General features: G+C 39.9%; 1 protein-coding gene across 1 annotated transcript; it reads left to right on the forward strand.

Moving 5' to 3' along the window:
• The first annotated feature begins 28897 nt into the window (after positions 1-28897).
• On the forward strand, positions 28898-30424 carry LOC124979432 (sperm motility kinase 2B-like). Its single transcript, XM_047543853.1, has one exon. It carries the CDS (start codon positions 28898-28900, stop codon positions 30422-30424), a length of 1527 nt encoding a protein of 508 aa, XP_047399809.1.
• Positions 30425-72089: the final 41665 nt, after the last annotated feature.

Raw genomic sequence — 72089 nt, forward strand, 5'->3', positions numbered from 1 at the left:
AAAGGTATAGGCTTGCTTTCTGTCACATGGCTGTGTGTTCTTTATCTGTTGATTTGATCATTGCACCCAGTTAATTTAGCCAAAAACTCTCTGAATAGAGACTAATTGTCACACGGATTGTGACAGAATGGCTCCCTACTCCCAAGCCTCACAAATTCTTAACTATAAAGCCCTGGACTTCCCACGAAGACTAACCATAACACTAATAAACTCACATTATCATATAGGACGCAAGATTTCAAGGTTGCTTTTGTACTTCATCTCTTCTAATTCTTCCATACGTAATTTCCAGAATCGAATAGAGGTGCGGGGTTTCTTTCTCCTATTTCTCTTCATCTGTTTCTCCTTTACCCTTCTCTTCCTTCTACTTATTTTCCTACTCCTTTTTGAACCCAGTGAGGCAGCCAATCAGTTGGCCCTTGAAACAGAAAGGGATTATCCGATCTTTCATGAACAGGAGTGGATGGTTCAATCGAGACCTGGAAGATTTCCCCATAGTTTATCTTCGTATCTACAAATATTTTTTAAAAATAATGCAAAGTTCCAGAATGGCAGAGAAGGATTTCCAAAAATCCACTCCTCCATAAAAGTCATAAGAATGCTGGAAAAAACAACTTTTTCAGAACTCTAGAAATAAACCAAAGGCTTACAACAATTTTTGTAATTTTAATTCCAAAAAAGTGACTGTAGTATCAGCATTTATTTAAAAAAAAAAAAACCAGCATAATAGTAGCACATACAAAAGACAGGCAGGTTTGAAAATCCTCCAAAACTCATCTTATCAATTCCACTCATCATTTTACTCAAGGATATTTCAAGGGCAATTAGGCAAGAAAAGAAAAGAAAAGTCATTCAGATTACAAAGAAAGAAGTAAAACTGCTCCTATTGATGGGGATATTATCATTTATGTAGAAAACCTAGAGGTAACTACAAAAAACACTAGTATAAATAACAAACAAGTTCACCAATATGGTGAGCTGCAAAATCAATATAAAATATTCCATTATATTTTTATACACATAGCAATGAATAATCTGAAAATGAAATGAATAATCACACTCTAATCTCAATAAGAATAAAATACTTAAGAATGAAGTTAGCAGAATTCCAAGACTTGTACCTTAGAACTATAAATCTGTGTTAAAAGAAATAGAGAAAATCTAAATAAATGAAAGTGAATCCCATGTTCACGGATTAGAAGGTTTAATATTGTTAAAATACAATACTCTCCAGGCTAATGTACAGATTCAACATAATCCCTACCAAACTCCCAACTCATTTTTAACAGAAATTGACAAGCTGATTCTAAAATTTAAATGAAAATGCAAGAGACCCAGAAGAGCAGAAAGAATCTCGAACTAGAATATAGTTGTATGACTCGTGTTTCCTGATTTCAAAGATTTACTAGAAATCTACACTAAGATAGTCAGAAATAGATCCTCAGACTTATGGTCAATTGATTTTTGCCAAAAGTATGAAAACCATTCAATGGAAAAGAAAAGTGTTTTCAAAAAATGGAGCTGGGACAACCAGATATGCCCATACTATATACAAAAATGAATTAAAAAATGAATCACAGATCTTAAGAGCTAAAATTATAAAACTCTTTAGGAAAAAAAAAAGTACAAGTAAATATCGCTTACCTTGGACTAGGTATTGGTTTCTTAGCTACAGCACTGATAGCGAAACCAAAAAGAAAGCATAAATAAACTGGACTTCATTAAACTGACAAATATCGATATTGAAATGACAACATGAATAAAGGCAAAAGTTAATCCACAGAATAGGAGAAAATATTTACAAATCATATATATGATGAGAAACCTGCATGTGGACTGTATAAAGAATTTAACAATAAAAAGACAAGTAACCAATTAAAAATGGGGGAAAGATTTAAGTAGATATATTCCCAAGGAGGATATACAAACAGCTGATAATCACCTAAAAAATGTTCAATAGATTATTCACCATGGAAATGCAAATTAAAACCACAATGAGTTACTACTTCACACCCACTAGAATGGAAAAAATCAAAGACAGACAAATACTGCTAAGGAAGCAGAAAAATTTGAACCTTCATGCTGGTGGAAAAGTAAACTGATGAAGCCACTTTTGGAAACAAATTGTCATTTTCTCAAGCAATTAAACAGAAAGTTATTATATGACCCAGCAATTCCACTTCTAGCTGTATGTTCAAGAGAAATAAAAATACAAATCTGCACAAACATGTGCACACAAATATTCATAGCAGCATTATTCATGATAGCCAAAAAGTAGAAACAACCCAAATGCCCATGAATTGAAAATGTTTGTGTTTTTTTTTGTTTTGATTTTGGTACGGGGATTGAACTCAAGGGTACTCGAACACTGAGTCACATCTCCAGCCGTATTTTGTATTTTATTTAGAGACAGGGTCTCACTGAGTTGCTTAGTGCCTCCATTTTGTTGAGGCTGGATTTGAACTCGCAATCCTTCTGCCTCAGCCTCTCAAGCCACTGTGATTACAGGCATGTGCTACCATGCCTGATCTGAAAATGGATTTTTTAAAGATTCATATATCAATACAATGGAATATTATTAACAATAAGAAGGAAAATATTAAAAACTGCAATGACATAGATGAACTGTGAAAACGATATATGGTACATGCAAGAAGCCGTGCTCACAGAAGCACATACTGCATGGTTCCATATTGTGCCGCATGTTCATTGAGTGGTCTCCTTGGACCAGGTGTAATTATTGGCACAGGGACTGATCACTAAACACAACAGACTTCATGGCCATCCTTCTGAGCCTTTCATTCTACTCCAAGACAGACTTGAGAAGCACCAGTGTGCACATGATTCATTCGATGTCATTAAATACAATTCTATAGGGGCTCAGAGAAGTGCAGAGGTTGTCTCAGCCCGGGAAGTCAGGGAAGCCTTCACTTTCTCTTTTCACCTCATGTCATATGGTAAACATTTTCTCCCACTGAGGTCTTCATGCATGCAACTTTCATTTCTGCAGATGTGTTACTGTGGTTGTATCTCATCATTGTCTAGATAACATGCAGGTGATTTGCCTCTGGAGGCAAATCTAACTCGAGGGATGGTGAGTTTGGAGAAGGGTGAAGAAGACAGTATCAACTCACTTTTTCCATTTTCCTGCTTGAGTCTTCTCTTTGTGATTGATCATGACAAAACATAGAAGGTGTTCTACTCACTTTTCTTTGTTACTATCTGTCTCTCTTCACTTTTCTCTCTGCTTTATTCCCAGCGTATAGAATATGGTTGGGTTTTTTGACTCTCTCTGAATATTTGTTGAAATAATAAATGCATAAATAAGTCAGCTAGGGAGTCAGGGCATGCATGCATGTTTGAAGAAAAGAAGAAGGGACTGGAAGCATAGGAGGATATCTGCTCTTTGGGGTGCGTGGCTTCTTACCCTCTCACCCCCAGATTCCCATGGCTCCAAGATCAGGGATTTGCCTTGAGCCTCAAGATGTCAGTTATATCCTGAGTCCCACCAATGTGCACCTCATGGATACAGGCTCCCATCTCGACTGACTCATTCATGAGCAGCAGCTTCCTGGATCACTTATGACTGAGCCACCTGAGCCCTCACAGAGCAACTAAAGTGATGATTGGGGTCCTCCCCTAATGTTCCAAGTCCTTTGATTATTTTGGCTCCAAAAAAAGAAAGAAGAAGTTAATATATGTTGGATTTCAGAGGCAGACTTAGCGAAAATTCTGTGGCATTTTCTAGTTATAAGATTTTCTTTTTTTTTTAATTTTATTTATTTATTTATTTATTTTTATTATTATTGTATACAAATGGGATACATGTTGTTTCTCTATTTGTACATGGAGTCAAGGCATACCATCTGTGTAATCATACGTTTACATAGGGCAATGATGTTTGATTCATTATTTTTTTTCTCTTCCCCCCCACCCCTCCCACCCCTTTTCCCTCTATACAGTCCTTCTTTCCTTCATTCTTACCACACTCCTTATCCCTAACCCTAAACCTAACCCTAAACCTAATGCTAACCCTCCCACCCCCCATTATATGTCCTCATCTGCTTATCAGCGAGATCATTCATCCTTTAGTTTTTTGAGACTGGCTTATCTCACTTAGCATGATATTCTCCAATTTCGACCATTTGCCTGCAAATGCCATAATTTTATCATTCTTCATTGCGGAGTAATATTCCATTGTATAAATATGCCACAGTTTCTTTATCCATTCATCAACTGAAGGGATTCTAGGTTGGTTCCACAATCTGGCTATGGTGAATTGAGCAGCAATGAACATTGATGTGGCTGTATCTCTGTAGTATGCTGATTTTAAGTCCTTTGGGTATAGGCCAAGGAGTGGAATAGCTGGGTCAAATGGTGTTTCCATTCCAAGCTTTCTGAGGAATCTCCATACTGCTTTCCAGAGTGGCTGCACTAATTTGCAACCCCACCAGCAATGTATGAGTGTTCCTTTTTCACCACATCCTCGCCAACACCTATTGTTGCTTGTGTTCTTGATAATCGCCATTCTAATTGGGGTGAGATGAAATCTTAGGGTAGTTTTGATTTGCATTTCCCTTATTACTAGGAATGTTGAACATTTTTTCATATATCTGTTGATTACTTGTAGATCTTCTTCTGTGAAGTGTCTGTTCATTTCCTTAGCCCATTTGTCGATTGGATTATTTGTATTCTTGGTGTAGGGTTTTTTGAGTTCTTTATAGATTCTGGAAATTAGCGCTCTATCTGAAGTATGAGTGGCAAAGATATTCTCCCACTCTGTAGGCTCTCTCTTCACACTGCTCAAAGTTTCCTTTGCTGAGAGAAAGCTTTTTAGTTTGAATCTATCCCAGTTGTTGATTCTTGCTTTTATTTCTTGTGCTATGGGAGTCCTGTTAAGGACATCTGATCCTAAGCCAACAAGTTGAAGATTTGGACCTACTTTTTCTTCTATAAGATGCAGGGTCTCTGGTCCGATTCCGAGGTCCTTGATCCATTGTGAGTTGAGTTTTGTGCAGGGTGAGAGATAGGGGTTTAATTTCATTCTGTTGCATATGGTTTTCCAGTTTTCCCAGCACCATTTGTTGAAGAGGCTATCTTTTCTCCATTGCATTTTTTGGACCCTTTGTCTAGTATGAGAAAATTGTATTTATTAGGATTTGTGTCCATGTCCTCTATTCTGTACCATTGATCTACCTGTCTGTTTTGGTACCAATACCATGCCGTTTTTGTTACTATTGCTTTGTAGTAGAATTGAAGACCAATACCAAAAGTAGTAGAAGACAGGAAATAGTTAAAATCAGAGCCGAAATCAATGAAATTGAAACAAAAGAAACAATTGGAAAAATTAACAAAATAAATAGTTGGTTCTTTGAAAAAATAAACAAAATTGATAAACCCTTAGCCACACTAACAAAGAGAAAGAGGGAGAAAACTCAAATTACTAAAATTTGGAATGAACAAGGAAACATCACAACAGACAACAGTGAAATACAAAACATAATTAGAAGCTATTTTGAAAATCTATACTCCAACAAAACAGAAAGCCTCGAAGATATCAACAAATTTCTAGAGACATATGAATTACCAAAACTGAATGAGGAGGACATACACAACTTAAATAAATCAATTTCAAGCAATGAAATAGAAGAGATCATCAAAAGTCTACCAACAAAGAAAAGTCCGGGACCAGATGGGTTCTCAGCCGAGTTCTACAAAACCTTTAAAGAAGAGCTCATTCCAATACTCCTTAAAGTATTCCATGAAATAGAAGAGGAGGAAACCCTCCCAAACTCGTTCTATGAAGCCAATATCACCCTGATACCTAAACCAGACAGAGACACATCGAGGAAAGAAAATTTCAGACCATATCCTTAATGAACATCGACGCAAAAATTCTCAACAAAATTTTAGCAAATCGCATACAAATATATATTAAAAAGATAGTGCACCACGATCAAGTGGGTTTTATCCCAGGGATGCAAGGTTGGTTCAACATTCGGAAATCAATAAATGTCATTCACCATATCAACAGACTTAAAGTTAAGAATCACATGATTATTTCAATAGACGCAGAAAAAGCATTCAATAAAATACAGCATCCCTTCATGCTCAAAACACTAGAAAAAATAGGGATAGTGGGAACGTTCCTTAACATTGTAAAGGCCATCTACGCTAAGCCCATGGCCAATATCATTCTAAATGGTGAAAAACTGAAAGCGTTCCCCCTAAAAACTGGAACAAGGCAAGGATGCCCTCTTTCACCACTTCTATTCAACATCGTCCTTGAGACTCTAGCCAGAGCAATTAGACAAACCAAAGAAATTAAATGGTTACGAATTGGAAAAGAAGAACTCAAACTATCCCTGTTTACTGATGACATGATTATATATTTAGAGGAACCTGGAAATTCCACCAGAAAACTTTTAGAACTCATAAGTGAATTCAGTTAAGTAGCAGGTTACAAGATCAATGCTCATAAATCCAATGCATTTTTATACATAAGTGATGAATCTACAGAAAGAGAAATTAGGAAAACTACCCCATTCACAATAGCATCGAAAAAAATAAAATACTTGGGAATCAATCTCACAAAAGAGGTGAAAGACCTCTACAATGAGAACTACAGAGCACTAAAGAAAGAAATTAAAGAAAACCTTAGAAGATGGAAAGATCTCCCATGTTTCTGGATAGGCAGAATTAATATTGTCAAAATGGCCATACTACCTAAAGTGCTATACAGATTCAATGCAATTCCAATTAAAATCCCAATGATGTACCTTACAGAAATAGAGCAAGCAATTATGAAGTTCATCTGGAAGAATAAAAAACCTAGAATAGCTAAACCAATCCTCAGTACCAAGAGCGAAGCAGGGGGTATCACAATACCAAGATTTTCTATAATAACCTAACATCTTTTTCCCTCCATGTCTTTACCTTTGTGATAAGGTCACTCTATATAAAGTATTGTTTATAAAGTGCATAGCATGGGTCCTGATTCCCTGTGGATGATCAATCTTAATTGTGGATGCTGGTTATGACGATGATGGTGATATTGTGGCTATAATTTGTTTCAGGTAGGTTTCTGATGCCCTAGGGTCCTTCTCTGTGTGCAGATACAGTTCAGACCAGAGGACGGTCTGGATTCTTCCCTAGGACCTTCTGAAACATTCTGTTTGTTCCTAGGTACAGGAGCACATTAATAGGCACACTTGGGAGGAAAGATGGACACTCGGTATAAAGAGAACAAGCTGGTAGCAACATACCAGACTATTAAGATTTTCAGTGAGTTTTTGCTTCACTGCCAGTCATTTTTCTTAAACCTAGCAGTTTGCACTGATGACAGAAAGCACACTGTCCCCTTCTGCACCATTTACCACAGGCAGGGCATTTTGCTCATTGGGGGTTATTAAATGAAAAACCTTAGACCTATTATATTCAACAATTTGAGCAAGGAATAATTTACACATGGGGAGTCCCCAAAACTGGAAAGGTTCAAAGCTGTTCCGGCGTTTCCATAGGTCAGGTAAATACTTACAGACAGAAAAAGGAAAGTGTTGTACAGAAAACAAACGTGTGGTACAAAAACAACTGGACTGGATAAAGAATGGCTTTTGCCTTATTTGAAACTGCTTTGTACACTTGACTGTCTGTGGGCCACTGACGCTCAGCTGCTGTGATTGGCTGAGACTCAACTAGTTGCTACAAGAGTAAGTTATAGTCTGTTTACAAATCGAATTAGGTTACAGTTCACAGAGTAGTTAGGAACTTTTAGGCCAAACTTAAAATATGTGTAGGGGCAAATTAAGGCCAAACTTAATTCAACATAAGAGGTATCTGACAGCAGACTTTCCTGTGTCCCACCTTCCACAGCCTGGCACAGAAGGAGGTGGGAGACCTACGCTGAATGAGGTGCCAGCTGGGCCTCCTTTAGGTTATGTCTCATGTGGTGTATCTGCTACATTTTCATGTGATCAAATGACCTCAACATCTTTCCTCCCTGTGTGGAATTTAATTTCCTAACCGATATAGTATATAGTGCAAGATAAAGATGCTCTGTCTCTGATCTTAAAAAAAAAAAAAAAAATAGGTTTCTTACCTGGGCGGGAGCAGGGCTCTGATTGATATGTTAATGAAAGAGGATGCAGTCCTGGAAAAATGTCAGGTGCTTCTAAATATATACTGTGTGTGGCCCAGTTCTGTGGGCTTTGATGTTAAATGAAATGGGATAAAGATGGGAGGAGAATGAAATCAGAGCACAGATCTGCTCTCCTACAGAAAAGGACTAAAGTCAGCAAAAAAACTCGCTAACTGCCTTCAAAGAAGGGAAAGGGTATGTCATTTCACAGCTTTAAAAAAGGGAAGCCAATTTTTTTTAAAATTAGAGTATTTATACTCAATGAGGCATTTACTCTGCTCTACCAACCAGAGGTCAAGTTAATCAGAGAGATAAGGGAAAAATCCTCAAGAGTTTTTTTCAATACTCCCAAATTTGGTGATTATGGAATGAATGGACCACCATGGGAAATAAAAATATCAACCCTTAGGAGGGAAAGGAAGTATACCTGGCTTTCCTCTGGCTTTCAGAGAAGAAGGAGAAAATCTAGGATTTACCCTCATTGAGGGCTACCCACTGAATAGCCCAAGAATATCACACCATGAGAATAGGGCAAAAGAGCAAAGTGTTGTAAAACACCATATGTAACCTGTAACTAAGACTTGAGGGAAAGGCAATATCAGAAAAGGCAGAGAAGATATCAAGGAAATTTTGACTGATGATATTAGAGCCACGGAGTTAGGGTGAAGCAGATAGATGGGAATGGCACTGTAATCAGATAAAGGCGTCAGGCAAAATATGAAAAGGGAAGGCCCCCAGCACACAAAGGCCTGAAGAATAAAGATCAAGTAAAAGTACAACCTGGAGACAAAAAGAGTCCCTCACACCAAAAAAAGACTATATCAAAATGTGAATGTATTGCAAGATTAGATAAAAAGTGAAAGATTAAATTTAAAATAAAACTTTTTCAAAAATTGAGTATCAAAGAAACATTACCAACTGAACTAGTAATTTAACAAAAACAGCAAGGAACAAACAGACAGGGAGAAACTGACATAGAGGCAGATAGGCTCTTGAGATAATAGTTGTACATGCATAAGAAAAGACTTGGAGATTAAGACAATCACCCAAAAGACAAGAGAAATGGAGAACAGGCAAGAGAGAGCCAAGATGTGACTAATCAGTGTCCTTGAAGTGGAAAACCCACAAAGAGGGACAGAATTTTTTTTAAGATATAATAGAAGAAAATTTTTGTGACCAAAGGAATATGAACTTAAGCAGATCTAAAAGGTGTACCATAAATATTCTCAAAAATGTTAATAGAGAATCATTGCCATTAAAATATTTTCTAGTTAAGTTAATAAAAAATAGGGTCATTATTAGGATAAGAAGGGTCATTTGTATTCAGGCATATAAAGCAAGGGAGAGAGTTAGACAGGGGAAGGAATAGATCATTCAGACAGGTCTCAGACTCTCTCACAGAAGCATTCAAGCTAGAAGACAATAGCATTGAGAAAAATTTCTAAGAGCAACAAAATTCTACTTGAGAATATTATACCCAGCCAAATTGGCTTCCAGGAATAATAGACCCAGATGAACACATCAAACAACAGGCAGTACTATGAAACATTGCAAAAGAAAAATGTAAGTTCACTAACAGAGAAGAGAAAGACTTGGGGCAGCACATAAAACCAGAGGATAAATGGTTAAAATAGCAAATTTTACATTAGGTATAATTTCCCATGATTAAGAAAAATTTCAGGGGGAAAAACAGAGGGTGGTGAAGTGTGTACTACAAATTTCTTGGGGAAAGGAAAAATTGTTTACACAGTCAGTTTTTCTTTGATTATAAAGGCAACAGACAATCTTGGGCTGGCAGCAATTTAAGAAAAGAACATCTAGGAGAGCTTTTTAGGGGAAAATGGGGAGGGAGAAGTGCTCAGTGATAAAAAGCTGTCAAGCAAGCAAAGAAAGCAAAATAAAAATGCTGCCAGGAGAATGAAAGCTGTTGTAATAAGAATTCATAAGTATCAAACTCATTAAAATATAGAAAAAGGCTAAAAAACCTGCAGGGATGATTGTTACATAATAGAATACAAATGCTATTAACCTTGGCAAAGTAAATATTATAAATATCACCCAACAAAAATCAAGAGAAATGGTAAGACAAAGTATAAGACAGTTGATTTCCTCATCCTTTATAATAGAGTATAATTAAGATTTTTCTGAAAATGAAAAATGGAGTTAAAAACATAAAGGCTCCCACCTCTTAATGTTTTTCATAGTCTTTCTCTCAACCTTACAGCCTCTTTCACAAAATAATATCTTTTGTATTAAGACAATATTTATTTGAAGATCAGTAATTCCCTTATTTAAAATACCACTTGATTTTCTTCTCTTAAGCTGAAATAAAATTTAATAAAACACTTTATATTGAAGATACTAGGTGTCACTAATTCCATTTTTATTGAAGGAAACCTCTTGTTTAGCTCTGTTCACATTCCTGTATAGTTTTTATATCTGCAGAGAGAGTCACTCATGGCTGACATGGTTACTGAGAGCAATCAGACCCAGGTAGTTTCAAAACTTGGGTTTTTTTTTTCATTTTCTGTATTATTTCCATTTATGAAAACTTCCTGTTTACCAAATCAGCGCAATTTAAGAAAATGAATAAGTAAGAAAGAAATAAAATGCTTCAAAATTAAGACAAATACAATTTTCTATAATACTCTCCCCACTCTCCTGCCCCAGATTTTGCCAGAAAGAGGTTTACTATTGTCCTGATGGGAAAGGGTACCTTCCCTTTTTTGATCCACTATCATGATATGATTCTGTTCTCTCAAGTTACAAAGCACATTCTTTCCAGTTGCTTATTGATTCTTCCAAGCCAGTCCTGGGAGGCTTTAGTGACATGACCACTGTTCAATAGCTAAAACGTGCATCACCTAAAACATTCAGGTCTTAGACTCCCAGCAAATATCCTTAAAAGCTGAGGATCACTTGTGTCCATAATCAAACTGCCTAACAACAAGCAAACTCTCCGAAAGTATTTCTCTCTCAAGCATCTGAAGGAGGTGGGAAAGGCCCAGAGTCCAGAGCTGGCTCTGGTCTACTTAACATGGCCTGCCTGGGGTGACAAGGATTCAGCACCACTTCCCCACCCACCGGGGCTCTCCCAGGGATGTACCGCAGAAGCAGCAGTGTGAAGAAGTTAATCACACAAGGGCTTGTCTTGCCTCTGCTTGTATCAGGTCTAAAAACACCCCATTGACCAAAAGAGGCCAAGTAGGTCAAATTCAGTCAACTAGTAGGAGAATAGACTATCTGTTTAATTGGGGGAGCTACAAAAATCACATGTTAAAAACCATGTGTACAGGAGGGGTGGGAGCTATTGGTCTGTTTTGTGCTGCTATGACAGAATACCACAGACTAGGAAATTTATAAGGAATTTATTTAGCTCATGGTTCTGGAGCCTGGGAAATCCATGATCAAGGGGTTACATCCAGTGAGGGCCTCTTTGATGCCTTATTCCATGGCAGAAGGTCAAGAGAAGCAGAGGTGGAGCGGGGGTGGAAGGCATCTAAACCTGTCCCCTTAGGCCCACCCCCAGCACGGTTGCACTGGGGCTTACATTTCCAATACATAAACTTTGGGGACACATTCAAACCATAGCAGCATAAATTCCCCTATAAACTGTTTCTGTTTACAGTAGTCCCCCCACCTTATCCAAGGTTTTGCTTTTCATATTTTCAGTTACCATGGTTAATCATGATCCAAAAATGTTAAATGAAAAATTGCAGGAATAAAAAATTCCTAGGTTTTAAATTGTGACAATTCAAGTAGCTTGACAAAACCTTCTGCTGTCCCACTTCATCCTGCCCTAGATAGGAATCATTCTCTTGTCCCTGTATATGCTACCCACCCACTAGTCATTTGATAACGATTTGGTTTATCAGACTGACTATTGCATATCACAATGCTTGTGTTCAATTAAACCTTATTTTACTTAATATTGTCCCCAAAGCACAAGAATAGTGATGTTGGCAATTCAAGTAAGCAAATACACCAAAGAGAAGCTGTAAAGTGTTGTATAAAGAACATACTCCCTTGAAGAAAAGAGGAAACTACTCTATTTGTGACATTGGACTCACAAAGTCAGTTTCAGTCCCTTCCAGGGAGCCCCCTTAATGAGGATCTCAGTGCCTCTCTAACCCATTTATGCAAGACAGGAAAGTGCAAAGGTTTTTATTTGAGAACATTTAGCAAGAAGTGATCAGCTTCTCAGCCATGAAAAATAGACTAGCAATGCATTTCCAGAAGTGGTGACCCCAGCCTTGGGCAAAGAAGAACAATCAAAAGATTCCAGGAAGATCTTGGCTGCAAATAAAGAAAATCCAGGACAAACCCTAATGCAGACAAGGGCACAAGGTTCCCTCAGTGGCTGGCTGTGAAAGCAGTATGCATCAGAGAGCTCAAAGTGAAGTTGGAAGGGTCTCCAGCTAGGACTGTCATTTCAAAGAGACAACACAGACCTTTTTGTCCCCACTAACTTGAAGGCTGATTTGAAATTCTGTGCCAGAATATTTATGGAAAGTTGGGTGTGGGAGTGAATGTCAATCAACCATGGGACTTTAGATAGTAGAGGTAATGCCTTAGGCCTGCAAGGATCAGGAAGAAGGTCTTGAAGAGTCCTGATATACACTCATAAACCAGGACCAGAAGACGGTGAGAATTTCGAACATGAGGAATGTGTGAGCACCTTCCTCAACACACACACACACACACACACACACACACACACACACACAATTTGGATTGAATTTCATTCCCAACTTTACCTTCCCCAGAATCTTTCTCTGGTCACCTAACTCCTCTGTTTCATCATGTCTAAAATGGGCATCAGACAATACTCACCATAAGTTGTGGTCACCGTACAATTCAAATTAGATGCTGTTTCTATATGTTTGGCATATGGTTAGCCCTCAACTGATGGCAGCTACCTTGATTTTTAAATAGATGGCAGAGGGGAGAGAAAGGTCACAGCAGGGATGGGAAAGAAGAACAATCACCCACATTTGGGATCCACTGTTTACATGAAAGTTATTTGTTTGTTCAGTATCCACATGTGCTGGTTCTCAGGAGAGTTAAGGAGATCTCTCCCTGCCTTCTTCAACTCCTCCACTGTCTTTTGGATGCATTAAAGGATCATTAAGTCATGACAACTCACTGATGAATAACTGTGCTCTCTGCTAATCTTGTCACATTGGGCTCTAGCTGCAGACACAATTACTGCAACATGGTCGAACAACTCACACATTAATAACTTGCCCCACCAACAGTGACAGAGCTGGGACACCTGTAGCATCTTAATTCCACACCCTTCTGGGGCTTTCCCAGTGAGAGTGAGGGGTACAGCATGAAGCAACTTTGTAACATGAGCTCAGCCTTTCTCTGATGGGCTTTCAATTCTTGGGGACCCTCATCGTCCACTTCTAGAGCTAGGCCCACAGCTGCTGGATCAAAGTGAGTTACAAGAGGCTTTCCAAGGTGATGGATTGGAGCTCAAGGTCAATGCACTGAAAAGTGTGACCTCATAATGCGCAGCACTTTGATCTTCTTCATAACCTCAAAAGGAATGTGTCTTCTGCAATAATAATGTGCCTTGTGACTGGTGCTTTGTAGGGGTTGGCTCAGACAAGCTTCACAACAGCCGGGGCAGATACATTTGCACTAAAGGACTTCAGACAACTCACCCATCCAGGAACTCCCACTTTTCCCCAGCCTCTGGGATATCCCTGTCAACTAGGAGGCAGCAACAATTCCCAGACCTCCTTCTATGCACACACACACACACACACATCTCTTTGTACAAACATTTATCACTATGAAGTCATCGTCACATTTTTTAAAAAACAGACCATATGACATAGCTTTCTTTTGTTAATTTGACAGTGTTTTGGAAATCCTTTCATATAACCACCGACATGATGTAGTCCATATAGGTGTACACCATTCTATCCCATGGCTGCATCATTTTCTCTTTATAAAAAACTTTCAGAATGAGTATCATTATTCATACATCCTTCATTTCATTCTGAAATTTATTCATCAAAGGTATGTGCATTTTACACTTCAACAGATTGGCAATTTGCATTCCCAAGAAGCTTCACCAGCCTGCTCTTTCATCCACTGCACACAAGAAGGTCTATTTCCCCACATTTTTGCTAACAGTAGATATTATTAGTCTTTTAATTTTTGCAAACTAGAGAAGCAAAGCAAAATGTAATTTTATGGCAGAAATTTACATTTCCCTTGACACTGAGCATCTTTTCACATGTTGTTTTGAACTGAATTTCTTGTGAATATCCTTTTCCCATTTCCTTATTGATTTTCAGAAATTCTTTACATATGAATAAATATCCCTTACTTCCTAAATATAGTATCCCAGAAGATTTTCTTTTCTCATTTAATTTATTAATTGTTTTTTTCTATTTATGGGTTATTTTTAGTTTGTGGCCAGTTTGTGTGTGTTTTATTAAACTTGTTTATATATATATTTATTCTCCCCCAAAGTATCTTTATATATTACCTTAAATTTTCTTCTATTTGTGTATCTTTAAAAATTCAGCTCTTTAATACAGCTAATTCATTTATTGTATGTCATGAGTTAGACATCTTATTTAGTTTTCTGAGTGTATAGTCAATTATTATAACAGTTTATTAGAATCTCACATTTCTTTACAGATTTGAGATGCTATTATAATCACCAATATAGTATAACTAATTGAAAATCTTTTAATCTATTGTCAAACCTATGATTCTATTCAGCGTATCTGTTAGAACTATGCAAACTCTAGCATGTTCAATAATTTATTAGCAAAATAGCATACCTTATTTTATTTGTTAATCATCTTTATCAAATGTTCTCTTGGTTTTTCTTATGCATTTTTTCCTCTGTTTGAATGTCCATAAAAAATCTAAGACACATTTTATTGAGATGTTCTGAAAGGTAATGAATAGATAGTTCACTTTAAAAAACTGTTACTTAGATCTGCCCGCTTAGCACCTGTTTGTTTAGATCTCCTTAACATGTTTCACTTTTGCCTTATAATTTTGTAGTTTTCTTGTTATATATCTTGCATATTTCTTGTCATGTTTATACCTACTTATTTCATATTTAAGATTGCTAAATGCATGGGAGTTTCTTCCTTTTCATTTTCTAATTGGTTACTGGTGATATATAGGAAAGTATTTCAATTATTCTTCATTTATGTTTGACTGACTAATCGAATTATTTTCATATGTTTTCTTGGATATTTTCAAATAGAAGGGCATGCAAATTTTGTTTCTTATTTCTAAAACTATAATTAATTTAAAAACATTTTGATTGTTCTTTAGCTACATTCAGCATCATGATGAGATTGGGAATTCTTGTCTCATTCCTATCCTTAATAATAATGTTAAAACATTAAAGTTATTGTGATGTCTCTGGTTTTCTCCTCTTTCTTTCTTTGTCCTGACTGAGGAACACACAGTACCTTGACCTCTTTGTGACCTGAACAGCTGTGTGTTTTTCCCTGCAGGCACTAGCCCAAACTTAGCTTCAAACATTCCCAGGCACTGATAAGTTGTTTAGTTTGTTGCCCAAAACACTGAAAGATCAAACATGTTGCTAAACACATAGAATCTAGCCCTAGCCTCCAGCCAAATTCCCCAAACCCTACTATAAACTCCAAACTCAAACCCGTCTTTGTAGAAATACCTAAGTAGAATTTCTTTTTTCTCGCTTTGTTGCTAGGATGCTGGAGTTCTCTGAAAATGACTCTTGCTAATAAGTGCTTTGAACTAATCACCTTCAGATTTAATGCTTCTTTCTTTGGAATCCCAACATTTGAGCCAAACATATAGATGTATCCAAAGAGTTGTTTCTCCATTAATGGGTAGCGTGGTGAATTACTTAAAAATTATCCCTGATATAGAACCATCTATTCATAATTCAGATGCTAATACTTTATTTGAATTTATCACTCTTTACGTGCCAGGGACTATAACAAACACCAAACATGTATGCATCATTTTATTCATTTTCTGGTAATAACATATCTTTCTTGTAAAGCAGTAATAGATGTAATTTGTTAATGTTATTAAAAACTTCTGTTCTGTTTTGAAGTCATTTTTCTCTTTTGGTCCCCATCTGGAGAATTTCCCAGTCTCAGAAGAAACTGAGAATCCCGTCAGTCATTTTCTGTGCTGTGTGCTCTGAAACATTTTATTAATATACAGCTTGTCTTTTTATTGAAGATGTGGTTTTTGGAATCCCCTATAAAACTGTCTAGACATATTGACTTTTTTAAGGGTACATGTTTTACTGCTTTTAAAATTTCATAGATAGGTTTTCTATTGTTTCTAAATTCAATTTTGATCTTTACATATTTCTGGCAAACTATTTTATATGTCATTTTCAAAGTAATATAAAGATTTACACATCTGAAAATTTTTAAATCTCCTCTATATCTGTAATCTATCATCTATTTCATTTATAAGAGGTGTTATTTTTGCTTAGAGTTTTTCTTTTTTCTTAAAACCAGACCAAAGAAGTTTACCTATTTAATTGGTCTTCTTAAAATGCCAGCTGTAGGGTTTTTTTATTAGCATTAGAAATTTTATTTGTCTCCACTGCATTAATTTGTCTTTAATTTATTTCTCCTACTAAACTTTTTTACATTTCCCAATCATTTTCTGGGGTTTTTAAAGTTGAGTGAAGTGTGTATTTTCAGTATTTCTTATATTCTAATAAATATAGTGAAGCCTGTCTTTTTCTCTGCATTCCTTCTCAGTTAAAAACCAGAAATTTCCACATGAAATCTACCTTAAGTTTGGCTTGTAATTTTAGTTTTGATGTTTTCCTTAACTCTTGAGTGAATATATTTTTGGACATTATCTGTAGTTAATTTCTAATTTCATGGAATTGTGGCATTTTGACTTTTGGAAATTGTTGAGATTTTCTTAGTGTCCTGTGTTTTGATGTGTTCTAACCCTCCATAAACTCCCAAACTCAACCCCCTCCTTGCAAACCCAAGTAGAATTTCTGTTTTCTCACTGTCTCTTCCTAGGATGCTGGAGCTCTTCGAATGTGAAGTTTCCCTAATAAATTCTTCTGACTAATCACCTGGCTTTTGGTGTTAAATCCAACATTTTAGCCAAATAGGTGATCAGTTCTTGCCTTTGCTGATTCCATTTTCTTTGTCAAGTTCTTCTTCATGTGATTTAGACATTATTGACCCAACTTCCATTCCCTAATGGTCACATTGAAATTTTAACAATATCAATTTGGTTCTTTGAATGTCTAGAGATAACCAAACCCTTTTAATTCCATGTATGGAATTGTTTTACAATTAATTAATTTTTAAACTTGACTCTTTAGTTTTGTGGGTTCCATTGTTTGTTTACCAGTCTTTCTTGTCATGATACATCCCCTGTTTGACTAAAGACCCAATCTGGAAATTCTTAGCTAACAGGTTACAAGGTGGTAATCTATCTATACAGCTGCATGCCAAAGTGTTTTTGTTTTGTCTTTGCAGCTGAATACCCATTTCGTCAAGGATAGAATTCTCAGCTTGAACTTAGAAGTTTCTTTAAAACTCTGCACGTTTTTTCCATTGTCTTCTTGCATCCAGTATTGTCAATGACAAATTGGATATCTAATTCATTTCTTACTCCTCCTTGGAGGTCAAGTGTTTGATACCATCTAAGGGTGTTGGTGTCTCCATTCAGCAAAGAATTGAACAGGACACAGAGAAAGTAAGCAAGCAGCAGGTTTATTGCAAAAGTGACAGAGACAGACTTCTCCAGAAAGAAGGGGCCCTGAAACAAGGAGACCATGAGGGAATTTTGGCTTGTTCTTCTTATGGTGTCTGGAATTTCCTCCTTCCCTTATCTCCTCCCCATCCACACTCTTCTTGATATTATTTATTAGTGTCTGCCGTGTCCATGTGTCTGTTTTAGTTTTTCTATTGGATCCCCTGGTTAGGAGCACAAGCATGGAAGTGCCTGTCTGATTGGGTCCCCCACTTGTGTCCATGAGCACTATTGCCAACCAGGAAAATGGCCTCACTGGAAGACCCTCTCCATGCTCCTTTGTTAGAGCCCTGCCCCTGACCTCCTCACTCACCACTTTGCCCTGGCTGCCTATACCCTTCTACATCTCCCTCATTCCCCAAGATGTTTGTAGGATTTTCTTTTTATTCTTGAAAGTTCTCATTGATGATTCCAAGTATGGGCATTTCCATCTTGCTTGACATTTTTCACACAAAGCATACATCCTACTACCTTACTCTCCATCATTTCTCTCCTTTCTCTCTCTCTCATTTTGCATTGGTATTAGGAAATCTATCCATTCTCCTTTTTTCTTAAATTTTATTTTCATTGCGATTCATTCTTTTGTCCTTTTGTGCTGCACTCTCTAAAATTCTTAAGCTCAGTCTCCAGGTCACTACGACGATCTTCAGTTCTATCTGTTCTACTCTTCAACGAATCTACTAAATTTTTCCTTTCCAAGGCCATCAGCTTATCATTTAACTTTAATATCTACCTGATCTTCTTCATGGAAGCTCTATTTTCTCTTATCTCTCTAAAGATATCACTTGCACTTCTTCTGAGGTCTTACTTTTTGTGCTCTATTAACTCTTTTTCCTGTTCTTTTTGTTGAGTATCATGGTTGTGTTGAAGCACAGGGATGGAGGCTGAGGTAGGCTGTGCTTTCAAACAAATGTGCTGGTCCCTCCTCTCCTGGGGTGGGGGCTAATCATTCTTCCTGGGTATCATCAGTCTTCCAGTCAGTCCCTGGGTCTTAAGACCAAGCTCCCACCCCACTGCTGGTGCCAGCTAGGAGGGAAATGGTGAATTGTCACCACTTCGCAAAAATTAATGGGAAGAGAGATTATCATCCCCAAGTGCTTCTCTCAACTGCTAACTAACCCTAACCCTCAACTGCTCACCAAAATGGTTACCAAGTTCTGTCTCCTGCTCTTCGAATCTATTGTTTGAAACTAGACAATTCCTACACTTTTCCCCTCTTTCACTCCATTTTGGACTATAGTTTTCTTCATTAACCTGATACCACCTGTTTTCTATGGAGGAATTTTCTCAAATATCTGCATCACAGAAGTCATATCCTTTTGCTATCCAACATTGTTGTTCACTTAATATTTGTAAAATATAATCATTTTTTAACTTCCCAGGACTAGATGTAAAAAGGAAAATTGGAATTATGCCTATTTGCTTTGATCTAAATCCTTTGCCTCAAGAGGAAGAAAATGGGAAAGGAAGAACTCATATATTTTGCTCCAGATCTAACCACCTGACAGTTGGAATGGGACCTGTGTGTCTGTGACATCAGAGCCTGGGTCTTTGTTGTACAGGATATGGCCATGTTCCTGGCGCCAGAGGGCATTCTTGGGTACATAAATATGTGAGTGGAATCTCAGTGTGGTCATTATTCTTGAGTAATCCTATTGGTGATTCATGGTAGTTATAGAACTGACTTTTCAAAAACTTCTTTTAGAATAATGGAACAGCCAAAATGCAACCACAGGAGTTGAACAGACAATCTGGTAGGTTAGGGATGTTCTGGGTAGACAGAGAGAGGAATGCACACACATATTTTCAGTGAGCTTCTGTGGGACAAACCAGTACTAAGTCCTTCCAAGTCTTTTTTCTCAAGTTCAGGATCTCTCAGCCTGTCTGGATGCCCAGAGATGAGCCTGTCTTGCCCAAAGAAATGTTCTTACAGCTGTGTCTTCCTGTTCACATTTCTTCTCCTTCTCTAGCAGTTCTCACTGCACTCCAGCCACACTCCTCCCTCCATATAGAAGTTCACAGCTCAGATATTCCAGCCAACAGCCAAATTCATCAAATCATTTGTGCTTTTTGGTCTGGAGAGTACATGGAAACTGATCAACAGTTGATCAGCTGAAGAGGAGCAAGACAAAGACTGCTGCTTATTGAAGGGACAGTCCTGAGAAGAGAAGGAGCAGATGGTGCTGTTTATGCATGCATTCCAAACTGCCGTCCAGGTCAGTTCATCATAGACATTCTGACCTTCAGAAATCTGCAGCAGTTCCCTTCCCTCACTGTTCCATGTAGACAGCTATGCAGGGAAAGATGTGGTACCATTTCTACACAAGCGTTCAGATCTAACAGAGCTCCATTTCTCACTACAAAGACAACCGTTTGCACCCCTGCTTTGTACATGGCTTTTCATCAGTGTGAGTGATGTGAATAAGTCTCCTTGCAGAGACAGGACGTTTGATGCACGCACCACAAAAATACTAGACCATTTCACTTGACTGCAGATCTTTAAAAAAGGGAAACCACTATGGGGTGATCTTTTCTACTAGCCCCACTAGACCCATTACCATGTACCCTTTAAGGCCAGACCTATTAGTGGAACTACTAGGCAAGGAAAAGCAGCTTTCCTTCTGGTTTTGTGGGAAAGATTCAAATTCTTTGTGAGATATTAAGGTTTCTGCCTAGGCTGACAGCTAACATTATTCATCATGTTGATGTGGCTGCTCTCCTAACTTCAAATCTCTGCCCTTCTTTTCAGAATGCTTTTCTGTCTCCTGGTAATTCATGCATAGTCTCCCCAAGATTTTTCTAGTCAGTTCAATGTCATGCTCTTTCCTGAGACTTCTGGGACAAGCCCAATACACACTCACCTAAATTCCTGCAATATTCACAGAGCAAATAAGGTTTACTACATGTTCACTTGCTTGTCTGCTGCAAGTCTCTGTCATTAAGGAGTAAACTCCTTGAAGGAAAAGACTTTTCTCATCTTCTTTTCTAAACCTTTTTCCAGATGGTACACAGCATGGCTTCTGATAAATAATGGGCCTAAATATCTTTGACCTGAGAATAGACATGGCCTAATGCCAATGACATATACACAGTCAAAATCTGGAAAGTTGTAGGAAATGCGGGGCTAATATCAAGACGACATGTCAAAGTCAAGAGTCCCATGTGGAACTCAAATCCAGGAGGTTCACAAATCTAAATAAAAGTTAGTTTGGCAGGCAAAGATTTAGTAATCTGGGGAAATCCGTAATGCTTCTCATCACACTTTCCCATAGGCCCTCTAACAGGCTTAAAATATTGTTAGTCATCTTTCACACTATATCCCAAATACCTAACAAAAACTCTTGGAGGAGAAAACTGTATTTTAGCTTATAGTTTCAGACGTCTCAGTTCAAGGTCATTCAGTTTCATTGCTCTGGTCCTGAGGGGAGGCAGGACATAATGGTTAAAAGGTATGCCACAGGGAAGCTGCTCAGCTCAGGGTGGCCAGAAAGGAGGCAGAGGGAGAGGGAGAGGGAGAGGGAGAGACAGAGAGAGACATCCAAGGATATGTAGTCCAAGGCCACACCCCCAGTGACAACCTTCCTGTAGCCACTCCTCACCTACAGTTGCCACCAGGTAGGCCATTCAAATTATTAATCCATCAAATAGACTCATTCTCTAATGAGGTGACTACTCTCCTCATTGCCTAAAAGCCCCACCTCTAAACCTCACCACATTGGAAAATATGCTCCCAACACATGAGCTTTCTGGGGGATCAAAGATCCAAACCATAACAAATACTTATAAAAAAAATTACCCTGAATCCCTCCATGCCCTTGCTATTTACCAACTGAAACTCCCATGCTATTTATCTCACCCCTGTGTGTTTACTGATTACATGAACAAATATTGTGAACATTTTCTCTGATCACAGTCCCCAGAGTTATCCTGTACATCTAAAACTGGCTTAATGGGTGCATGTGACTGGCATGTCTCCTTGGTTTCTGCAACTCCATTCCCAAAACCAGTCAGATTCTCAGAGGAAACACCTGTAGCATGTTGGACCTGCTGACACCAAATGCTAATCACATTGCTTATTTCCCACTAGTTGTGAGCAACATGAAGTTGCTGAATGCCTGTGTATTTTCCATATTCCTGTCCCCAGAGCATAGCATGCTAGTGTCAGATCCAATGCCTGAGGCAGTACCAGGCACATTTTGTTAGTACTAAGCAAATGTCTATGGATGGAGGATGAAATGTAGTAAACTGGTCATGCTCAAAAATAAATTTTGAACCTCCTAGCCCACTTTCAGGTCCAGAAATTCATCAATAATCCACATTGTGTACCTATAACCATCCAGCATTAGTTAGGGTTTACCAGCTTGCTCCTCTCAAGCTCTCTTAGCAGCTCTTTTTGCTAACTGCTCTCCAAACATCCCTGTGCATAAACACATGTAGAGTGATGATAAATTGTAGGGAGTCCAAAGGATGGGTCCTCAGCTTTGCCTGGAAGGGCTGGGAAAGGAGAGTCCTATTGATGACTGATGTGTGTAACGACATCAGTGACCTGGACGAACTGTGGTCAGACAGTTCTCTGCCCACTAAGGAACATCTGGTCTACCTCTCTGCAAACTACCATAAATCAGGGACTCCTGGGAGTCTCAGGAAGACCTAGAAGTGTCTGAGTTAAAAGTCACTGAAGGAGACCCAGACCAGTGCACATTATAAGGAAAATGCCTAGCATACCAAATAAGGCTGCAAGAGAAAAGTATCAGATTACATATAAGGGGAAAACAATTTGGATCTCAGCTGATTTCTCAACCCAGACATTCAAAGCTAAGAACTCCTAGAATAGCATATACCAAGCTCTGAAAGAAAATGGATGCCAACCAAGAATTTTATGTCCAGCAAAATTAAGCTTCAGATTTGAAAATGAAATAAAAATCTTCCACAAAAAACAAAAGTTAAAAGCATTCACAACTAGAAAGCCTACATTATAGAACATTCTCAGCAAAATATTCCACAAGGAGGAAATGAAAAAAAAAAAAGTGAAACCAGCAAAGGGAGGAACTACATTAAAGGAAAAGATAATAAGGAGAAACTAAGTCAAATTGAAAACCAGAGATAAACCAAAATGAATGGGAATACAAATCTCAATAGTAACCCTGAACGTTAATAACCTTAACTCATCAATCAAAAGACAAAGACTGGTAAATTGGATTAAATAACAAGACCCAACAATATGATGTATCCAAGAGAATCACCTTACAGACTGAAGGTAAAAAATGGAAAAAAACATATCACTCACATGAACTGAGAAAACAAGCAGGGGTTTCTATCCTCATATCAGATGAGGTGAACTTCAAACTAAAGTTAGTTAAAAGGGACAAAAAGGATGTTTCACACTGCTTAAGGGAATTATACATCAATGAGACATAACAATCATAAATATTTATGTCCCAAACAATGGAGCATCTACTTTCATCAAACTAATCCTTTTCAACTTCAGTAATAACATAGACCACAACACAATAATACTGGTGACTTAACACATCTCTATCACCATTAGACAAAACTTCCAAAGAAAAACTAAACAAAAAAAACAACAGAACTGAATAATATAGACAATAATTTGGATTTAATGGACATATACAGAATACTTCATCCATCAATGAGCGAATACACGTTCTTGTCAATAGCATGACTCCTTCTCTAAAATATCTTATACCACATCTTATACCACAAAACAACTCTTAGAAAATACATAAAATAGAGATAATACCCTGCATTTTATCAAATCATAAAGGAATGATATTAGAAATCAATGATAAAATAAAAATTAGAAGCTACTCCAACAACTAAATATTAAATAACACACTATTGAATGACAAATGGATAGCAGAAGAAATCATGAATGAAATTTAAAAATTACTTAGAGGTAAATGAGAACACGGATAGAACATATCTAACACTCTGGGACACTATGAAGGCAGCGCTAAGAGGAAAGTTCACTGCATCGAGCATTCATTAAAAGACTAGAAAGTCAACAAATAAATGACCTAACTTTACATTTCAAAGCCCCAGAAAAAAGGAACAAATCAACACCAAATGTAGTAGAAGACAGGAAATAATTAAAATCAGAGCTGAAATCAATGAAATTGAAACAAAAGAAACAACTCAAAAAATTGACCAAACAAGAAGTTAGTACTTTGAAAAAATAAAATTGAAAAACCTTCAGCCACACTAACGAAGAGAGAGAAAAAAATGTAAATTACTAAAATTCATGATGAAAAAGAAATATCACAACAGACACTACTGAAATACAGAAAATAATTAGAAAATATTTTGAAAATTTATACTCCAATATAATAGAAAATCTCAGACATTGACAAATTTCTAGAGACATATAACCTACCTAAACTGAATCAAGAAGACATACACGATTTAAACAGAGCAACTTCAAGCAGTGAAACAGAAGACACCATTAGAAACCTTACCAACCAAGAAAAGCCCAGGTCCAGACATATTCTCAGCTGAGTTCTACAAGATTTTCAAAGAAGAATTAATACCAATACTCTTCAAATAATTCCATGAAATAGAAAAGGAGGGAAACATTCCATACACATTCTATGAGGCTAATATCACCCTGACACAAAAAACAGGCAAAGACATATCAAGGAAAGAAAACATCAGACCAATATCCCTGTTGAACATATATGCAGAAGTTCTCAATAAAATTCTGACAAGTTTCATACAAAACATATTTAAAAGATAGAGCAACATGATCAAGTGGAGTTCATCCCACAGATGCAGGGTTGGTTCAACATACAGAAATCAATAAACGTAATTTGTCACATCAACAGACTTAAAGTTAAGAATTATATGATCATCTCAATAGATGCAGAAAAACCATGTGACAAAATATAGTACCTCTTCATGTTCAAAACACCAGAAAAACTAGGAATACTAGGAACATACACAACATTGTAAAAGCTATCAATACTAAATTCAAAGCCAACATCATTCTAAATGGAGAAAAATTGAAAGAATTTCCTCTAAAAACTAGAACAAGATAGGGATGCCCTCTATCACCACTTCTATTCAACATAGTCCTGGGACCTGTAGCCAGAGCAATTAGACAGAAAAAGAAATTAAAGAGATAAAAATAGGAAGCTATCACTATTTGCCTACAACATGAATCTATATTTACAAGATCAAAAAATTCCAACACAAAACATCTAGAAATAGTAAAAGAATTCAGCAAAGAAGCAGGATAAAAAACAAATACTGATCAATTAAGTACATTCTTACACATCAGTGATGAATCCACTGAAAGAGAAATTAGGAAAACTAACCCATTCAGAATGAGCTAAAAAAAAAGAATAAAATACTTGGGAATCAATCTAACAAAAGAGGTGAATAACCTCTACAAAGTAAACTACAGAATGCTAAAAAAAAAAAAAAAATTGAAGGACACCTTAGAAGACGGAAAGACCTCCCATGCTCCTGGATAGGAAAAATTAATATTGTCAAAATCACCATACTGCCAAAAGCATTATGCAGATTTAATGCAATTCCTTTTAAAATCCCAATGGCATTCTTTGTAGAAATAGGAAAAGCAATGATCAAATTCATTTGGAAAAATAAGAGACCAGTATAGACAAAGTAATCCTTAGCAAGAAGAATGAAACAGAAAAAAAAAAAAAAAAGAATGAAACAGAAGGCATCACAATACCAGAACTTAAACTATACTACAGAGCCATAGTAACAACAACAGCATGGCATCAGTACCATAACAGACACACAGACCAATGGTACAGAATAGAAGACACAGAGACAAAACCACATAAATGCAACTATCTCATATAAGACAAAGACACCAAAAGTATTCACTAGAAAAAAGATTGCCTCTTCAACACATAGTGGTTGGAAAACTGGAAATTCATATGCAACAAAATGTCTCTCCCAAAGCACAAAACTCAACTCAAAGTGGACCAAAGACTTAGGAACTAGAACAGATACCCTGTGTTTAATAGAAGCAAAAGTAGGTCCAATCTTCACCAGTCAGCTTAGGAACTGACTTCCTTAACAAGACTCCGAGAGTGCAAGAAGTAAAATCAAGAACCCAAATTGCAATGGATTTAAACTAAAAACCTTCACTCAGCCAAGAAATAATAACATGAGAAAGCCTACAGAATGGGAAAAAATCTTTACTGCATGCAACTCAGATAGCTTCAGCACATGCCATGCAGCCTCTGAAGCCCAGATCTCCTCTTGGTGGCTTCCAGAGGTCATGGAGTGTGAGCACATGGGACGTGGGGACTGGAGATGTTACACCGTGTCAGGGTTGCTACTTAATGAAAGCCAAGGGCACCCAGGAGGAATTGCTCTTCTCTTCGGGTCGTAGAGATCCTGAATTTTGTACAGTGAGGTGCGCACAAAGAGCAAGAAAGCCCCCTTTCAGTCAGGATTGGAGTCCATGTGCACCTCTGAGTCCTGGCATCTCCAAAGGACTGGGACTGGCACAACTCCTCTGGCAGTTTCTTCCTGCCCTTCCCCTTAATGGGCAGAAGTGGATACCTTACCAAAAACACAAAAAGTACATCCCATTTGTCAATTTAATCCTTTGCTGTTTTCTAGGAGGGCCTCTAGAGTTGTAAAGTGATCAGCAGCATAGGAGTTTGTAAAAAGGGAAGTCATTGAATATTTTCCTAAACAGAAAGTGGAGCATGGTAAACACCCCTAAAGGAAATCCCCTTCCCATTTGAGCAGAGACACACTGTGTACAGCCAGGAAAGGGAAGATTTGGGGTCCAACCTTGCCCTTGGGCCTGGCCTGTCTAATCGCTGCCTGAAAGGGTGCAATGTGCAGAAGATTCTGGGAGGCAGGAGAGGCATAACAAGGGGAATGGAGGAGTGTGCCCAAGAAGGAAGCCCTGGGCCAGCTGGACAACTCCAGGCTGGCAGGGTGACAGCCACAGCAGATATGCAGGAAGCCTGAGGAGGGAAGGGAGGGAGTGTGGAGGAGGAATGCCTTTGGTGCACCTTGTGTGCCTTTGTCTGGGGAATGGAAAGGAGGGGATTCCTGGGCGCTCTTCCTCTAGACCTGATGCTGGGCAGGGCTGGGGCTTGTCTGATAGGTATTCTCCCTGTTGCTAGAGGGAAGCAGAAGCTACCCTCTCATTGTGCACACGTCCATACTCCCTGTCTGAATGTATAAGAAGGAAGGGCTGTTTTTCTTACTACGTTACACAGTTATGTGAAGGCTGAGCCCCTTCATGCTGAGGCCCTTCTGTTCAGTAGCCCCAAACCCTGGATCCATTCCTGCAGCCAGCTCACTTTACCACCATTGGCCCCAAATGCCTATCTTTCCTGAAGTTTCCTTTGGTTCACCACTCCCTAAAGCCTCTTCTTTCCTGTTGGCCACAAGTACAGCCAAGAGAGAATGGGCGTGTGGGTCAGTGCACGTCCATAAGTCAGTGGAGTTTAAGGCCAGTGGTGGAGAAACCCAGAAGTGACAACCATCTTCACAGACCCTGAACAGAAGTAGGCCTCAGTGTGCTCAGTGAGAGCCAGAGTGTGTCCCTGAGAGCCACAGTACATAGATTGCCCAGGAAGCCCAGCATAAGTGAATGAGAAGAAAGATCTACAGAGTTTGCTCAAAGTAAAAAATGGAGGGAAGAAAGATCTTCGTTGTTGTTGTTGTTCTTGTTGTTTGCCATTGCTACTGCTGTTGTTATTTGTAATAAAAAGATCTTCAGTGACCTGAGGAACTTAGGGAGAAACTGTCTTCACAATCGAGCCTAAAGAGCAAAAGGGAAATTTGGGAGCCTAGGGAAGTACTTCAGCTGTAGAGCACTTCACTGACATGCCTGAGGCCCTGGGTTCAATGACCAGTATGTCGAAGAACACTGAATGGAACAAAGAAAAAGCAGGGCGTGAGAGACTATGGCCAACACCTCTGCCCCTCGCATCATGAGAGCAACAAGGCACTTGGACCTTGGACCTGCCAGTCTCCAGAATGTGGGAAGGGGATTTCTATCATCAATCAATTAACCAGTCCAAGGGGTTCTGTTAAGAGCAGCAGGAAGGGACCCTGATGCGTGGCAATGCCCCCATTTCTTCTCCTAATGGGGAGGACACTTTTGCTGGTTCTGGGATTGTCTGCTCCTCTATTGGATCCCTCATTGCTTTGAACATATCAACGCACTGCCCTTTGCATGTTCCACGGTTTCTAGGGAGAAATCTGATGAGAACCTTGTGGGGAAATGATGATGAACTCTCCCTCCCTCTCAAAACCATAGGACTTAATGCCTAGCACCAGAGCATCTTAGGGAGCAGAGCATTCTGTGATAGCATCCCGGCGTGAGTGGGCCCCCGAACACCATGAGTTGGAAGACAGGGGAATTGAATACTTTGAGCATAGACATGATGAGGTCTTTAAAATCTGAAAGTTATTACCGATTTTCGGGTTGCAAATGAAAAGACCATTGAAACCTCTGACCAGTTTTCATCTCTAAACATGTAAATATCAGTCTCCATGACCCACAGACACAAAAAGCTTCCTGGGTCCTTCCTTCTTATTATCATGAAAGTCAAAAGGGTGCAGGAGACCCCAGAGTGAGATGAACCCTGGGGGCTATGCCCAGGCTAGACTGGGACATTTCTTGCTCTGACCTCACAAGGAACCACTGTGAGGTCACCACAAAACCCCGCTATATAGGAGAGTGGCCCAGGGTGGGCTCTGTCCATTAAGTACAGGAAGCTCTTGGTGGTGACCTGTCGGACTCCCAGGTAGTTAGTGCGTTTGGTGGTTGGTGGTCGGTGGTTGGTGTTTGCGGTGGTTTGCTGTTGGTTTTTTGATTTGGGTTTTTGGTTTGTTTTTTTTTTGTTTGTTTGTTTGTTTGTTTGTGTTTTGCCTTTTGTTTGTTGTTTTTGGTGTTTTGTTTGCGTTTGTTATTTTTTTTTTTTTAGATAGCATCCTCAGTTGGTGTTCCGGCTTAGGATGCGCAGAGAGTGTAGTGAGAGTAGTGTAGTGGCGCAGGGGCCCGGCTCCTGCTTCGAGTCGGCCCTCACCGACCATTATTGTGTCCTGAGGCCCATTGGGGAGGGGAGCTTCAGCCAGGTGCTGCTGGCCCGCCATCTCCTGACCGGGGTCAAGGTGGCGGTGAAAGTCGTGCCAAAGACGGAGGGGCACGAGCCTGTGCTACGGGAACGGGAATGGTTGATGTCCCTGGAGCACCCGAACATGATCCAGCTCTTCCAGGTCATCGAGACCACCCGCAATATGTACCTGGTCATGGAATATGCAGAGGGCGGGCAGCTCCGGCTTCGCATCCCGCGGGAAGGTGGCCTACCCGAGGAGAAGGTGCGCAGGGCGTTCAGGGAGATGGTGCAGGTCGTGCATTACTGCCACCAGAAGGGCGTGGCGCACCTCGACCTCAAGCCAGAGAACTTCGTGGTGGATGCCAGGGGCCACATAAAGCTCATCGACTTTGGCCTGAGCACCAGCATCACGCCTGGGCAGCAGCTGACCGGGTTCAGGGGCACTCTCCTGTACCTCGCCCCTGAAATCATCCAGCGCAAGGGATTCGAGGGCCCCCCTGCAGACGTCTGGAGCCTGGGCGTCACTCTCTATTTCATGCTCACCGGGAGAAGACCATTCATGGCGAGCACCAGTAAGGGGCTGCAGAATCTGGTCCTGCAGGCAAGTTACCACATTCCCCCGCATGTGTCCCGGGGAGCTCGCAGCCTCATTCAGCAACTCCTGACGGTGGACCCCACACACAGGCCCACCCTAGAGCAGGTCGTGGCGCACCCATGGCTGAGCCAGGGCCAGGACTCTTCACCCAGTCGTCCCAGCCAGCCACTCCCCAAGCGGCCCGACCCCGTCATCATGACCATGATGTTTGACATGGGTTTCGACCCCTACAACACCTGGCTGTCCCTGGCCAACCGCCAATTTGATGAGGCCATGGCCACCTACCTTCTCCTGCAGCACCAGAGAAGCCAGGGTGCGGGCTGCCAGCTCCAGGCAGAGCCTGTGCGTCGTCGGGGGGCTGGGCCTTGCCCAGGGCCCTCAGTGGATCCTCCCAGTGTCCACCCCAACAGGTGCACCAGTGAGCCTGCCCTTCTCCTGCCCCGTGAGCCACAGCAGCCCAAGGAGGCTAAACCCTCAGGCGGGAAGGACGCTGCGTGCGCCAGCCTGCCTGCCTTTCCTCTGCGCTTCCTCCAGGAGAAGACACCTGCTCCCAGACTCGCCTCCCAGCAGGTCTCTGGGCCCAGCCCTGGTAGGCGGGGAGCAGAAGGAGACAGCTCGGCCTCCCAGGGTACCTCCACCGGGCCAGTCCAGGACAGAGGCAAGGGCTGGAGGCGGGTCACCAGGAGGATCTCCACCTGCCTTCGTCGACTCTGCTGCTGCCTCTCGTGTGTCCAAGGGCCCGCCTGGAGAAGAAGGGTGGCTCCGGCGGACGGAGGCCACAGACCCCATAGGCTCCCCAATAGCGTGGTTCCAGATATCGTGCCCACGTGACACAACCCGATGGACAGCCAGAAGACCCCAGAGCTCTGGGCATCCCTCTGTCACCAAGCGCACTCAGCTTCAGAATGAGGTGCGCAGACTGGCTCAGGCTTCTCAGCTGGATTCCGCCCAGGAGTGCCTCCCAGTGCTCCAGGACTCCCCTCCGCCCCCACCTGCCATAGACCTCAGAGACTTTTCCCCAGGACGCTTCCCCCTGTCCTGCTCTTCTCTGCCATCGCAGAGATGTTTCTTAATAAATGTCTGTTTCTCACAAATTGATACAATTGATGTTCCAGTGATTTCTTTAAAAAGAAAAAGAGGCTTAGAATAGGAGGAGGAAGGAAAAAAGAGGGAGTCCAGCAGCCACCCTGTCCCAGGCCTGGAACCAGGAGCCTCCACCTACTGGTCATTGTCAGTGGAGACTCTTGTCCTTTGAACCAGTGTAGAATGGACCTCACACCTTGGGCCAGTATAGATGGGCGACTCTCTTGCTCAATTCCATTTGAGCTGATTTCTTTGGCAGCAAAGAATCCTCCTCCTGTTCAGGCCCCTCCCTGAGATATGTGAAGAGGGTGGAAAAAAATTCTCTAAATGGAGAAAAATTGAAAGAATTTTAAAACTAGAACAAGATAGGGATGCCCTCTATCACCACTTCTATTCAACATAGTCCTGGGAACTGTAGCCAGAGCAATTAGATGAGAGAAATTAAAGGGTTGAAAATAGGAAACTATCACTATTTGCCTACAACATGATTCTATATTTAGAAGATCAAAAAATTCCAACACAAAACATCTAGACCTAGTAAAAGAATTCAGCAAATTAGCAGGATATAAAACCAATACCCATAAATGAGTTCTTACACATCAGTGATGAATCCACTGAAAGAGAAATTAGGAAAACTAACCCATTCAGAATAAGCTAAAAAAAGAATAAAATACTTGGGAATCAATCTAACAAAAGAGGTGAAAGACCTAAACAATGTAAACTACAGAATGCTAAAGAAAGAAATTGAAGAACACCTTAGAAGATGGAAAGACCTCCCATACTCCTGGATAAGAAAAATTAATATTGTCAAAATTACCATACTGGCAAAAGCATTATACAAATTTAATGCTATTCCTATTAAAATCCCAGTGGCATTCTTCATAGAAATAGGAAAAGTAATCATGAAATTCATTTGGAAAAATAAGAGTTCCAGTATAGCCAAAGCAATCCTTAGCAAGAAGAATGAAACAGGAGGCATCACAATACCAGAACTTAAACTATACTACAGAGCCATAGTAACAACAACCACATGATATCAGTACCATAACAGACACACAGACCAATGGTACAGAATAGAAGACACAGAGACAAAACCACATAAATGCAATTATCTCATATTAGACAAAGACACCAAAAACATTCTTTAGAAAAAAGATAGCCTCTTCAACACATGGTGGTTGGAAAACTGTACATTCACATGTAACAAAATGAAATTAAACCTCTATCTCTCACAATGCACAAAACTCAACTCAAAGTGGACCAAAGACTTAGGAACTAGAACAGACACCCTGTGCCTAATAGAAGCAAAAGTAGGTCCAATCTTCACCACGTCAGCTTAGGAACTGACTTCCTTAATAAGACTCCTAAAGTGCAAGAAGTAAAATCAAGAATCCATAATTGGGATGGATTAAACTAAAAAGCTTCTTCTCAGCAAACAAACAATAACATGAAGAAAGCCTACAGAATGGGAAAAAAATCTTTACCACATGCACCTCAGATAGAGCATTAATCTCTAGGATATATAAAGGACTCAAAAAACTCAACACCAAATAAACCCAATAACCTAATCAATAAGTGGGCTAAGGTAGTGAATAGAGCCTTCACAGAAGAATAAAATACAAACAACAAATACATGAAAAAATGTTCAACATCTCTAACAATTAGAGAATTGGAAATCAAAACTAAGCTTTCATCTCACTCCAGTAAGAATGCAATTATCAAGAACATAAGCAATAAAAAATATTGGTTAGGATGTGGAAAAAAGGTGCTCTCATAGGTTGTTGGTGCCAATTGGTGCAACCACTATGGAAAGCAGGATGGAGTTTCCTCCGAAAACTTGGAATGGAACCACATTTGACCCAGCTCTCCCACTCCTCCATTTATACCCAAAAGACTTAAAATCAGCATACTACAGCGACACAGCCCCATCAATGTTTATAGCAGTTCAGTTCACAATAGTCAAACTATGGAACCAACCTAGATGCCCTAGAGATGAATGGATAAAGAAAATGTGATATATATGCACAATGGATTATTACCAGAATGAAATTATGGTATTTGCAGGTAAATGGATGGAACTGGAGAATATCATCGTAAGCAAAATAAGCCAATCCCCAAAACCCAAAGGCCAAATGTTTTCTCTGATATGTGGAGGCTAATTCACAATAATTGGGGGGGAGATATGGAAAAATAGAGATACTTTGGATTAGACAGTGGGGAGTGAGGGGAGGAGAGGGGGAATGGGGGTCAGAAGGAAGGTAGAATTAATCAGACATTATTACCATATGTGCATATATGATAATATGATGGGTGTGATTCAGATTTGAGCCCCAGCACTTCAAAATGAAAAGTCATGGTAATTTCAAAACAAAACAAAACTGTCACTGAAGGAAAGAGCCTAGGTAGAGGTGAAGAAAATTGGTGTGGTGGGTTCTTCTACAGTTCACTCAGACATTGATCTCAAAGGAACTCCCCTTTCACCCACTGAGCCTTCACCCGTCATCCAGGTCTCCTACCGTCCTTTCTGGCTGAGGGGCTTCTGTGCTTCATGGCTTGGTAGACCAGAGGATGTTAACCTGGTATGCTCCTACAGATGGGGGCTGAGACGAAAGAGGATTTGAGCAACATCTCCGGATGTGGAAGAGAGTGACTCTAGTTTGAAAGTAGAACAGGCAGGATGCTGACCACCTTCAGGGAACAACCCTGTCTCTGGTGTGCACTGGTGTACCACCCAGACCTTTTCTAGAGGCAGGGCATGAATACCTGCATAGTGTGCCTGCACACACACATGGGCACATGCATTCACATGCATGCACACGTACATATATTTGCACACATAAGCATGCACACACATATGCACATCTAGAAAAGTAATGCAAGCTTTAAAGTAGATGTTTAGAAATAACACTAAAGTGGGGAACAAATTCCCAGAAACTTACTCTGAAGTTAGTGGAGGAATACAGAGCATGTCCTGTGGTGGATAAACTACAGCTTGGAAGCAGCGCGACTCCCACACTTGCTACTCCAAAGGTCTCAGGATCTTTTTAGTTTGGGGCTCATGGGCCATAAATACAGAATGTCCCACTTGGAATAGGTGTTCAGCTAAATGTCAAGGACGTAGGGCAAAAATTAATGTCTATTGAACATCTGTTTATGTGGCCCAGAAACAAGCATTTCAGTTTTGTATCCATTACCTCATTAAAATACTTTCTTGACTTAGCAGATGGAGAAACTGAGGCTCTAGCTCTGAAAAAAAGATTATTTTATCTATACCAAGTCTGAAAGGGACATTCATGAGAACTGCAGAGGACCTGGATGTTCTGTGTGTCTGTATGGGAGCACCCTGGCTATAGTGGGACCCCAGAGAAGCACACATTCAACTGTTACATTCCCTCAGAGAAAAAGACAAACAGAAAGGAGTGTGGGGTTTGGAAGCTTCCAGTTGCAAATCAAGCTCTGATTTAATGGAACACTTATTAGAGAAATCTTCTAGACTTTCCATAATGAAATAAAGGTTTATGAAAGTAGCAGAATTGATTGTCCTCAGAATGAATCATAACTTATATTTAATTACAAAGGCAGTGCTCAGGGCCAATTAAACTACCTGTTTCTCTTCTGCTGTATTTCAGGACTGTGTAGCCCCCTAAGGGATTCAGTTTTGAAAGATATGCATTATCATGGTATACTTAAACAGCGCCTAGTATCTGTTTTAGTCAACTTCTAAATGCCTACTTATGTAAAAGACTGGGTTCCAGTGATCCCATGAGAAGCACAAGAAGTATTTGACTCCCTGAACTTTCTGCAAAGTTCAGGGACAAATATAATTATTCCTCCAGTCCCATATGCCTGGCACAGACAAATCAGTAGTCAGAAAGGGAGGTGTCAGTATGGGCCAGGATTTTCAGAGAGGCTTCATGGGGCATTTGGGACTTGAGCTAAAGGAAGTGATTCATTTAAACTATAAGTCCAAGTATGACCTTTCCTGGTAAAAAGCCCTGCAGTAACTCTGTGCAGCCTGTAGACTTGGGCAGGAACTCCTTAGCATTGCCTCTGAGGTTCTCCTGGACTGTACTCTGTCTACCTGTACATCATCTACCAAGTATCACAATCCAGCAACACCAAACTGATTTTAATTTCCTGTATACACAACAATGCAGTTTCTTGAAATTTTTCCTCATACTATCTCTTTTGTACTTCCCTTTCTTTTGCTTCCTACTCAAATTTAGCAAGTCCCTGGACATCCTATTTTCCTCAGTAAAAGACATCAATACTTGACTACATCAGAGTGCCCCTGCTTGACACTACATTGTAAGTCTCATTCATGCCTCCGTCAACTCCACAGAAACACCTTGACTGACAAGCAGTGGCTAAGACACATCTGCTTAACACTACCCCCTGGTCCAGGCTCTCCAAGGCAGTCTCTTAAGTATGATTGGTATCTACCTGCTGAACCTCATCTTCATAGGAAACTTTTTCATGGCCACAGGAAGCCAGCACATAGAATGGTGCTTCTGGAAGAGACATATCTGCCTGAGATCACCACCTGTAACTGGCAGCCAGCCCTGTACAGAAGCAGCAGCTATGACCTTTGGGCCCTGATTCCTGGAATGTGCCAAGTAACCTATGCTTACAGGCAACCTGGATGATTGGAAGATGCCTTCAGTGGGATCCTGATTCTACCACTTCATAGTTGAGTTAAGTGGGAAAACTACTTCTTACAGCCTCAGTTTGCCTCTCTGTAAAATGGGAGTGGGAGAATTGACTCTCAGGGCATATTGTTGACATGCTAAGCACCTGATCTTGGCCCAACACTCGGACAAATGGCAGCTCTTGTTCTGCCTGGTCAAGGCCTCGATGGATACATATCACTGGCCATAGAGTCTATAGTCCCAACACCACTAACTGTCAGGGTCGGGGAGTATAATTTCCTGGGTTTGTTCCTGGAGCCCTTTCCTTCTCTTCCCCTACTCCATTTTCCTGAAGTTCTGCTTGACACCATCTTGTGGCACACGTGGGAACTGCAGGTGGCCAGCTCAGGCACTTGCTGGTTCTTTATGATGCTCCTGGGTAGTGGGGATGAGGGTGGAGCTTTCCTGCAGCTGCCCAGACCTTTTCTGGAGGCAGACCTGTTCTAGATGTTAACACAAGTTAAACTTGGTCCCAGATTTCTAAGGATATAAAAGCCAAAGTCCTTAGTGTAAGCCAAATCAGGTCACTCTTCTCAGGCATTCCTGGGCTGCTGGTCTCAGAGAAGACTATGCAAAGCAGCCCAGGCGTGATTCCCTGGAGACTGAGGAACCAGACAGGAGACTCTATCAGCATCCTGGGCTGCATTTATCCAGAGACATGGAATCCAGCAGGGTTGATACATTTCCTTCACAGATACATAGATATTCTCCCATATGCCCAAACCTAAGGATAAATTGCATTGTTCCTTTGGCAACATGTTATTCTTACAGATTTCTAGTGCCTACAGAATAGGTTTGACAACCCAAACATGCCATATGTGTCTGAAAACCACTCCCATAAGATAGAGAGAAAGTTAAGAGGGAGACCCAAAAATGGTGGGATTCTGATGAATTTTAGACCCACACATCCAACCACCCAGCAGCATCTCCACCTGTGTGTCCACCAGGCCACATGCCCAGCAGAACTTACCTGTGGCCCCAGACCTAAGCCCCTGGATCACTGCACAATCCCATTTTGAATAAGTGCCCAGGCCAACTTGGACTCCCTGGAAACATATACAGCCACCTGCCACATGGAATGCCATCCTGTTTCTCCTAAATTCCAGAACTCTGAGCTGGTCCAAGGTGACAATATGCCCAAGTAAAGATCTGCTTTTGCCAAGATACTTGACAGCAAAGGGTAGCCATGAAATAGAATCTGACAACCTATGGTTAAGCTGTCACTCTAAGGAGACGTTTCTCCTAAAATAAAAGGAAAAACTCCCAAAGAGTCTCTCCTTCCTCTGTTCCCATCCCATGTCCTCTCATGAGAACAACCCATGTTCTCTCAAGTGAAGGGACCAGCTTCACCTCCAGGGCAGCTGTTTTGAGGTCAAGTCCTCTGCACTGAGGACCAGGAAGTGAAAACATGGGAAGAGCTGGGTGCCAAGGCTCTTGTCAAGCCACCACACCAGGCCGGGGATCTATCTGCACATGGAAGTCTCATGACATATAGATATGGTGTATATTGAAGCTTCATTCTTAACTTGATATTGTGGGGCCAAGGACATGCACAGCTGGTAGGTCACCCTCATCCTTCTCCTTGTCCCATCCTGATCTGTCAATCCCACCTCCCACTTCCATCCTCATCTCTCCTCATCGCTCAACTGTCATGACCACCATTCAACCACCTCTTGTTTGTTCCTCCCACCCACTCAATCACCACACAGTAGCTACAACTTTGAAAACTGGCAGACTTAAACTGGAGTGACTTGTGTCAAACCCTAACCAAAAAATAAATAAAGCCTGTAGGTTAAGTCCAAGAAGATCTCAAGCATGTCTGTCTGATTATAAGAACAATTTCAAGTGACTGTTGGAACTAGATCCTTGCACCAAAGTCCACTGAAGCCCTACACAAAAAGATGCTTCTTTAACGACACCTGCCCAGCAACTGCCTATACAACTTGAATTGACATTATCATTGTTATTGATCCTTGTAACCAATGATATTTTTTTTCAAAACAACTACTCCTGTAACTGCTATGGTTTGGATGTGAGATGTCCCCTGGAAAGCTCATGTAGCAATGCAGGAATGTTTAGAGGTAAAATGATTAGATTCTGAGAGCTGTAACTTCATCAGTGTATTAATTCACTTGATGAATTAATAACTTGAATGAATTACAGGATGGTAACTGCAGGCAGGTGGGATTTGGCTGCCTGAAGTAGGTGAATGGGGGCATTTCCCTGGGGGTTACATTTTCTCTCTCACTTGGGCACTCTCTGCCTTTTGCTTCCTGTCGGCCATGAGTTGAGCAGATTCCCTCCACTGTGCCCTTCTGCCATGATGTTCTACCTCATCTAGAGCAGAGCAGTGAACTCAGCTAAGTACAGACTGAGACATGAGCCTAGAACAACCTTTTCCTCTCCAATTTGTTCTTGTCAGGTATTTTGGTCCCAGTGATTCAAAGTTGACTAACACAGCAACCCTCCTAATTTTACCTTTAAAACCCTTGTCTTCCTTTACCTCCCTTAATATGACCATAGTTGATTATGGTATGTGTATTCTCTTGCAATATTTAATCCTGATTAAATTCATTATCTTTGCAGAATCTCTCTTTTTGCCATTGACTGAACAGTCATGACAAAATGCAGTTCTGATCACATGGCTTCTTGACTTCTCTCTCCCCTGCTCAGGAGATTCCTGAGTTCTTATTCCTGCTGCCCTTGGCCCCTCACACCTGGCAGACCTGGTCCTTTGCCTGAAGTGTCATCTGGGCCCTCTCTCCCTGGCAAGTCTTTCTTCCTGGAGCCCTTCCTACTTGGTAGAGAAGCTATTACTTGAAACATAACCTGGATAGTTCCAAAAGTTGAAGCTGCACTCGCCCTCTCAGTCTTCCTCATGCCCGTGCACATGCCATGATTCCAAACCCATAGGGAAGTTGGCATGGCTTAACCAGAGGTAACATGTTTAACCTGTTACACTTGTTGTATGGAGGAGGTCAACCATGCTCAAGGACAAAAGGAACGGATGAGTCAGCTGAAGACTGTAGCATCATTAGTAAACATATGCTCTACTCCCTGAGAGGTACCGGTATGGAAGAACTGCTTTTGCATTTATATTTTGAGAAATGTTTTCCTCAGAAGAAAGGGAATTATGTGCTGCGGTGGAAGAAATAACAAACCAGTAATGAGGAGAGCTAGATGGATTCAATTCCCAGGCTGGCTGCCAAGCCTAGAAGAAGACTGGGCAAGTCACCTCCTCTCCCAGGGCCCGCGTTCCCCTCCCGGAAGGGGAGCTGCGCAGCCGGCCTCCAGTGCCTGCCCAGGCCTGCCAGTCTGCTGTTCAGAGGCACACTCAGGGCTGGTTTCTAAGGTGACTGCTAGGATGGGGCACTCAGAAGAAATGAGTCCTCCGAGGTAAAGAGCCACAGTCCCTAGACCCGCACTCTGTCACTCCTATGGCCCTAAAACCAGGGTCTCCTCAGGGTCAGATCCAGGTGCTGCACTGGATCATCATGCACCTCACAGAAACCAAGTCTGGCAGGGTGGTGGGCCCCATGCCTCACCAGGGACACAAAGTAGGTGCAGCCATGGGTGCTACCAACAAAAGGAGCCTTCCAGACACACACCTGATATTCGAAATTAAAGAACCAGACAAGCTGTGTGGTCCTTAACTCAGGCTCAGACAACAAAGAACAGGTTGATTGTTCATTCACTGTGTGTCATCCTAAACTGTGGTGCATCAAATCATTTGAGGGGTAGTGGGTACTTTAAATTACACGTAATATTAAAATATAATTTTTCCCACTTAATGTGAGTTTAGTCCATTAGACACTGATTCTGGTCGGCTGTGGTGAGCACGCCTATAAGCCCAACCACTCAGGAGTCTAAGGAGGATCACAAGTTCCAGGTCAGCCTCAGCAATTTAATGAGACCCTATCTCAAAATTAAAAATAAAAAGGGCTGTGGGTGTCGCTCAGTGATTAGGCACTCCAGGGTTCGATCCTCAGTACCAGAAACAAAACAAAAGAAATAAAATAGTTCTGGGGTGTGGTGGGGAGGTCCACTGCAACAGGCAAAAAAAAATGCTGCGTGCTCAGAGTCTCCCTTCCAGAACCTTCTTCCCATCACAGTCAAGACTCTCGTATCGGACTCACAGGTGAAGTGGGAGCGAGGAGCCGGCAGAAGTGATGAAAACCTAGAAAAGCAATGACTCTGTTAACAAATGGAAAGGGAAACCCAGTGCCAGTGATTTAAAGATCACAGAGACTGGAACTGCCTGCAAGAGTGTTTCTAAGTACAGGTCCTCAAGGGCCTGCTTTAATAAATTGATAAGACCTATTTTCAATTAGCTCAGCATTTGTATAACAACAATTAATTTCCGTAAAGCCCTCAGACTAACGTTGCTTTGTTAATTAGGTTAGTTGCCCCTTCTGCAGTTCATCCTGCTTAATTGTGCCTGGCAAATGCTTTTTGTCACACGCCAGGCCACCGTATTTTTCAGGCATGCTTTGGATTCACATCTGCTTCTATGACAGATGTCTACTGAAGGCCTGGAACTTGCCAGGCCTAGAGGGGGGTTAGAAGGCAGAGATTATAAACCCATGTCTGGTTGGGCTCAGTGACACACACCTGTAATCCAGGTTCTTGAGAGGCTGAGACCTGGGCAACTTAGCAAGACTTTGTCTCAAAATAGAAAGGGCTGGAATTGTGGCTCAGTGTAGAGCACTCTTTAGGTTCAATTCCCAATACCACACAAATAATCAATAAATAGGCCCATATGCATTGTGACCGGCACCTGGTCAACCTGGTCAGTGCCTTCCCTGCCAGCTTTAGAATTGTCACAGGTTCTACCTTCAAGAATTTGATTGATCACTTTCTTCCACGTACTAAATCATGCCCTCAAGAACACTAGCTCTGCCAGTACAAGTTGAGCATCCCTAATGTGAAAGTATGAAATCCCAAATCCAATATTCTTTGAGCACCAACGTGACTCCACAAGTGGAAAATGCCACAGCATGAAACTGTGTTAAAGGCACAAAATTATTAACACTATTATGTAAAATTACCTTCAGGTATGTGTATAAGGTATCTGCAAAACATAAATGAATTTCATATTTAGACTAGGGTCCCATCCCCAAGATATTTATTATATAGGTGCAAATATTCCAAAATCTAAAATCCATAGCATTTCTGGTCCCAAGCATTTCAAATAAGAGATACTCAGCCAATAATTTGCAGAGCTTGAACTTGATCCCGAAGGGATCATATGACTCTCCTTAATGGGAATGACGTGCCTTCTCCTTACTCCTCCCCATCTTCTCTTGAGCAGGGTTGAGGATATGGTATGTGGCAGGCAGCCTACAGCATGGTGGTAAAAACAGGCTCCAGGGCCCTGATGGAACAAGACAGAAGGGACCTGCATCTCTGGATGACCTCACAGAGGGAAGATACCCACTCACTTACCACCTGTCTATCCACCCCCACTTTTACAGAAGAGAAATGCAACCCCTCTATTCATTTAGGTCCTTTCATATGGTTTCTGTCAAAGCTTTAGAATCAATGAGAACTTCGAATCTCTCTGGGGAAATAGGATTTATATACAAATATTCACTGAAATTGCCCTGAATTTCTTCCCTTGGCCCCTCCAGAGCAGTGCTCCACCTCCCTTGGATCTGTTCCCTGGCAGGTGACCTACATAGACTGCACCATCTGTCTTCCAGCTTGGTGCATGGATGAGATACCCCAGCAGGAGATCAGAGAGGGAAGGAGAGTGAACTCCCTGCATGGAGGCTACAGGGGCTGGGCTGTGTTCCTTTACCCCAAGTTACAGCTTCCAAAGGTCTAACAATGACCTCTTACAGCTTTGACATTCTCCCCTGTTCCTCAGGTCTGGAGTCGGGGCAAAGCTCAAAGCTCGGCTCTGCTCCAGGGAAACCATCTTTTGTTGCTTTCCCTCTACTTTGCCTAAATAGTTCTATTAACTTCAACTTCATTCTTCCATTGTGTGGTCTGTCTCCTGCTGCTCCCCTGATTGCTCCAGCAGCAACCGTGAGTTACAGATCTGAGTCTCCTGGCTCTTTGCATCACAGTTGGAAGAACTGCTTGTTCTGGCTCTGCTCTTGACTAGCACTCACCAATAAGTCATTCAGCTCTCTGTGCCTCGAGTTCCTTGTCCATAAGATGGGTTCTGGTGACCTCTCACCTAAATCATCACTGTGCTTCTGGTGCTCTGGGCTGAGGGATGCAGCTCCCCTGGAGAGAGCAAAGCTGCCAGGCCTGTAGCTAGCACTGTCCTAGTTTTTGTCTCTGGGCTTCTGAAAAATGACGCCCCACCTGGTTTGGGAAGTATGATAGTTCCCCCCCTTATCCATGAGGGATACATTCCAAGACCCTTGTGCATATCTGAAAGCATACAGAGTACTTAACTCTATATAGATCATGTTTTTAAAATAAATACAACCTATTATAAAGTTTGATTTATAAATTAGGCATAATAAGAGATTAATAAAGACTAATAATAAAATGCAATTAAAATAATACCATAATAAAAGTTAGTGAATGTGCTCTCATCTCTTTCTCTCTCTCTAAATATCTTACTCTACTTTAACCTTTTTATTTAAAGAAAAAAAAAAAACATACAGCTTCTTTTGTCATATCTGAATTGCAGCATCACTGCTCTTGTGCTTTGGAGCCATTGTTAAGTCAAATAAGAGCTTTTGAACATAAGCATTGCAATACTGCAGTAGTGGATATAATAGCAAAGCCCCTAAGTGACTAACAGGAGAGTAACATGTATACGGTGTGGTGCACAATTTAAAACTTGTGAATTATTTATTTCTGGAATTTTCCAGTTAGTAGTTTTGAACTGAGGTTGACCTTGGGTAACTGAAACTGCAGAAAGGGAAATCGTGGATAAAGGGGATCTTGGTAGGTCTTGGTGGCTAATTGTCAGTGTAGGATAGGTGCATGCAATAACAAGAGCTCCAAAGTCTCAAGGACTTAAAAACACAAAGGTTTCTTATTTACACCAAGACCCCCAAGGTTCAGGCAACTCTGTAGCCATCCTAAGCACAACAGGAATTGAGTCTTGCATCTCCTTTATCTTCAACAAAAGGCTTTTGCATTTGCTGCCACAGGAGAAAGAAGAGGATTGCATGGGTTTTTTCACAGCCTTATCCACAGAATGGTGCCTGTATTTCTGCACAATTCTAATTGGTGCAAATTAATTGCATGGCCCTAACTGTGTAACTTCCACGTACACAGAAAGGAGGAATGGGAATCAGAACTTGTTGAATGTGGGTCTGGCTTTGTCACACCAGCCTTATATGCAGAGGCTGCCCTAGACTCCCAGCTGGAGCAGGTTGTAGATTCTAGATTCTGTGTGGGGCAGTTGCTCATGCACCAAGAGGCGGGGGTGAAGGGAACCTCCCATTTACCAGGGAAGGTGACTTCTCTGACTGTACCAGGTTCACACAGCCCTATGACAAAGGAAGTAAAAGCCAGTGCCTAGCCCTTTAGATCTTTTTTGTGGAATTTTCATAGCCATTAGTTTTGCAGGATTCATATCAGAGGCATAACCTCCTGTCCTCTCATGTCTCCAAAGCCAAACCCATACCTACATCATCAATTCATATCTCATCCCCTGAAAAACTAATCACATCTGGATCTGCTGAGATCAATAAGGAAGTAGATCTCAAAGTCCAGCCACATTGCAAGGCCAAACCCTTAAGGGTGCCATCCCAGGTTCCCAGAAGCACAGAATCTACTTGTGAATGTGTCTGAATCTGTACAACTAAACTATAAGGCATGGGTGGGGTAGGGGGCAGGAGAAGCACAGCCAACTCTGCAAAAGAGAATAACCAAACAATCTCACCTTATTCATTGATGCAGTCCTCAAGCTCTTACCAGGCAAGGTGGCATTAGGATGTGTTTTAGTCAGCTATTTCACTGCTGTGACCTGACAAGAACAATTTTAAGGAAGAAAAGTTTATTTGGGGGCACATGGTTTCAAGATGTCTCAGTCCATAGACAACTGACTCCATTCCTTGGGGCTCAAGGTGAGGCAGGACATCATGGTAGAAGAGCGTAGCATGGGGAAGCGGTTCAAGACATGATAATCAGGAAGCAGAGAGAGAGCTCCCTCAACAAAGACAAAATATATACCCCAAAGTCACATACCCAGGGATCCATCTCCTCCAGCCATACCCTACCTGTCTACGTTACCACCCAGTTAATCCTTATCAGAGGATTAATGCACTGATTAGGTTAAGGCTCTCATAACCCGATCATTTCACCTCTAAACTCTCTTGCATTGTCTCACACATAAATTTTGGGGGGACACCTAATATAGAAACCATGACAAGGTGTGACCAGCTTCTTTCAGGTTCTCCAGGACCCAATTCTCTGACTTGGTTTCCAGGCCATCCCCTCCTCAACCCTGGTGGCAGTTGGCATATCCATGGGACAGCATCCTCTGATAGGCAGTCTCAGGTCTAACGGACATCCCACCCTTGGCAGAAGCCTTCACACAAGCTCCTGAGCACCTATGTCTCTTTCTCTGGAAGGTTGAGAAGATACCTGAGTGGACCCCCTGTACATGAGCATGTCTTTGCCTGCAGTTTGGTCTCTACATTTGTTCCTTCCCGTGTCAGAAGAAAAGAGTACTCCTTGCTAATAACTGAAAATTTATGTCCCCCCTGAATGTATATGTTGAAACTCTAATCCCCAGTGTGAGAGTACTTGGAGTCAGGGCCTTTGGAAGTGATTAAGTCATGGGGATGAAACACTCATGATTTGAATTAAAAAGTGCTGAGAGACACAGGCTCATCCCTTGGTGAGCACAAAGCTGAGTACAACCAAGAGATAAAAGAGTGAAGAAAGGTTTATTACCTGCAGCAGATAAGGAGAGACCTGGGGATAATTCCCAAAGCAGTGTCTCCCTAAACAAGGTGTTTTTATAGGGGATCTCATGCATATCCATATTGGAAAGACTCAGTCATCACAAGTAAAGGCAGGCACATTCCTGAGAATACTCAGTTGTAGAGCATGCATCTTCACACACTGCATGTTCGAAATGGCAGAAAATTTAACCTTATAATGAGACTATAAGTTCATTCTAGAACACCTAGAAAAGTGATTCAGTGATTTTTGGTTGATTCCTAGCAACTGACAGGATCCCTCACCCTTTTGCCATTTGAGGAAACAACAAGGAGGAACCATCTATAAAATAGAAAGCATATCTTCACCAGACAGAGAATCTTCTAGCACCTTGACCTTCATCTTCCCAACTTCTAGAACTGTAGGAAATAAATATCTGGTTTTGATAAACCATCAAAATGTGTTTTCACTATAACAGCTTGAGTGGACTAAGACAGTGAAGGTTTACTGGCTGGCACGGTGGCCTAAGCAGGCTTCCTTCCAGTTGTCATGGATCCTGCGTACACAGTGAAACAGAGCCAATGCTTTCATTTTGACAGCAGTAGATTGGCTAGGGGTTCACACATTCCATCTCTGAAATACCAATCCATTACAACCCAGTGAAACAAACATCACCCAATCAAACCTTTCCTTGGAAAAAAGATACTTTTGTTTCTATTGTTAATATGGATAATTTAAAATTTTATTACACTGGCTTCTCTTATCCCTTTCTCACACATCTTCCTTGGCTCCCAGCAATCCATCCACAGTGGGCTCCTGCTGTCCTTGAACACAGCTCACAGCCTCACCAGGACTTTGTGCAGGCCTGGACTCTCTCTCTGCCTGGACTGCTCAGCTGGGAGCTCCCTGTGTCCCCTCACTCACAGTCTTCTCATCTCTGATTGCAGAGAGACTCCTGAACAAAACCACGCCCTACCACTTTCTTACCTCTTGTCCTGCTTTCTTCTACTTTGTTGTAATTAACACCATTCAATAGTTATACATCTGTCCTCTACCTCTTCTACACACACTGTAGAATCTAAGTGACAAGAAAGCAGGACTCCATTTGTCATTCTTTTCAACTGCTGGAGCCCCCATGCTTGGTATGTATTTGGCACAAAGAAAACCCTCCAGAAATATCTGTTACACTAATTAACATTCCCACTCTCCTGAACATAACTGATGCAATATAACTTGGCATGTCTTCTGCCTGCAGGGTTAAAATTTAAAGAGGCATTTATGTAGCAGTTAAAAGCGTGACTTTGGAATTACACTATATGGCTTCAAGTCTGACTTACTTCAGAAAGATACTGCCATGTGACTTGGGCACCTAATGTATCACTTTCGAGTCTCCCTTTCTTTATATATAAAGTAAGAATAATAGAACTATGAGCGAAGGTTCTGATACACTGGAAGCTATTAGAGTAAAAGTTATTTAATGTTTATTTGTTGCATCTTGTATGCTTTATCAATAGTTGATATTTTTTCTCATAAATCTGGGAAGAATACATAAGTCTATGTGTTTTGTTAGTTACTTTTATAATTGTTATAGTTCTTTGGTAAATTATTCCTTTTTGAAATTGTACCTTTATGTATTGTACTATAATCATGCTTTTAGGTTTGCATTCCATATTTTTCTAAAAGAAATATTGCAACATCAACTTTATTCTAGTTAAATCCTGATAAAGTTCACATTCTTTTATCAACAAGCTTTTCATCATTAATATTAAAATTAAAATTCGACATACATACTTAATTCATATTTTCCTTCTAAATAATAATTCTAATTTGCTTTCTCCCTCCTGAATGGAAATAAAAATGTGTTCTCTGTCTCCTAAATATACCCCTTTAATCCTATATATTATGTTTGTCTACTATTTTACATGTCATAGTTATAAACTCATGGGGAAAAACATTATTTTATATGTTGATCTTACTTAGATTTTCATGCATAATTACTTGATCACTATATATTGATTTTTGCATTTCAATATTTCCAATTCAATAATCTTCTTGCTCAAATACACCCTTAATGTTTTTAGAAAAGTCTATGTGTAGTAAATTGTCATAGTCTTTGTACATATGAAAATCTTTACCGACACTTATTCTTGAATGATATTTTATTTGGGTCACTTGTTATTAACAGTCATTTCCATTTGTATCTTATACTTTTATTCCATTGTCTTTCAGAGACTTCTACATCTGATGATAAGTGACAGCCAGTCTGAAAGTTTCTACAGTGCCTTTTAAGTTTTTCATGGTAATGGTTAGAATTTTCACTTTTTATTTCATGTTTTACAATTTCACCATTAAGGTTTCCTTTCTTCCTTCCTTCCCTTTCCTTTCTTTTCCCTTTTTTAAATTTCCATGCTTAAAACTCAGTGTGGTCCTTCTATATCCAGATTTTTAAGTCTACCTTTTCAAATAGTGTCACTTTCTTATTCTAATTCTTATTTCAAGAATTTCTATCAGATATGTAATTGGGCTTCTCTCTAGCCTGTCCCACAAATTATTTTTCTCTCACTTCCCTTCTGTACAAAATTCCTGTACAGAATTCTGATGAATCACATTAGTGTTTTATGTCTAATTCACTAATTCTCAGTTCAGTTATATCTAGACTATTGTATTGTTCATCTATTGAAGGCAATGTTCTTCTCTAATTTCAAGGACTCATTTAATTTCTAGAAATATCTGGGTTTTCTCTGTAACTGCTTATTCTTTTCGTTATGGGCTTCTTTTGCTTATAGATGCTCTTCGTTTGTCTCAGGCTACTTCTAGTTTCTCAGGAGCTCCCACTGACTCTTTCGTGGTATTAGGTTTCCTCATCTACTCTGAGATTTTGTCTATTAACTCACCTTCAACAGAAGTTACCTTCTGTAAGATTCCAAGACATGCCCTGAATTGTGAAGAAGTCTTTGTGGGGGACTTAGAACTTGCTTCTGCCAGAACCCTATGTATCACAAGACCAACTTCTACAATAGTTGTTTGTTTGTTTAATGCCATGGCATAGATGGTGTGATCAGAGCCCCACATCTCTGTATGACAGAGGCTTGGATGTCAGTTTCTCAAGGATAACTTTCCCACTACAGTCCAGGGTGGGTGTCTCCTTTCTGTGTGACAGCCCTGGGTTGCAGAGCCCCTTTCCATTCAAAGTATCACATAAACCTCAGTTCTAGCTTCCACAATGCATGAGACTTCAGGCTTTTACATCCATCTTTACACAGTACTAAAAGACTTTCATAAAGAGTCAGTTCACCTTCTTAGAGCTCTGCAGCTTCCACTGTCTGCCCTGTATGACTGAGTTCCTTGTTTGTTTATGACTCCTAGTGATCTGTCTTTATTGCATTGAAGTTTGAATTTCTTTAATTGCTTCATTTAATCTATCTTAGTTAAGTGAATTAAATCTTTTACTCAAGAAGGTAAATGGACATATCTAGTGAAAGACCAAATAGACACCTCAATTTCTTCCCCAACTACAACTTGACCACTGTTAATCATCTCTGTGCCAGCAAAAGACACTGACAGTCATCAGTTGCTTGAAGCAAAGGAAATGAAGAGTGTTCAGCTCTATTTGGTACAGTTCTTTGACCAGACGTCTGAGCCTGAGATATGGTGGTTCTCATCAACTGTATCCAATTTTCCCTCTATCATGAGATGCTGTGTGCTGTCCCACTATTGAACTGATGGGTCACACTTGCAGTGCCCTGGAATTCCCTGGGTGACACCCAGAAGGAACATTCAGAGAGAGAAACAAGATAAATCTGGCATTTCTTAACCATAGGAAACTCCTGTCAGTGCCTACTAAGTTATCACAGCCATTTATTTTATTTCACTAGCAATCATCATACTCTCTGATTTATAGTTTCTGAAATCTGTTTTTACCTCTTAAAGGTTGGTATGATATTACCCACTTGGCATCTTCTGGAAGTCCTCCCTGGCTCTCTAAGCTCTATCCTAGAGCTCCAACAATAGCTATTTGAAGATCCCATTGGTGCTCATATTCTGGGCCCTGGTTTTCCTTGTTCTAGGCCCTATAAATGTTTTCTTCTTGCCTCTCACTTGGGCCACATCCCTGCTTCTTAACCATGCTGCATCCACCCTTTCCACTTAGTAAGTTTTTTTACTTTTAAAATAAAAATCATGGCAGTAAAATAGAAAGTGAGACATGGTGCTCTCTCGCTGTCACCTTCTAACATTACACCATATGCCATCAACAGTTGGACTCTGTCAACAAAACTTCTAAGTCCTTTTAAAAAATCTTCTTAACAAATTTTTCATTTGTGAACTCTCAATCTTTTGCCTTCCTCAGAACCTTATTCCAGATTTCATGTCATGTTTTGGCATTTCTCTTTGATTATACTAATTCCCTTCTAGTCCACACAATTCAATCTTAGAACGGCCTCCTCTTACTTCTGTTGCCTCTAATTTCACACTTCTCTTCATCATCAAACTCCCTTAACTAAGAGCATGCAGGGTTCTACGCTCTTCCCTTTTCCTTCTCTGTCTGTAACGTCTCTGAAGTATTTGCACCTAATTCTACAACGTGTAATATCAGATATAGTCTAATGAATCCATCTCTATTTATCCACCTATATTCTCACTCCTTGACACCAAACTCCTTTATCCAATAGCATCCTTGACCTCTCCATTTGGCTGAAAAATATTTAATTCCAGCCCCACCTGGCCTCCCTGTGTTTCATGTTTTGGTAAATAATGCCAGTGTTCAACAAGTAGCTCAAAACAAATTCTTAGAGAGTCAATATTGTGACCACTGTCCCTGATATACTATATTCAACACACTGGTGAAATCTGTCACCTCCTCCTTTAAGATATATGGAGATCCAGTGTTCTTTCTGCCTTATCTCTAACCTACAAATGGGATGCCATCCTTGTTGGCCTCCCTATTTCCACTTTTGCAATATAATCTGTTCTCCACACAGGATGACTTTTCCCACATGGTTTACAGAATCACAGATGGACCTTCCCTGTCCACCTCCCCATGTCATTTCATGAAATTCTTCCAGTCCTAATGGACCACTTTCTATTCCTCAAACATGTTAAGTGTCTCTAGTCTCAGTACATTTGTACATGCCACACCCTCTACCTGGGACACTCTTTTCAATAGAGCTATAGTAAATCTTCCTCATTTCATCTAAATTTCAGTCCAAAAGTCAACTTCTCAGAGATAGTTAAAATCATAAGCCCTGTCCATTCTCACAACCTGCTTACTTTTTTTCATAAGTCTTTTTACCATCTCTTAAGTAATTATGTCATGCATCATTTGTTAACTTGTTTATGTCTGTCACCCACTAGAAAGTAGGCTGCTTGGGGACAGGGATATTGCCATTTTCAGGCTGGTCCTGTATTCCCAGAGTTTAGACTAGGGTCTTCATATAGTGAGCCTCCCTTAAACATTTGTCGAACTGTCTTTTTCTATTCAGCAGAGGACTTTAATATGCCACCTGACTTCCTCTACTGCAGACGTTTGAGACGGCTGGGTATGCAATTAAGAGGGAATGAAGACTCCGGCTAGGAGTGTGGTACACCTACTGTCTAGATCCTAAAGTCTTGGAGAGTTAGGTGCACATGGGTATCAGAGGTGATGGGACAGAAAGATAAAAACACAACTAAGAAGCCAACATAATAGGTGTGGTAATTGGGCTGGCAATAAGTCCTGCTGATCTCCAGGGATACCCTAGGCAATACTGTCCACTTAGGAACTTAGTAGAAAAGACCACACTTATAAATCATTAATACCATCAGGGTAACTTCTCCAATGATAATGTGGCTCCCTGATCAGTTGGTCCCATTTGAAGGAAGGTTTGTTATGATTCCTGGATAGTGCCTCTTACAGGGTTCACATGAGAACTAAGTAGAAAATCAGTCTTATAAATGTGCTCAGAGAAATCTGAGTGGTATTTTCCCTCACAAAATGTGTATATTCAAACTGAAAACTCATTAGCAACCTTAGGGTGACAAATCTACATGTCATACAGCTCCCAGGGTATGGGAAGCGCCAGAAGCTCAGACTATTTCCATTATGGAAATTACATTTGACAAGTCTCCAAAGCACAGCCTGGCTCCTGCTCCATGTAGGGCCAGGCCCAGCGATGGCCCACATGTATGCTCAGTACTACTATGAAGAAACCCTGGTCTTTAAAAATCACTGTTTAAATATATATGATTGTTTGCCCATTAAAAATTAGACTAAATTTTTTTAAAAAATTAACTATTTATAGTATTCCAGACTTAGGCCAAATCATGCAGATGATGGATTGAGAGGCACCCTGAAAATTCTAGCTTTTCCAAATATTCAGGAATTCTACATGGCATTCTAGAAGAAACATGGAATCTGAGGTTGATGGTGACTTTAGAGGTCAATAGCAAGTACAGGAGACCCTTCCCAAACACCACCACCTGGGCTTTGTTCAGCGTTAGTTTTCATAGGCTTAGGCAAGGCCACTCACTACCTCAAAGTGATAACTTCAAAATCAACTTCCAGTGAAGAAAGTAGCCAAGTACCCCCACAAGGCTGCTCTGTGTGTGTGTCTGTGTGTGTGTGTTCACACATTTTTCCCAGCATTGTTATAGATAAAGATTTGTGAGTCAAATGAGTGGGACCACTAGCAACATTGAATGCATACTGGACATCTCTAGCAGTATAAAAATCCAGGCCCCCAAATTGCCCCTCCCGTGCAGTCCCCCACAGTCCTACCCACCTCATTTGGATGATCACAGTGGCCTCAAGTGATCACTTGCCTCTGTTCTCTCTTCACTAATCCATCCTTTGGCCAGGTGGTCTTTCCATTTCACTTTTTAACTTTAGCTTCTTTTAGAATTATGCATATATAATTATGAATACAAGGACAATAAGAGTACTTGCACGAAAGACTAAGAGTGCTTGCACAAGACAAGAGCAGTAGCCCTCTCTGTGACCATATTTCCCTCCTCCAGTGAGAAAGCAAGGAAAATTCTGGGATGCGGGCCCTGCACTCACATAACCTTGTCCACAATACAGGTGGTGATGGCCTTTCACATCAGACCTCCAAAGTCCCAGCCAACAGATTGCACTTTATTAAGCTCTCAATCATCTGATTCTCCTGTTCTACAGGACTGATTACTGCATTATCCACAGGTTCTACTATACTTTGTAATTCTTTTGGTATTCAGTTCCATGTAACTATTTACCACACTTACATTGATGTTTCTTGATTTTTGAACATGATCATTATCAATTGACAGTTCACAAAGGAAGACGATGTTTGATAATGCCAATCCCTGCCCTGTGCTCATAGCCTTCTAAGTTTTGACTTGGGCCTGTTTGGTTCCTTTGTGATTTCAGTTAGATCAGTACTTGATCTTAATGTCATTATGACTAGGAAAGTGTCCTTTGCTATTGAGTCATGTTCTATGCTATACTTTTACTTTTCATTTCTTGTAAAATACTTTTCTATCCCTGAAGTTAATAATTACATAGTCATTTCATTTCCTTAGCTTTCTTCCCATTCTTGCCCTCTTGTGTTAATATCCCCTCAAGGTGTTTGAGTATATTGTGATGAAAAAAAAAACTCTACTGGAACTTTGTTTTCTGGTATCTTCATTTTTTATTTTACTTTTGTTTTAACTTTTTGTTATGAAAAATCTAAAAACTTACATAAAAGTAGAGAAACTATTATCGCAAAGCCCACATGCCCACATATTTTGCTGGGACATTTTAAAGAGATTCATACACATCATTTTGTCTTTAAATATACCTTTAATTTTTAAATACTTTTGTAAAATAACTACCATGCTATTATCAAATCTAGCAAAATCAATACCTTCTTACTATCATCTGATAATCAACAAAAATTAGAATGTTATAAAGGTCTCCAATGTCTTTTTTGTTGTTGGTTGTTTAAATTAGAGTCCTAATGAGAACCAAGCACTGGATTTCTTTGTTTTTTAAAGTTTCTTATTCCTTAATAATAGTTTATTCATTTTCTCAATGTCCTTGATTTTCTGGAGAAACCAAGGCAATGGTCTTATAAAATGTTTCATGTTCTAAATTTGGCTGATTGCTTCCTCTCAAGGTCATCTAACTTGCCTCTTTCTTCTTTATATTTCCTGTACACTGGTAGTTAGACTTACAGCAGTGAGTCTCAGCCTGGGCTCCACATTAGAGTCACCTGTAGAGCTTCTTACAACCTCAGTGTCCAGGCCACTGTCCATGTCATACCTGTGAACCACAGGATGAGGTTCATTGTCTATGTTATCTTATCACATGTGACAAAGTGGTTGTATTTAAAATTTATCATCTTTTTGCAAAGGTCCTTCTGTAAAAACTATTCCTTTTGACTATGTCATTACCGTAAAATACAGCTCTTACAAAAAATGTGATATAAATTCTGGCTTCTTTATCTATCCTCAGAGTAATAAGTTGATGTCTTAAAATCAAGAGGAAACCAATGAATGTTTCTTTAAGTTTGATTATGGACTCAGGGATTTTGATCTATTTGATGTGATATGATACATTGCAATTATTCTATTTTTGATATTCTCATTGCCCCAGCTTTGGTCAAGGGAAGCCCTTCAAATTCGATCCTATGTCCTTTCGACATGACCCCATTAGTGTCCAGTCTCTTCCTGGCTTTCCAATACAGTAAGTCCTGGATTCATCTTACAAAAATATACTTCCAGAGACATTTGTCCATGAGGCACTGGTTTCCTTTAGTGGAATATAGTATTCAGAGGTCACAATGTGAGCATTAAGTATACTGATTGCTACTGATATGTCATTGCTTCTAGAACTTTTCTAGAGCAAGAAAATGTGTGTTTTGAAAGAGAAATCATGAGTTCAAACTGGCATTTGTAATTTTAATTTAATGTTACAGAATTTTGAGTCATTCATTTAGATTTTATATTGTCTTATACTCTTTAAGTAGGGAATTAAGGTTAATCAGGTTTTAACAGCAGTCCTAATTTAATCAGTCTGTTGTTCTAATAAGAAGAGAAAGGGTCACCAGGAGTAGGCATACACAGAGGAAAGATCATGAGATTGTGAGGACACGAGGTGGTGACCACCTGACCTCTGCAGAAACTGACCATTAACATACAGCACCTTGATCTTGGACAAAGTCTCTAGAACTATGATAAAATAAATGTTCATTGTTTAAACCATCCAGACTGTGGTTTTCTGTTATGGCATTCTGAGCAGACTAATACAAATAGTTTCACACCCTGTGAAATAACTAGTCTACCGAAACACTGTCTAAAATTTCCTTGTTATACTTTTATCTTCAGATTATTTACCACTAAGGATGTGGGTTTCATGAACTGTATTTTAAAGTCAGTTGAAGTAATTATTTCCTTTGTGTGCTTATGTTACCAACTTGATAATATGTTGAAGTTTGGTAGGTTTTCAGTTTTTGCTAGAACATGCTCCTGGACCTGTGGGAGTTGATTCTGGACAAGAAACAACCAGGACCAGTTGTCAGGACCTGCAGTGCAGTTGTAAATTTGGATTCTACTTAACCATTATTCTGGAGATCTTTGTTTCCTCTATCACTATCATCTTTCCTGGTTTACCTTTGTACACGACCTCCTATAGCTTCCCAAGAGAAGGCACAGTCATATAATACTTTTTATATATTTATTCTACCTCCACACTGACTGATACTTTAGCTGGGTATAAAATTCAAAGTTGAAAACTGGTTTTATTTTTCTTAATTGGGTACATTTACTAAATATTGTGAGCTTAATGTGTTAGCTCTTGCAAATAAAAGTTGTCCTAAAAATGCCTTCATTGACAAATCGAACCTTGGTCTCAAAAGGTGGTATATGTTTTGTAACTTTGGAGTGCAACCCCAGTGAGGGAGTGACTTTATCTGTTGAAGTTATTGTTCCATTTCATCTGGTTTCTATGTCTGATGCGTTCTTTTATCATGATTCTTTGCACAAAATCTGGTGAAGTATGTTCTTTTTAGAAAGTACCTTTTCTCAGTCCCTAGAGTTCCTTTTCAATTTGAAGATTCATGCCACTCAACCTTAAGAAATTTTATTGATTATTTCATTACTTTCCTTCACTATTTTTTTCTCTTCTTCCTGAAAAATCTGTTATTCTTAACTTGAACCTCCTGAATTAATCACCTACTTGATTTTCCTTTCCAGTTTTCTATCTTCTTTCATCTTTTTAATGTCTAAGTTTATTTTTTCTCTGTATATTCCTTTGTAAATAGTGAACTATTCCTGTTTCTTGGAACCTTCCTTTCCTCTAGTAATATCGACACATTTTTGTTATTTTCTTTCTTCTGCTACCATCTTTCCTTCAAGTTGAGTTTTGGTTTGTTTCTCTTTTTCAGAGATTTTTAAAATTTGGTCCTTGCCTATCATATTTCATGTTGGTCTCAAGTATCCTGAGATCTATGATTAAGAGTGAGGTATTGAGAGGAACATGGACCTCTATGTCATAACTTTATGGACTATCCCCCTATAAAAGTGCGGCTCAGTCGTATCCTCCATGAAGACCCATTATCAGTATCTTTAGGTCTTTCTTTTTCTTGGGCTGGTGAGAATCTGCAAAAAATACTCTTCCATCAGAAGCATGTCTGTCAACATCCTGTGCACACAGTAGAGGCAAAGACGTATAAATACTCTCTCATGTTCCCTGTTGTCCCTGTCACACAGCTTTGCCCTCCCTGGTGAACTCTTCTGTCCACCCTGTTTTGTCTTCTCTAAAACCTAGTTTCCTATTAGGGTAAGGGTAGTGGTTTCCCATCACAGAGACTTGGAAATGACACTTGGGACTCTATCTACTTCCTAAATAGATGTGCAACCATCTCTCTGTGTTTGATAACTTTCCAGACGTATCATGTGCTAAAAATTATTTTTCCTTTTGAAGATTCCACTGGATAAACCAGGTTCTTTTTTGGTTTTACTTCTGCCAGTGAAAAATTCAGCTTCCTTAGCTGAGTTACATTAATTGTCACTCACCATCTGCTTTCTAAGTTCCCCAAATTTTGTTATTTTTGCTGTTTGGGGTTTACACCTTTTAAAAATGTCTTATGGAAGTACAACATAGAGGAAATTTCATATGTTATAAGAGAAGAGTTCAATCAGTGTTCAAAAACAGAGCAAAATTATGTACCTGGGACCCACGTCACAAAACAGGACATTACAAGGACTCAGGAAGCTCCCTCTGTGGTCCCTTCCAGGCTTTGCCTCCTCCCCACAACCCACTAGCCTGACTTCTAACAGCACAGATGAGTTTCATTCTGGTTCTGAACTTTACACAAGTGGAATTACACAACATGTACTCTTTTGTGCCTGACTTTTTTCACTCAGCGCTTTGTGACATGAACCCACAATGTCATACTTGGTAGTTGCCAGTACATCCTCAGTGCTGCATAGCTTTTCCACTGTGCAACTATACAACAATTCATTTACCTTTTTGATTTATTTGTAGTACTGGGGAATCAAACCCAGGGCTTCACACATGCCAGGCAACTGCTCTACCACTAAGCTACATTCCCAGCCCTATTTATCCATTTTTGACCCACACTCGATAGTTTCCCATTTGGAGGTGATTGGGAATCATGTTTATATGAACATTCTCAGACATGTCCTTTGATAAACATATTTGTATGTTTCTGTTGGTTACATGCCTGGGAGTAGAATAGCTGTGTCATTAAGATATGGATATATTCAGCATTAGCAGATAATGCCAAATTGTTCTCTAAATTGTCACACCCATTTACCCTCCTACCAGCCATATATGAAAGTTCTAGCTGCTATGACTCATTATCAGCATCTTTTTCACTGTAAACTTCCTGATGAATGCATTTGTGCATTCAAAACTGTTTCTGCATTTCAAAACTGCCTACTCTCTTGTTTCAGTGAGGATAGGAAAATATAGAGTTCTGTGTATGCATTTAGGCCATCATGTTTAATGGAAAAACAACTGTTAGTCAATTTTCCATCACTATAATGAAATACCTAAGAAAATTAACTTAGAGAGAGGAAAGGTTTGTTTGGGCCATAGCTCCAAGAATTGCAGTCCTTGATCAGGTGATCCCCTTTGCTTTGGGCTTGAGGAGAGGCAGCGCATTGTGGCAGGAGTGCATGGCAGAGTAAAACTGCTTATACCGTAAGCCAAGGACAGAAAGAGCAAGAAGTGATATTCACACAATCCTTTTCAAGGGCATATCCCCAGTGACCTAATGACCTTCCACTAGGCCTCACCTCCTCACCAGCTCCCTGTAGCACCAAGCTTTTAATACATGGGCCTTTGGGCGACATTCAAGATCCAAACTGAATCACCAACCAAGGTGTCGTCTTTCAATAATGCAAATTTGATCTTATCTCCCACCTTCACTAAAAATCCTTCCCTAGTTATCAGGATACATTTCAAAAGTCTTTCCTCAGTCCCCACCTCAAGCTCTCTCTGCAGAGCTCCCCTGTGTCTTTTCCATCTAAGTGACTTAAACGGTATAGAACAACTTGTCATTTACCAAGCCCATGTTGCTCTTTCAGGCACCCGCGTATTGGCACTAGAGGTTTCTCATTGCTTTCCCAGCCTTCTACACCTAACTCCTCCACACCTCCAAGGACCACCCTTCCCTGTTGCCCCTCTCTGCTTTCTGCCGCCCTTTTCCCTCCACCGCAGTGCTTACCATGGAATTATCACTTGTCTCTCTTCCCTAGGGCCTGGAGGCTCATTGTGAGGAAAATTGAGACGTTTCATTTGGTAGCAGCAGGGCCCTGAACAAGTGGTTATTGAATTCATTCATCCATTCTCTCATTCAGGTTTTCAATTATTCAACAAAACTTTAGTAAGTGCTTCTGTGCCTGATCCTGTTCTGGGCATGGGGGCTTGGAGGGGGGGGGTGCCATAGTAAAGCAACAAGGCAAGTTTCCAGTCCCATACGTTTACATGCATATGAGTGAAACAGATAGAACCCAAATAAGCAAACAGAGATAAGAGGAAAGATAAGGTGCGAACACGGGTACACACACACACACACACACACACACACACACACACACGTGCTCCTCCTTCCCCTGAGGCCATCGGCTGCAGCAAGAAGGGCCTCCTCCCTGCCTCCTCTCTGTTTCAGGGCCTCTGCTTTGGCCTTGCCTGAAATCTTCCCCAACCTCCAGGCCCATCTCGTAGAGGGATGGCCCCTTCTCATCATTCAGACCTGGATTTAGGTGGGATCTCACTTGACCTCCACCTCACAATCAGTCACTTCCTATCACCATATGTTCTTTAAAACTGTCTGGCATCTTTATTATTCATGTGTGTCTGTTTCTATTTCCTCTACTGAACTCCCCTAGGGCAGAGGGCTTTTTTTTGCTTTGTTCTGCTTTGTTGACAACTGGACTCCTTTGTCCTCAGTAATAGTGTGCTAGGAGGAGTAGGAACTCTACATGTTTGTGTGAGTGGACGAGTGAAGCGCAGGAAAATCAGAAACTAAAGAATCTCAAAAAGGGAAGTGTGGCAGTCAGTCACCACACAACCCAGTGATTGACTTTTTAGTGATTTTACACAAAAGAAATGAAAACTTATGACCACAGAGATACTTTTACGTGAACTTTCATAGCAAGTTTATTTAAAATAGGCAAAAACTAGAAACACCCAAATGACCCTCAATAAGAAAATGATAAGTTAAGACATAGCCAAAAAATATAGTATTACTTGGCCATAAAAGAGATGGAAATTACTGAATGAAGCAAGTGAATCAAAAATGTGAGTGGTTGGCAGGGGCACTGACAGTGGTTAGAACATCAGAGATGTTCTTTTCGTGATGGTGGGTGTGGCTGTGTGGAGGGTGCATTGGTCAGAGGAATTGGACTACATTAAAATGGGTACTTTGGGGTCCTCAATAGTTAATTTAAAACTATTTTAAAAGGAGATTTTGAATACAATCTATCAACAAATATATGAAAAATTGTTCAACATCTCTAGCAATTAGAGAAATGCAGATCAAAACTACACTGATTCCATCTCACTCCAGTCAGAATGGCAATTAAGAATAAAAGAAAAAATAAATGTTGGCAAGGATGTGTGGGAAAAGGTAGACTCATACATTGCTAGTGGGACTACAAATTGATATAACCACTCTGGAAAGCAGTATGGAGATTCCTCAGAAAACCTGAAATGGAGCCACCATTTGAACCAGCTATCCCACCCCTAGGTTTATACAAAAAGGACTTAAAATCAGCATACTACAGTGATGCAGTCATGTCAATGTTTATAGCAACTCAATTCACAATAACTAAACTTTGGAACCAACCCAGATGCCCTACGATAGATGAATGGATAAAGAAACTGTGATACATATATATATGAAGGAATATTACCCAGGTTTAAAGAAGAATGAAATTATGTCATTTGCCAGTAAATGGATGGACTGGAGAATCTCATGCTAAGCCAAATAAGCCAATCCCAGAAAACCAAAGGCCAAATGTTTTCTCTGATATGCAGATGTTAATTCACAATACAAGGGGGCAGCTAGGAAAGAATGGAGGTACTTTGGATTAGACAGAGGGGAGTGAAGGGATGAGAGAGGGTAGGGGGGTTGGAATGATAGTAGAATGAATCAGACATTATTACCCTATGGCAAGTATGATTGATTACATGGCCTGTGTAATTCTACGTCATGTACAACCAGAAGAATGAGAAGTTATACTCCATTTATGTATGATGTGTAAACATGCATTCTGCAGTCATGTATAAGTAATTAGAATGAATAAAAATTTTAAAATAATTTTTAAAAAGAAAAGGAGATGATGAGAATTAGAGCACTTCTGATTGCATTACCCCATCCTGCATCTAAAACTTTAACCTTAGTATGCCCACATCTGCCTGGGAGTCCTGCCCATGCTGCTGAGCTGGGTCTCCATTCAGTGCCTCTGGAGTCACAGACTCATTGTCACTTTTGCTTCAGTCAGCTCCTTCCTTTCTTAACAGCCTCCCCAGTTCCATTCTATCCGTGGACTGAGGCCAGTATCTCAGCTGCATCCTTGAGTCTTCATAGTCATCCTGCCACCTTCCTGATGCCGAGAGCTAGTCCTTCATAGCTCTACCCCACAAGCAGCTGTGTGGTGGCTTGGCAGGCTATTCGAGCCCCTGTGAGTGTGATCACAGACCAGCAGCACCTGCACTACCAAGACACTTTCTAGGTGCAGATTTGCAGTCTGCAACATGACCTTCAGGCAACTTGTGTGCACATTTAAGTTTGAGATGTGCTCAGTTAACCTTCTGAACTTACAGTCTCTTTTCCACAAATGATGACAGTCTTATCTGCCTTTCAGGTTCCAAGGGCATTGGATGAGGTAATGTCACAAAGCAGCCAACCAAGTGGCTGGAGCTTAGTAAGATTCATCCAACGTCTACCTCCTTCTGTCCCAGTGTCTGGTCATTCCTTTTTAGCCTCAGGTCTGCCACTGTGACTAGGTAGAAAAGAGGCTCAGTGACAAATCAGAAGGGTCGTACAGAAGAGTTGGGAAACAGACTTCAAAGACCAGAAAGTGTCATAGGAACCACAGGCACACCTGTGCACAGGATTATTTATCAATGCTCACTGCGCCTCCTTGGCCCACTGTGTGCTAATAATAGTAAACACATTTCCATATGAATCAAAACATGGCATTTCCAATCGGGTTATTGTCCCCAGTGTGTCACCTCTTTCAGAGAATAAAAATTGGATCTTTGTCCCTGAAACTTATCATTACTCATCTTCCTGCCAACACTAAGACAGATGCACCTTGGACAGGACGTGGCAATGAATCAGATAAAGGAAAACATCTACACGCCCTCCCGCTCCCTCACCTTCCCCAGTGTGACTTCTCCTTCTCTTCTCTCCTGTGTTACCCCTCTCCTCCTGCTCCATGTCCCTCCCCCCACCACCTGCCATTGCATTTCCCTGAGGACGTGGCCTCCCCTCCGGGTTGTCCCTATTAACCCACAGAGGGCAGGGAGGATCAGATCCCAGCTGACAGGCAAGGCAGTCCTGTCATGCCAAGGCATCCTCATCTCTCACAGGCATCCCGAGCTCCTCTCTGTCCTCGTCAGGTAGCTCGCTAGATATTTTACACACAGAATCTGTTTAATCTTCAAAGACACCTAAGGGAAATGTGAAAACTCCCCACTTTACAAGTGAGACCATAAAGAAGAGAAAGATTAAGCACTTGACCCAAATTCACGCATTGATAAAAGCAATATTTACTGTCCCGTCCAGCATCCATTCACGAGCTCTGAGCTGAGGCCTGGGCTGCACCAGGCTAAGCAGGTCAACCCCCTCTGCCCTCTGCCTCTATGGGGCAAGTAGAAGTAGATGGGAGGTCAGAGCTGCTTGGAGCCAGGGAAACAGGGGTGCAGGTCATGGAGAGCTGAGGATTATGGTGTGCTCATATATCCAACATCTCCATTCTTTCTCAGAGAGCCTGGGGTTTGCCTGGGGTATCAAAGTGATAACTGGCACAACTCAGTTCACTAGACCTCCAAAGAGCCTTCCCCTGGCCAAACCACACTGACAAAGCTCTGCCCCATTGTGTCTGGGAGCGAATAAAGGTTAATGCAAGATGATGGCAGTTCTCCCCAGGAAAGTGGAGCCAGATGGAGAGCATAAGAGCAAGTTACTGCTTAGAGATCCAGCATCAAATGACAGTGTCTCCAGCACTCTGAGCAGTAATTGGCATTAAGAGAGGCTTGGAACTGCAAACCAGTGATTTTCAATTGGTATAAAAAAGTAATTGACATTAAGTGCTGTTTGGAGCAGCAAACTAGTGATTTTCAAATGACATTCAATAAGAAATCATTTATGTCTATTGATATTAAATAGACAAGAGCTCACAGTGAGCACAAAGGGGCAACTAATAGTGCAGGGAGGAAATGGAGCCGATTCCCAGCTGGATCCCAAGACGCAATGAGAACAGGTCTTACTCTCAGGACTCCTTCCTTCCTTGAAGCCCTCAGATCCCTGGAAGAGGAAGACACCATCTATGGGCAGGCTGCATCTTCCACAGTAAATTGCTGGTCTCTCTACTCCCTCCCCACCAACCACCCAGCTGCATCAGAGGACTTACTGGAGGGGGGCTTCCCAATGCTGTCTCCCGGGTTACTTCTGCCTCACTCCCACTCCCACCTCCACTCTATCGGCCTGAAGGTACTCAAGTCTCAGTGCCAATGCCACCACCTGCCCTAGGCAGCCTCCCCGCTCCTGGACCTCACTGCACTCCACCCCATCACTCTATCACACTCTCTGGAGCATGACAGTCCAAGCTCAGGACCATGGAATGATACAGTACACATGTTTAAAGAATTCAGGATGAGAGAATCCAAGAAGAATGCACACTACAGATGTTCTGCAAATGATCTCTGTCCAGAGAGCTTGGGAATGGGACACATGACAGGGCACAGTGTCATTCCCATTCCTGAGCTGTGATGTGGCTGCTCCCAACCCCTACACAGTCAGAGTGGGTAACCTGCAGTGCAGGTGGAGGGAGGGTGAACTCCGTATTCCTCATCCCGGCAGGGCCAGGCAGCTGGCTCCTGCAGTGTGAGTACTACCATGCCAGATTTATTTTGTGATGTGAAAATGAGTCCTGTAGTACCCAGAGCTGTATTTCCAGGGTACCTACTGGTTCTAGGGGTACACATGCACTGCACAATACCCACAACTGGAAGTGCATTTTACTAGTCATACTCTAGACAAGGAAACCAGACTTGAGATTTTAATGAATTGCCCTTGTGCATATAAGCACCAGCAGAGGTAGAACTGGGTCTCTGACCCCTGCAAAGCCCAAGCACCTCTCATCACACCGTGCTCAGCAATGGGACTTGGTGAAGAGTCATGGGTACCTTAGTCACCAGCCACAGATGCCTCCCTGGGAACGGGATGAGCCTTTCCAAAACCAAGCTGCTGTCACTGGACACAGAAAAGACTTGAACCAAGTGGAGAGTTAAAAAATAAGCACACGATTTTTTTTAATAAACCAAAGTATCTTAAAAACCAGTAATAGAAATAGGGTTTGAAGTATAACGACAAACAGAAGATACTCACAACAGCAACCTCGTCTTAAAAAGGCCATAACACTCTGCCAAAGAACATAAATGGTATAAATAGAAGGAGAAACTCATCTTGTCCCAGGATTAGAAAGCTGAATATTATGAACGATCTATTTTCTTTACATGGACAAATTCAATATAAGTGAAATTTTTAAAAAAATCTATGGTTTGTTTTCTGTTTGTTTATTTCACTTCTTAAAACTAAACATAGTGATTATGAAAGGTCATTTGGATAACCAACATTAAAGAAAATATTGAAGAAAAACTAAAATACAGGAGAGCTTGCCCCTTTGGAAACTGAAATATTTTATAAAGTGAAAGTAAAAATGCAATATGCTTTTTAAAATTTTTTATTTGTTCTAATTAATCATACATGACAGTAGGATGCATTTATACATTTTGATAAATCATACATAAATGGAGTATAATTTCTCATTTTTCTGATTGTACATATTGTAGGATCACATCGGTCATGCAGTGATACATGTACATGAGATAATAATGCCTGTTTCACTCTACTACTTTAGAAACAGCCCAATGAAATAATATAAAGAGGCCAAAACTGTAAGGGGATTTACTATATAATGACTATCATTTCAAATTAGGAGCTAAAGATAGATTTTTTGATGCATGATATTAGGAGCACTGGATAATCACTTTTTTAAATGCATCTGGAAACCCACCTCAGTTACTTGTTTCACCAAGACTACTCACAGATTAAGATAGAGGGAGAGGTGGGGAGGGAAGGAGAGAAGAGGAGAAATAAAAAGACTATGATAATTAAATGTTGGATTTAGTAAATCCTTTAAAAACACATCCAGATATCAACTTGCTTCAGAACCAAGATGCTTTCTTCCTTGGAAGATGCTCCACAGAAAATGAACTTGGCTCCAGCCCAACATCTGTTCCCTGGGGTGGCTGCTATGGTCTGAATCTAAAATGTCTCCAAAAGCCCATATGTTAGAGGCTGGGCCCAGGGTGACACTATTGGGTGGTGGTGGAGCCCTTAAGACATGAGCCTAGGAGATCTGCAGGTCGTTGGGGGCATGTCCTTGAAGGGGATTGTGTGACCTGGAGCCTCCTCATTCTTTTACTTCCTGCCCATGAAGTGAGTAGTTTCACTCCTGCACCTGCTCCACCATCGAGTGCTCTATCATCACAGAGAGCCAAAATGGGCCAAATGGTCATGAAAAAGATCAACAAGGTTGACAAACTTTCAGCTGGATTGACTAAAGAAAAAGAGAGGAACGTCAAGCAGGAAAAGTGGATATTCACTTGTAAAAGACTGAAATTGGACCCTTATCTAACATCATATTCAAAAATTAACTCAATATGGGTTACTGTCTCAATGTAAGACCTAAAACCATAGAAACTCTTAGAATAAAATATACAGCAGCAGCTTCATTGGATTTGCTGATGGTTACTCCAAAGGAAGAAAGAGAGAGAGAGAAAGAGAGAGAAGGAGGGAGGGTGGGGGGAGGCAGAAAGGAAGAAAAAAACAAATAAAAAGAAATAGAGAAAGAGAGAAAAGAGGGAAAAGAGGGAGGAAGGAAGGAAGGAAGGAAGGAAGGAAGGAAGGAAGGAAGGAAGGAAGGAAGGAAACTCTAAAATGCAATAATAACTAATGATTCAAAAATGAGCAAAGACTTGAATGGATATTTCTCCAAAGAATATATGCAAATAGCCAGTGGCCAAACTTCATGAATCATTAAGGAAATGCAAATCAAACCACAATCAATGAGATACTACCTCAAGCCCTTTAAGACGGCTATTATCCCAAACAAAACAAACAGAAACAGAAAATAGCTTGCGTTGGTGAGAATATAGAAAAAGTGGGACATTTGTGGGAATGTGAAATGGTGCAGGCACTGTGGAAAAGAATTTATTAGTTCCTTGAAAAATCAAAATTAGAATTACCATATGATCTAGCAAAACAGTTGAAAGCAGAGCCTCAAACATATTTGCACATCATTGTTCACAGCAGCATTATCCATAATAGCCCAAAGGCAGAAATGATCAAATGTCCTTTGACACATTAATGGATAAACAAAATGTGGATATATATAATGGGATATTATTCAGCCACAAAAAGCAAAGAAATTACGGCATTCGCTACAGCATATATGAACCTTGAAGAACCTTAAATGAAATGTCAATCACAAAAAGACCAATATTGCATGAGTCCACCTAAATGAGGTACCTAGTGCTATGGTTTGGATGTGATTTGTACCCAAAGATTCAAGAGTTTGAAAGTTGGCCCAAACTATGGCTATGTTAAAAAGTGGTAGAACCTTAAGAAGTGAGGCCTAGTGGGAGATACTTGGGTCATTGGGAGAGTTGCCTTCAGGAGGGATGAATGCTGGTCTCATGAAGTGATTTAGTTCTCACAATGGTGGGTTGTTATAAAACAGCAAACCTAACCCTTGAATCTCTGGCTTCCTGTCTCATCATGGGATCTTGGCCCCACATTACCATTTGATTCATCTACCATGAGGTCTTCACCAGAACTGACAAGAAACTAAAGCCAAGTTGTTGAATCTCCAGAACTGTGAGCTAAATACACATCTTTTCTTTACAAGGTACTCAACCTCAGGTATTTTATTATAGTAACCGTAAATGGATTAATATGCTTAGCATATGTCAAAATCACAAAGACTAAAAGTAAAATGGTGCTTGACAGAGGCTGAAGGAAGAAGGAATGAGGTAAGCATTGTTTAATAAATACAGAGGTTCAATTTTGCAAGATAAAGTGTTCTGAAGAGGGATGGCAGTGATGGTTGCACAAAAATATGAATGCTCACCACACTACTGAACTGTGCATTTAAAATAGTTAAGTAGTAAATTTTATGTTGTGTGTATTAGCTATAAAAAATTAGTGGGAAGAAATAATTTTAGCATCTCTTTTTGCATCCCAAATGTTGAGGAGTAAGATTCCTGAATGCTTATCATGTATCATAATGTACTGGACCACTTTACTATTGCTATCTTTAGGTTGTTTCATTTTCTTCTATCAAAAATAGTTATCTTGTAATTTTATTCATAAACCTTTCTATTTGTATTCATTTCTATTTCTTCAGTATAACTTGTTAGAAATATACTAACTGGGCCAAAAGGTATGAACTTCAGTGAGATGCTTGACATATTGTTACACTACATTCCAAAATCTTCCCAACAGTGTCTAAAAATACTGGCCACAGAGATGTACCTTCTGAATTGAAGTGATCCATGGACCCATTCCTCATCAAAACAATCATAACTGCTTAAAAATAATTCAAAACAAATTTAAGTCACGGGTAATTATTCTGAGTGCATACAGCAAATGAAGAAACCGTTGTTCATAAAGGTCTACTAAATCTTCATAAGAACAGCAAGCGTCTATGACTCCTCGGACGAACCCTGCTCCTTTCCTCTCTCTCTCCCAGACTAGTATGACAGAAGTTCCACTCTGGGTTGGCATGATCAAGAGGACAGCGCTCCTTCTTCTCTCAGGGCTGCAGTATCTCTCTGAAAGAGTCACCCTCACCATCTCTGTGCTGCAGAAGTTCCAGGCAAGCAGAACCAAGACTTCAAAGGTTCTCTTCTCCCAGCCGGCTCTCACTTGCTGGCAGGATGCTGTATCCCAGGTGTAGCAGACCAACAATCATAGGGCCAGATTTGCCCTTAGGCCACTTGTAGGACTCAGGTTCCACTGTTCTATGGCACATGCAAGCCAAGAAAACCAGAAGCTACCACTCCATCCAGACCTCTACATGTAAAGCAGGATTGCCACTTTGAGAGAAGTATGCCATGGTCTCCACCCCAGCTCTGGGAATTGGCTCGGAGATTTTTTCCCAGAGGGAGAGATAGGCCAAAAGAACAAAGAGCTTAAAAAATTCAGTCAAAAGATTGACTTTATTTAGATAAAGTATCAGAAGTTCAAGACCAGGAGAACTCCCTGAAACAATGTAGATGTTGATGACATGCAACTAAGAGTAGCAATTTCATGGAAGCAACAAGCTAATCTGTGAATCAACTGCTTTAGCAGAAAAAGAGACAGCTAAGAACCAGAAAAGAGAGAGCTAAGTCTTCTCTTGCTGTCAGAATAAAATTCAAAGACTGACTCAAAGACTATCTCAAAATTAGGACCCAAATTTAGTTCGAAATAACTATGGAACAATTTATGACCAAGGGTATTTTTGAAAACAACAAGTGCAGGGATTAGATGTGATATCAACAGAGATAGGTAGCTGCAGAGAGCTCACACCATGTCACATACTACAGTGATGCAGCCACACCAATGTGTATAGCAGCTCAATTCACAGTAACTAAGCTATGGAACCAACTTAGGTGGCCTTCAACATGTGAATATCTAAACAAACTGTGGTATATATACAAATTGAATATTACTCAACCATAAAGAAGAATGAAATTATGGCATTTTTCCAGTAAATGGATGGAACTGGAGACTATCATGCTAAGTGAAATAAACCAGTCCCCCAAAAAACATTAATGTGGACATTAATCCAAAACAAGGGTATGGAGGGGAAGTATAGAAGTTCATTGGATTAGAAAAGGGAAGGCAGGAGGGATGGGAACAGGGAAGACAGTAGAATGAATCAGATATAACTTTCCTATGTTCATATAAGAATACATAACCAGTGAAACTCCACATAATGTATAACCACAAGAATGGGATTCTAATTAGAATAAGTCATACTCTATATATGTATGTCAAAATACACTCTAGTATCATGCATATCTAAAAAGAACAAATTTTAAAAAGAAACACAAAAACTCACACTACACCTGCTGAATATATTTTGCTATGTGTTCATCAAAACTTTTTGAAAATTTAAGAAGGAAATATTTACATATTATATACATGAGTTGAAGTATTATACAGCATCTCACCAATTTCTATATTTAAAATAATAATTAATAGAAAAAAATTTTTAGGAGGTTCAGGAAAGATACCCCTGCAAAATTTGGTGTCATCTCAAGACGATAATGACAATGGGCAAGACTGTACATATGGTGGCATCAGTCCTTACACTTCAGGAGTAATAGACACCATTATTACTATTAGCCAAGAACCTAAGCAAAAGAACAAGAAGAAGAAGCCCAAAGCTCCAAGGAGATAGGAAGGGATAGTGGATGAGTGTCCAAAGTTACTGCAATATCTAATCCAATATCTGATTTTCAACAAGAAGTTGCAAGGCAGGTCCCCTCCCAAAAAGAAAAGGAAAAGAAAAATAGCCTGTATAACAAATGCACTAGAAAGAACTGCCTGTAAGAGAACTGAGTTGTCAGATTCAACAGAGAAACAGATTCAACAAAGATTAAAGCAAGTCATTGCAAATGTGTTCAAATAACTGAAGTAAATCATTAAAGAACTTAAAGAAGATATGTTGAAAATGACTGATCAAAGGGAGAATGTCAAGAAAGAAATGAAAATGATAAAAAAGGACCAAAATAAGTTCTGAAGTTAAAAAAGCACAATAAAAGAAATGAACATTTTATTTAGAGGGACACAAATGTGCATTTGAACCAATGAGTTTGGGTCAATGAATTTGAAGATAAGTCAACTAAAATCATGCAATCAAAAGAACAGAAGAAGAAAATAATGAATAAAAATAAAGAGAAACTTGAAGAAATGTGGGGCAATATTAGACACACCACAATATACATTGTAGGAGACACAGAGGTAAAAAATGAGAGAAAAATAGAAAATATTAAGAAATAACAAGCCTAAATTTTAAGGAAAATATTAACCCACCCAAAAAGTTGAGATAACTTCATGTAAGAAAATGCAAAAAAGAGAGCCACACCCAAGCATATTATAGTCAAAACATTGAAAAAAAATCTTGAAAATAGCAACAGAAAAATTAACAGAGAAACCACAATAAAATTAACAACTGATTTTTCTTTAGAAACAACACAGAGCAGAAAACAGTAGATTAACATATTCAATGAAATGAAAGAAACACCATCAAGCAAGAACCTTTATATCTGGGAAAACTGAAAAATGAAGTCAAGAGTAAGGTATCCCCAGGCTTATAAAAGAGAGACAGAATCATATCACTAGCAAAAATAGTAAAGATGTCAGACAAAAGCAAATGACCACAAAAGGTAGTTCGAATGCTTTTGAAAAATGAAGGATACTGCTAAACTATATAATTAGAAAATAGAGTGTGAATGTATATTTTTTCTCCTTTTTTCTCTTAAATTATTTAAAAATCAAGTGAATAAAACGTTATATATATAATTGGATGGTTGGGTCTATAACATAGAAAAGTGCAGTTATGTTTGGAAATAGCAGCACAAAAGATGTGAGCAAGACCATGCCAGACTAAGAAATGACACCACATGGTCACTCAAATCCATGGAAAATACGCAGAGAACCAGAAATGGTAGCTAAGAGGATTAATATTTAAAAACTTCACAATGTTTGTTCCTCTTCCTTCTCTCAGTTTCTATAAAACACAAAATTATTTTAGGTATTAAATATTTATTTTTGAGTTTCCAATGTATATTAATGTAATATATAACAATAATCTGACAAAAGAAGAGAAGAGAAAATAGATCTATCCAGAACTGACATTTTATGTCACAACTGAATTAGTGTCAACCTGGAGGGGAGATTCTGATGAGTTTCGTATACATGAAAAGCTGTAGAATGACCCCAGAGAGGAGGAAAATCATTAAACCAACGAAAATGTTATACTGGAGTGTATTCGCTGGACACAAAAGACAGCAGTAAAAGAGAAATAGAGGAAAAGGAAACACTTGAGTCACAGAAAACAAAGTGAGAACAAATTGCACAATCCAATCAAAAGGCTGCATTTTCAGAGCGGGTATATACCCAAACTATGAAGTTTATATAAAATAAACACTACACACTTACATCCATGAAGGAAAAAACACATTTGGCAAAAAATCCCACCCCATGTCATAATGAGACTACTCATCACCTGGGAAGAGAAGGGACCTTCCCAATCTGATAATGAGCATCTGTTTTAAATCCCCACAGTTAACATTTTTACTGGGAAAAAAAAACTGAATGTTTTCCCTCTAAAATCTGGAACAATTACATCTGCTGTCATCATTTCTACACCTCACTGTACTGGACATCTAGACAAGGAAACAAGAAAAAGAAAAAATAAAACCAAACACAAGCCTACTATACTAGAAAGAAATGAGTAAAATAACTGGTGTTTTGTATGACATAAACTTAAATACAGGAAAGCTTAGGGAAGACTTCTCCAAACCTATATAAATTATTCCAACAAATATTGCAGGATACAAGATCAATATACCAAAGAGAGAGAGAGAGAGAGAGAGAGAGAGAGAGAGAGAGAGAGAGAGAGAGAAAGGCATTTATAATTCTATGTACTTGCAATGAAAAAGTAAAAAATGGAATTAAGGAAGCAATTTCATTTACAATAGCATTGTTGTGGTTGAATATAATTGGGTCCACCAAAACCCATTCTAAGACTCAATTCCCCAATGCACTGTTATTGAGAAGTTGTGGAGTGACGAGGTCTCATAGGAGTAAATCAGCTACTGTAAGAATGGGCTGTGATAAAGCAAGCTTGGCCTCTCCCTTTGGTCTCTCTCAAATAGGCATTCCCTCTGCAAGTGCCTGCTGCTCATTTTCCACTTTTCCACCATGTATGGAGTGGCATGCAGCCCTCAACAGAAGCTGAGAAGATGCCAGTGCCGTGCTTTTAGAACTCCAGAATTGTGACCCAAAATAAACCTCTTTCCTTTATAAATTACCCAGCCTCAGGTATTTCAAAACTTCCTAAAAAGCTAATAAAGAGAATGTAGTTATTAGCCTAAGTATAGACATGTGTATCAATGAAATAGGACTAAGAATCTGGAAATAAACCATTACATTTATGATTAATCATTTTTTTACAATGATGCCAAGATAATTCAGTAGGGAAATAATAACTTTTCAACAAATGGCGCTAGGTCAATTTGATATTGACACTCAGCCAAAGATTGAGGTTGGGCTCTTTTTTGTAGCATACCCAAAAAACAACTCTAATTAAAGTCACAGACTTACTGTTAAGAAGTAAAACATTTTTTTTAGAAAATCAGAAGAAATTACAAAGTAAACCTGTATGACCTTTGGTTGTTGAAAGCTTTCTTAGATATGACACCAAAAGCACATAACAAAATTAAAAATATGCAAATTGGACCTCATAAAAATAAAAATGTTTGGACTTTAAAGGACACCATGAAGCAAGTGAAGGGATGAGAAACTGGAATTTTCACGCATCGCTGATGAGAATATAAAACAATGAAATTGTATGGGAAAACACTTTGGGAGTTTCTACACTTATTGAAGATAGAATTCTCACATCACCCCAAAATTTTACTCCTAGGTATGTACCAAAACTTGTACACGAAAACTTGTACATCCATGTTCAGAACAGCATTACTTAGAATTGTCAAAATGTAGAACCAACCCAAATATCCATCAACTGATTTAGGGATAAGTTAAATGTTTTATTTCATGCAATGGAATATTATTTGATAATAAAGTGAAGTGATGATACATTCTACGATATTGAGGTCATTATGGTAACCAGTTCTCAGTTACAGAGAACTATATTGTATATGATTCCATTTATATAAAATATCCTGAATAAATAAATTAATACAGATAGAAAGTACATATAAGGTTTAGTTTTTAAACATGCTATACTTTAAATGCCCAGAATTTATTTTACAATTAAAAGTTTGTGCCCTTTGTCCCACATTTCCCTATCATATTCCACCCCCAAACCTTAATACTAACTTTATACCCATTGCTTCTTTGAGTCCAAGTGTTTTAGATGTCATATATTAGTAAGACATAAAGTATTTGTCTTTCTGTCTGACTTTTGTCACTTAGCACAATGTTCTCCAGATTCATCCATGCTGTGACAAATAGCAGGCTTTCCTTCTTGGGTAAGCTGAATAATATGCAATTATATCATTATTTCTTCTGTGGAGTTTGTTCCTATGTCTTCACAATTGTAAATAGTGCTGAAATGAACATGGAACATAGATGTCTCTTCAAAATGCTCATTTCACTTTTTGGATATATACTCTCAAGTGGGATTGCTATATCATATGGTAGTTCTATTTTCAATTTTTTGAGGAACTGCCATACTGTTTTCCATAATTTCTGTACCAAATGTACATTCCCATCAATAATATACAAGTGTTCCCTTTTCTCCAAAGTCTCACCAACATCTGTAATCTTTTCTATTATAGCCATCCTAAAGGATATGGGGAAAATATCTTATTTTGGTTTTAATTTGCATTTCCCTGATAATTAGAAATGTTGAGCATCTTTTCCTATAGCTGTTGGCCATTTTTATGTCTTCTCTGAAAGAAATGTCTACAAGTTCCTTTTCATTTTTTAATTAGATTATTCAGTTTTTTTGTCTGGGGGTTTTGTTGGTTTGGTTTGGTTTTGCATTTTTGTTGTTGTTGGTTGGTTTCTGGGTTTTTTTTGTTACTAACTGCATGAGTCCCTTATGTGTTTTTATTATTAATCCCTTGTCAGATATATGGTATTCAATATTTTCTCCCATTCTGTAGACTGCCTTTGCATTTTGTTGACTGGTTCCTTTGCTGTTCAGAAGCTATTTAGTTGATGTAGTCACACTTGTTTATTTTGGATTTTGTTGTTTGGGCTTTTGGAGTCACAGTCAAAAAAAAAAAATCATCGTCTAGACCAATGTCAAGCAACTTTCTCCTTCCTTTCTCTCTAGGAGCTCATGGTGTCACATCTTACATT

The sequence above is a fragment of the Sciurus carolinensis genome, chromosome 3 (genome assembly GCF_902686445.1).
Source record: "Sciurus carolinensis chromosome 3, mSciCar1.2, whole genome shotgun sequence".
Classification (NCBI taxonomy): Eukaryota; Metazoa; Chordata; class Mammalia; order Rodentia; family Sciuridae; genus Sciurus; species Sciurus carolinensis.

What these genes read in the sequence shown, in the direction of transcription:
- LOC124979432 (XM_047543853.1), top strand. Translation starts at nt 28,898, where the DNA reads ATGCGCAGAGAGTGTAGTGAGAGTAGTGTAGTGGCGCAGGGGCCCGGC.